This window comes from Perognathus longimembris, chromosome 4, assembly GCF_023159225.1.
Source record: "Perognathus longimembris pacificus isolate PPM17 chromosome 4, ASM2315922v1, whole genome shotgun sequence".
In the NCBI taxonomy this organism is placed as follows: Eukaryota; Metazoa; Chordata; class Mammalia; order Rodentia; family Heteromyidae; genus Perognathus; species Perognathus longimembris.
Genome location: NC_063164.1, coordinates 60,883,003 through 60,955,091, shown reverse-complemented (window position 1 = coordinate 60,955,091; position 72,089 = coordinate 60,883,003).

Here is a 72,089-nt window from a genome sequence, read left to right as displayed (position 1 = left end):
AAAGGTCATTAAACCCTCATTTGAGATGAGCTGGAAATTAGTTAATTCTGCCAGCAGTTAAAAGTTTAAAACCCTAAATCCATTTTATTTAACATATCTATTTAAAGTGGCATGTTGGAACTGCCTAGGTTTGAATCTATTTAGATAAACCTCTTTCGTAGTTTGGGCTCTGTGTGCTTGGGGGGTTGTGGAAGATAGACACGCAAGTTTATTTTATAATTAACAAGGCTATTTTAAGCCTTCTGAATCACTAATTGGGGTTTCCTGCATCCAAGGCAGGACTCCATTGAGGGTAGGGCTTTGAAGGGTAGGAGATTGAAGTTCTTTAATGGCCCTGTAGTCTGGATGCCAGTGCTAAGTGTTCAAGTGAGATAGGAGGGTCACGTGGCCTACAGGGTGCAGAGAGGCTATGACCTGGATGAACTTGAAGTCTGGAAGATATGTGTTCTTTACACAATACATTATGCTGCAGAACCATGCCAAAAAACTGCCTTTAGTGCTTCCCAGAGTAGGGTCCTTTTCAATAATCCACACAATAGAGACAGAGACACAGGCAATGGTAGATTCCATGTTCATAGGAATCCCACAGTGCCCAGTTTCACCTCATCATCCTCTTAGCACCTACTTCCCTTTGCCAGCTAGAAAATCTATGTGCACTCAAGAGAAGACATAGAATGGAAAACATCTGAATTTCTTTGTAAACTCTAGTTTGAGGCACCTACCCATGGTAAATTTTCAATCTTGCTATAGAGCTATAACTTGTGCTCAAAGTGTATCTTAATGTGGTTATAACAGAGAAATATCCTGGTATGATAAAAATAATCTTAATTCATTGTAAAACATCTGTCTGTGTGTGGCACATTGTTTGAAAAATATTGCTTCTCTAGGTAGAATTCTCAGCATCTCAATTTTCTGTCTGGCTTTTAAATTGTGTCTAATTAAAGGATTTCACATTCCTTCATAATATTGCCTTCTCAAGCAGAAATAAAATGACAAAACCACCTTTTGTGTTTTTCTTAGGAAAGACATTTTTGTTAATATTTGGGTGGGTTATTCGGCTTGAAATGAGTTAATTACATTAATTAGCCTCACTTCAAGAACAATATCCAGGAGTTGGTGCAATGAGCCTGAGCTAGATCACTGTCATTCCAAAGCTCCCTTCTTCCTCTCTAACTTTCCTTTCTCCTTCCTGACTTCCCCACTATAAAAAGATCCATGTTCAGATCTTAGAAAGCCCCACTCCCTTGGAATCATGTGTTATTTCTGAATAACATAGGTGCTTAAAAATCATATTCAATAATTTTATTAATCTCATGAAAATGATGAGAGCATGTCATAAATCCTGGACACAAATGAGCAAGGCTAAGTAATCTTCTTGTGTCTGACCCCACAAATAGGTTTTCATTGGTTAATCTACTAAGGAAATAAAAGTTGAAAATGCAGGATCCTGTTTTAAAATGCAGATCCTGACTCATTAGGCTGAACTTGGTAGTCCCTACAGTTCTGCACTCTAACAAACTTAAGGCAAGACTGATGTTGGCCAATTGATCAATAGAACTTCAAGTAAGAAGAGACTGAGATAGAAGCTTTCAAAATAAGTGGATCAAAACCCACAATGAAAAATGGCATTTTGTTTTATCAATTATATTTAGACATATATGCTCAAATGTGGATGTAAGTAAATGTGAAACTTAATTTTATATACATGCATGGAATATATGTGTGAATAGGATATAAGTGAAACTGGATAGTTGAATGAAACAATTCTTTTTCTTCTGTCATATTGTCTAAACTAATTTTACTTCAGTTGCCACTGTAGGTGACAGAAATCTGTGCATGTGAAAAAAAATCGCATAGATCCACACATAAACACACAGCTACTTGGTGCATGAGTGCACACTGTGGCAGTATCATGGTCCTGACTTTGTTACTGCTAGGCAGGATATTGGCACTGGGGAAGATAAAGGATATGTACATCTCTCTGCAAATTTCTGTCCATTTTTTCTAATCTCAAAATAGAAAGGGGAGACAAGAGAATTGGGACCTGTAAAACTGGTTTTAAGACTACTAATATTTGGAGAGTAGGAGTGTGTAAAATATTCCAGTGAGTGGATGTGCCTGAGATGGTCTCCATCTTGATTTTGAAGGTGGTGATGATAGGAGGATGACTACAACCAGACAACACCTGGGAGTATTCAGGGGTAGCCCATATGTTGAGGAAAAAAGGGAACTGTTAGCTGTTGGATATGGTGGATACATTATAATCACCCTTTATCTGACCATTACACATTTTGTACATGTACTGGGCCTGTAATTATAACATGTCAATGAAAGTTTTGAAATTTGTCTTCTGATACTTTTAACTTTTCAGAAGGGAACCCAGTGAGTTCTGGTTTTGTGTTGCATGTGTGTGTTTTAGTGTCTGTGAAATGCAGTCTAAATCCAGGACTCAAGAATACTTGCTGGAGGTGTTAATTAAAGGGCTTGAGAGAATGAGGGGAATTCTTGGTAGAAGTGAGCCTGGCAAAATGTCAAAGCTTGGAAATAGCCATGAGTTTTAGCCCTTAGTTCACACTACAGGATCCAGGAGGCAATTTTGTGTGTTTAGTTGTTAGGTATTGTGATGAAGGAACTGTACCATTCAAACCATAGAACTGTAGACCTTATTTTTCCCAGTCACATAAATCTCAAGAATAATATAGAGGAAGGAGAAAAGGTAGGTGAATTATGTCATAAAAATTCAATTGCATATATGTGCAAATGGAACTAGTTAAATTGTGGGGATAATTGGGGTTAGGAGAGATGAAAGAGAACAATGGAAATATGACACTGATCAAGATTCATTGTACTCATAAATTGATAAGTTGAATTGAAATTCCTTTGTGCAACTACTTAAAGATAATTTAGATTTTTTTAAATGTATAGTGAGAAGATTGAAAAGTAAATTCCTTTCCCAGTGGATTATGAATATATAGAGTAAATGTCACAAATTACTAAAACATACAGGTACTAGCACATTGTGTCATAACTATATCTGGTTTGTGAATTGATCTATGTAAGAATAAACTTTGCTGGGTGCCAGAGGCTAGTAGCTGTTATCCTAGCTACTCAGGAATCTAGAATCTGAAGGATGAAAGTTTAAAATGAACCAAGCAGAAAAGCCCATGAGATCCTATCTCCTAAATAACTAGCAAAAGGCTGAACTAAAGATGTGGCTCAAGTGGTAGAATGCCAGCTAAGCAAATATGCCAAGCAAGTGTGAGGACTTGAGTTCAAATTCCAGTACTACCAACACCAAAAGACAGAGAAATATAGATAGACAGAGAGAGAGAGAGAGAGAGAGAGAGAGAGAGAGAGAGAGAGAGGAAGAGAAGAGAATGAGTTTATACCATTTTTTTCAAGTTTCATTTCTTGTCACTCCCCTCATTTCTGCTAAGATGCATAGTCTTTTCCTAACTAAATAATTCTACATTATTTTGCTTTCATAATCCTATTGCAGGTAAATCAGAAATCTCTGCAATGTCTAATTTAGAATAGAAGAAGGCTTTTTCTGCAAGGTATAATAATTCATTTCAATTACCATGATGAAACAAACTGAAGAGCCATTTTTCACCAAAAATGTTGTAGAAGAGTTCAGGGAAATATTAAAGATGTTTCTAGGAGTAAAAAAACAAGCTTACACATGCACTTAGTTGCCCTAAGGAAAAAGAGAAGATTGCAAATTATCTTATCACACAGATAAGAATGCTCAGTTCTCTTCAGCACTTGAGGTGAAACAGGATCATATCTGGCTTATTTATAGTCACTCAATGTATAGTCTCAGGGTATGTCCCATAAAAATATGCCATTTATTTGTATTATCACTTTTTAATGCACTTTTCAAAGGAAAAAATAGAATTGAGTCTATTGTGGGTTTTAATAAAAACATGATGGAGAAATACCCATAGGAACAAACACTGCTACCAGGAATTGAAAGATATGGAATAAAACTGGTATCATTAAGGCTTACCAAGACATTTCTGCCACAGCTTAAGGGAATTTCAAATTTTGTGAACAAAATTTGTAGAGAAGTTAATGTATTTAAGACAGGGTTTGTTTTGCCTGTGGATGTGAGTGCTAGGGGAGATTGTCCATGGATGGCCTGCTGATTTGTGACATACTAATGAATAGAGAAGTAAGGGAAGTAAAAACAAATCTATAAAAACTGATTGGGGTTCAATGTGTTTGGGGCTGCATTTAATTTTCTGGGTGGGGGAAAGAGGTCAGGAATGGAATGAAGTCAATGAGAACTGGAACAAAACTCACTGGAAAAAGGAAAACAGAAAAATGGCCAACACTGAAAGGTCAGAGAACATCCTAGAGACAGGAAATGAACTTTAAGCAAAATTTAAAAGCAGTATTTCTGTGTATGAAAAAAGGAGCCACTGTAAAAAAAAGGGTGAATTAAACCATCAGGTGTTACTGGCATGGAATATAGCATGGGTATAGATATTTTATTTATTAGAAATGTCAGCAGCAGGGGCTGGGAATATGGCCTAGTGGCAAGAGTGCTTGCATTATATACATAAAGCCCTGGGTTCGATTCCTCAGCACCACATAAATAGTAAAAGCAGGAAGTGGCACTGTGGCTCAAGTGGCAGAACGCTAGCCTTGAGCAAAAAGAGGCCAGGGACAGTGCTCAGGCCCTGAGTCCAAGCCCCAGAACTGGCAAAAATAAATAAATAAATAAATTATATATATATATATATATATATATATCAGCATAGATGTTTTGCATGGTGCTATACAATAAATATTTGAATTCACAGCAGAAGCAATATCCTATTTACCAAAGCTTACTTCCTATGTTATTATAATACCTTTTCTTGAAAGGAAAAAAAAAACAGCCTTTTCTGTCCTTAAAAATCTTCATTTGTAAGTATAAAATCAAATAAATGATTTCCTTCTTTTGTTAAATTTCCTTGTGCTGCTGCCAGTCAAAAACATTTGGATTTTTTTTTTCCAGTCCTGGGGCTTGAACTCAAGGGCCTAAGCTCACTGTCCCTGGCTTCCTTTTGCTCAAGGCTAGCACTCTACCACTTGAGCCACAGCACCACTTCTAGCTTTTTCTGTTTATGTGGTGCGGAGGAATCGAACCCAGGGCTTCATGCATGCAAGGCAAGCACTCTACCACGAAGCCATATTCCCAGCCCTCAAAACCATTTGGAATTGGAATTTTATGTGCAATATTTAGTTGATATCTAACGTATCCAATGTCTTGGTCTCAATGTGAATCACTCTTAGGTACCCAATATCTTGAGCAGCGCCCTTGAGTGATGTAAATTCTGAATTAGTATCCAAATGCTTTTAATAGTGGCACTGTAGCAAACTATCATATCTAAAGGTATCTTCAGACTCTACAAATCCTGATTCACAGAACTCTAATGTTTATGGATTTGAATGTTAGCAATCATGAAAATGAACATTTGTTAAAAAGGGTTCCTCTCTTGAAGTACATATTCATAATTGTTCCATATCGGTGCCCTCATCTCTTGCCTTTCTGCCTGACGCTGGGAGATTCTGAGACAGACCATATGATGCAGCAGAATGATGCTGGGGTAACAGACAGTCAAAACAGGCTTGTAGAACTCAAATGGGTCACCAATAAGCCCACTGTGGTGCCTAGAGCTTCCAGTAACATTCACATTCTCTCTTTTCTCCCCAAGCCTCTGTTTCATTTTTCTCATATATCACTATGGTATGTAAATATTTAGACTGGCCCTTCCTGGCACTACACACCTATGTTATGCTTTTGAAATTGTGACTCCCTCTTCCACCCACTTGTGGGAAAGACTGTTTCGCCTACATATTTTCCCCCAGTCACGTGTATTCTCCAATTTTTTGGCAGTGCCACTTGGCAACAAGAAGGAGTGTTAGTTACCAGGGCTTTCTTCCTCCTCTTGTTAAGTAAAGGAATGCGCTGGAATCTGTTCCACTTTGCTGTCATGGGCAGAGATGGGGAGGACCTGGAAGGAGTCCTGTATGCTCTTTACCCCTGCTTAGGGTGCTCCTAACCCTGCTTCCAGAGACTAGATGGAAATTGAAATAAGCCACCATTTCTATCATTCGGTGGTTCTGGTGCCACTCAACGAAGGACATAGGAAAACTTTCCATAGGAGCCTAAGGGCAGCAATCCAATTGTCAAAGGGACTAGGAGACTAGCCTTGAAACTGTATGTGTCCCACAGATGTACTTTTTCCATTTGATTGTGTGTTTATTGGAGAAGAATGATGGGGTTTGTGGGAGAGGATTATAGATCCCTCCCTTCCACCACCAGTGCAAAATAGACTCCTCCTGCCCTGCATTTAGCCTCCACAAAAGCCTGCTGACAGGTACCAGTTTTCAGGGCACTTGAACCATGGAAATGCAATATATGTTTACAAACTATATATGTTTTTCTCTTTGGTCCTTTGTTAAGCACATGAATGGCAAACAGAAAGAACTTATCTCAAAAATCAGCAGGGTAGCACTAACTGGAATGTAATTTTACAAAACCTGGCTATCTTTCAACAAGAGTGGGTGGATTTTTAGCACTACACATGTTTGTGTATTTTAAAGTCTTTGCCATGGAGACAAAGCTGGGAGAAACATCCCATTAACCACAGACGGCTACAGACTGTTCTGATTATCCACGTCCAAAACTGAGCTGGCTACAGCTTTGTGTTATTTGCAGGATTTACAAGCACTCCATTTTATAGCATACTAACCTAGAACTTAGCAATTTTGGATGTATGTTATCATTTCATTTAAAGTTACATTTAACTTAGTTCTTAGGGCTTATCCGTGTAACCTATGTACAGGTTTTGTGGGTGTTAGTGATAAGTCTAACATGCATATGCTTATAGTGTTAACAATAATAAGCTTTGAAAGAATGAAACGCTTGTAAGAAGTATCCTAGAGCACTTGTTAAAAATCAAAATGATCATGTACAGAAAACTGCAAGAAAGGAGCAATGAAGTATCAACCCTAATTCATTGGCAGGGAATTATGACTCTTGATTTCAGTTTTAAAAGTCATAGCCTCTATTTGTAAAAGTAACTTTTACCTCAAGTGCAAGGAGAGAAAAATGAATTACAAATAGCCAACAGAAAATATACCATTGTATGTGAAGAATCTGTTTTTCACCTTCCCAATATGTTCCTGCTGAAGAAAAAAATTTAATGACTCCCTTCACCCCTAATTTGGGAGAGTATTCCTAAGCAAATGGTGATTTAGGTAGTCACACAATAAAAACCCTGACATCAGACAGTTGCTTTAAAGTTACCCATGGCTGAGCAAGGTAGAAGTTAGGCCGAATAAGGGAAAAGACAAAAGAAAGAAAGAAAGGAAGGAAGGAAGGAAGGAAGGAAGGAAGGAAGGAAGGAAGGAAGGAAGGAAGGAAGGAAGGAAGGAAGGAAGGAAGGAGAGAGAGAAAAGCTTTAAGGTCATATAAAGGTGAAAGAAAATAGGTCACAGAAAATTAATCCTTATCATCTGAGCAGCATTGCTGCTGAACTGAACCACAGTGGAAGTTAAGAGCTGCCAGAAAATTAAGTGAAAAAGACCTCACACAATCCAATCTACAACTACAACACTTTAAACTTCACTTTTTCTGGATGAATTTTAGTAGAGGTGATACTACCTGGTTTTTTTTTCTCGCATAAACTATTAAACATTCTGACTTGTTTATTGTTTGCTCTTTGGGGGCAGGTAGTATAGCAGATCATTTTAATAAAGAAAAGTGGAATGAGAAACATTTTAATGAGAAAATAAAATGTCTGGTATAGATATTCTGAAAAATAAAGTTTTGCTGACTCCTTTCAAAAATTGTACTTCCTGTTTCATTTTGGAAAAAAAAATAATACTGGTAATTCAAGTGCACATTTGTGGAAACTAAAGTTACTTAACTAACTATAATGAAGTTCTCATATGCCTTAAATATATTTCTGCTCAAAAGAGGACCTGCAGGTGTATTACACAATTTGGAAATAGAGGAAACAGAGAAACTTAGTTTTAAAGCATTCTAAAGTCTTACTTGTATGATTTTGAATGTTTATACAAAGTATCACTAATAGTTCTAAAGCCAACATTTTGAATACTGATTCTAATAGCAGTTCCATTCTTTCTTGCCAGTCAACTGGTTAGCTAAGGTACTGAATGAATATCAAAGACTTCCAAGCCTAAATTAGCCCAAGTCAGCAACATTAGCCCAACAAAGCCACTTCCTTGACCAATGAACAGAGAAAATAGGACATCAGCGTCTGGGGAAATACTTTGCTGGGGGAATAACATTGAATATCCACCGTCATTACTTATTTCCAACCTGCATTGCTACTGATTTTAATACAACATTTTCCAAAAGGCACTCTGGATGGTTGCCTTCCAAACTTGAGCTGAGATGTTCATCAGGGCTCTCTCTATTGTATTTTTCTCATAACTAAGTCAATCTAGACAGACATAAAAGGCTAAATTCGTGACATATCCCTAACAATGGCAGATCTTCATATATAAAGAATGCCTAGATATATTTGTGTTTCAATGAAGGCCTACACATCTGTTATTTATTTTGGAGCAACAGCTATCACATATGCAAACTCTTTTGCAGATAAATTACTGCATTTCCATCTAAAATTACATGAGAGGAATCCAATTCTTTAGAGGCAAATTCCCTCACAACAAAAGGATCTTCTTCACAGGGGAGCCAGGCAGCACACTGCACCTGCATAACTCTATGATCAGTTTCTAGAGTCCCTTGTATAGTAACAGCATGCACACTTTCCTTATTTGAGGGCACAAGCCCAGAGCAACAATCATTAAGGGTACAAGTGCCTTCCTTTTCCTAGATAAATGAGGCCAAGGATTTATTTAGATTCAGATTAGAAGAATGATTTAAGTAATACTACCTTATCCAATATGTTCTCTCCCAAGGCTTTAATCCATTTATTTGGATGATCTACTTCTTTGCCCCTCCACCCTCAATAAGCCCAGCTCTGCATTCAAACCAGTGAAAGGACAGCTTTTAATCTCCAATGAAATGTTTTAAATCCTGGAGGAAATATTACTTGAAGAGTCCTTCTATCCCTTCTCATTACTAACAGGACTTACTTGATTGGCACAAATATATACATGGTATAAGTAGGAATACCCCCAATTAGGGATTTATTCTCATTGTCTCTATTTTGACTTGGCTGCCCATATTCTCCTTTTTGCTTTTTCTGTCTTCATGAGCAAACAAGAACAGCTGCTTTGTTCATTTCCAGACAAGGCTAATTCAAGAGGGAAAAGCATATTGGCTTTAGATCCAAGCTACATTCTTCAGTCCAACCCTGGCAAAGAATCTACTTTTGATTCCTATCTGACCTCTTTTATTCACTCCTCAAATAGTTCAGAATTCAGACAGAAGGGGTAAGTCATGTGGATTCCTGCAAATATCACTCCCCATGACAGCCATTATCTTACTAAGTTTTAATATTTTCTTGGCTGAGGCCTTCTTACTCGACTATAGGTCACCTGACAGTAAGATCTATTTCTTTCACCTTTACAAGTCCTGAGCTAATGTACAATGAACTCAATACTATTTGTATTCATAAATTTATTTTAACACTGATGCCAACTAAAATAATAAAATGATAACCTTGTTTAAAAAGACTTCATTTGACCTGGTATGGTGGTTCATGCTTGTAATTCCAGCTACTGGAAAGGTGGAGATAGCAAGATCACAGGCTTAGGCCAGCTCAGGGATAAAAGCATAAGGTCATATCTGAAAAAAAATAGCAAAAATAAAAAGGTCTGGTAGCATGGTTTACAAAATAGAGCTCTTTCTTAGCAAATGTAAGGTGCTGAGTTCAAATCCTGGTATTGTCAAAAATCAACACAAACAAGAACAGTTTTGCTCAAGCAACTGAGTGGTATTAATAAGTACAACACCATTATCAGGAGGGAAAGTGTCATCTTGATTTGATCTAATGAATATTAAAAGCACTGAATGTGAGTATTAAACAGGCAGCTTATAAACAGCAGAAGTTTATTTCTCAAAGTGCTGGAAGCTAGAAATCTGAGATCAGGGTAAAGCATAGTCAGGGTATAATGAGATCTCTGTTTTGGATTGTAAACTGCCAGCTTTTGGTACCCTCACATGACAGAAAGAGGGCTCCCTGAGGCTCATTTTGTTTAAAATTTATTTTTAAGTAGTTGTTCAAAGGGGTTTTAATTCCATATGTCAGCTTATGAGTACAGTGCCTCCTGATCCATAGGTCTTCCCCCATCTGTCCCAAGCTCCCGCATCTACTCAAGTTGCTGGCTCCATGTTCACATATGTACACTTAATATTATGACTGCAATTGCTCTTCCTCTCTCCACATGTCTACTCCCTCTGTATTTCTCCAGCCAGACTCATGTCTTTTCCCCCCTTTTTCCAATTTTATTTTAGTTTTAAAATGACAACAACAGTATTCTTTTTTACCAGCAGCACAAATAACACTTGTTCAAAATGGGGAGGAAGGAAGGATATGCAAGCAAATGATCCTCCTATTAAAAAATTAGAGAAAGACAACTTTACAGGGTTTTTTTCTTCTAGCTCCTGCTATGAGGAGTATGAATATATACATAAATACACACACGCACCATCCTAAAACTACTCAGCAAATTCCATTAACAATTTAAATCCAATTCCCCCCACACCCAACTACCACCAAAGACTTTGAAGCAACAGGAAATCGGAAAGCTTTTAAATGTATCCAATGCCTAACGTATGAAACTGTAACCTCTCTGTACATCAGTTAGATAATAAAAATTGGAAAAAAAAATAAATAAAGGCAGAAGAAAGTAAAAAAAAAATTTTTTTAATAAAGTGGCTGGGGCTGAAGCCACAGCAGACCAAGCAAAGCTAGCCTGAATACAGGAGGAACAGACAAGAAAAAAATTCTCCTCTAGGAAGCAATCCATTGATTGGATGGCAAAACCCCTATTTCAACAGAACACGCTGAGTTACTTGATTGATAACTTCCTGCCCTTTCCCTATAAATTTCCACTACCACTTATCAAGAGATTTTGTCTGAGCCACAGAAAACCCGCTGCTTCCATGGTAAGTTCCCAGCTGACAGGGAGAAGCTACATCTTCTACAGGGGATTATCTCTAGAATTCTCCTTCCTTTCCCTAAAACAATAACAAGGCCACAGGGCAGAGCACAGGAAGTGAAGAGAAAATTTGACTGGACATCACTACTGCTCACCATTGCCAGGCGGTCAATTTTCCACCCTCTCCTCCTCACTGAAGGCTGAAACTTCCAGAGTGCCCAACAAAGAGTTCCTGAGCTCCCTCTCAATCAGCAGAGCAACCTGCCTGGCCGGTGCTCTTCCTCACCTGCCTCAAGCCATCCAGTAAAACACAGAAGCCCACCCACGCGCCTAGCCCCAGAAGATTGACAGCAAATGGCCAGAACAAAGTAGAAGTACATTCCCATTCTCAAGCTGAGATTTATCGCCGCGCTTCTTGCAAGACTAGGTAACGAAAAAAAAAAAAATTAGCCCACAATGTCTTGAGGTATCAGAATGCATTGTCTTATGAAGTCATATTAGAATGGGCAAAGCTGAGGATCAAGAGGAAAGAAAGGAGAAAGTATTTACAGAAAAGAGAACAAAAGGAGTGTCTGCAAGCAGGGCGTGGCTGTCACTCCTTGCAGTCCCCTTAGCACTGGACTTGGCTTTGGGCTTCACCTGTTTGGCCTCTTTAGGCCTGGATGCTTTGCCAGGTTTGGTTTGACTGTCTTGGGGGTTTATTAGCTTTCTTGGGCATGACAGCTGGCTTCTTCTTGGCTTTCTTGACTGCGGTGACTTTGCGTTTCTTGCTAGTGCTTGACGTTGAAGAGCAGCACCCGCTGCGTCCTGGTGGACTGGCCGTGCCTGGCCATGGGCGCCAGCCCAGGGCTCCAGCTGTTTGTGCTCCGGCCAGAGCTCCACCTGGGCTGTCTCACTTTTCCCAGCTCTGCATCTCCAAGCTTGTGTCTTAAGGGCACTGATCTCATTCGTGTGAGTTCAATATGAGGGACAAGGTAACAAACAGTACAAGAAATGTATCCAATGCCTAACGTATGAAACTGTAACCTCTCTGTACATCAGTTTTATAATAAAAAACATTTTTAAAAAGTTTCTATCTCCTAATATCCCATTAGGAGTTAGGACTTCAATGAAAGAATCCTGAAATAATACAGACAGCCAATTCATAGAAACCTCCTTCTGGATACTACTACTCAGCCTTCTCACCCACACACATGCTCTTGTAACTAGCCATGATGACCTCTGACTAAGGTATCAAGAATAAAAAAAGAGCCATATCAGTAATCTCCAACCTCTTCCTGAGGAAAAAGAATGAGTCATGCTAAATAAGTATATGTGGCTTTATGCATGAGCCTGTTCAGGCAAACAGCTGTTTGCATTAGTAAGTGGTAAGGATTAATAGCCTAAGTAAAAAACTTCCTTTTAGAGACACTCTAATACTAGTAGGACAAGGCCCAAATGGAAGGCACTAAACCAACCTAGACTGTAAAATGCAGAGAGAAAGTTGAACAACTGTGAACAAATAATTCCCTCATTTGCTTCAGCTATCTGTGGACAAATCTCTACTATTTTGTTTTGTCATTGTCTTTATTTTTCAGGTTCTCAATAAAGGTCATACTCAGGGCTTTTGCTATTATACATATCGACAATTCCCAGTTTCCAAATTCTTTCAGATAATTATATTAATCAAAACTGATTTATTATCTTTCCAAAAAATTAATAGCACCAAAACTTTACTTTCTTCTATGCTTTCTGGCCCATCAATGTGACTGAGTCCATTAAAGGAATCTCTTAATCAACCAAATAAAATCAATTATTTTCAAACAACTTGTCTCTAGTCTTCTTATTAGAAGACAGACAAGAGGATGGATTTACTTTTATATTTTGTGACTATGGGGAATGCCTAAGGAAGTAGAGATAGTTACAGGAAGTGAAGTGGGAAAGAAAGTGTCAGAGGAGAAAATAGAGAAGACATATCAGCATGTAGAAGAATGGAGGACGATGCATCAGCATGTAGTCATTGGAAGCAGGAAGATGGATGAAGGAGGCAGAGGATTGAGGGGCAGACCATAGGCAGTCAGTGACAAGAGACAGAATTTTGGAAGTGTGATCTATGTTTCCTGGGGAGGGTAGGAACTGGCAGACACTGATGTTCCAAATGGATGATTCCAGAATTACATGACAAAAACCACTCAGAAAACTCCTTCTAGGCCACCTCCACATTGATATAAGAGAGAACTCTGCCCAAGAAACTTGCCAGAGGACCCATCTGGACCTATTGTGTGCAATTGTTTTGCATTTTATCTTGAGATCATTTCAGTAATAGGACATAAATTATAAATAACACATATGCCCAGCATAACCTCCCTCCTGCTCTGGAGTTGGCATCATCGCTAGATATCTTTGGACCAAAAAGAGAAATATGCCTTGTACTTTTTCTGCTCTATTTAAGAAGGCAAGTAACTGTTGTCTACTTTGGAAAGATTTTCATCCACATTCTTGAAGTATAAAAGTGCTGGCAGGAGAAGGTTAGCTCCAGTTATCTGGAAACTGTGACTGTAAGTAGAACCTTTCATTCTCTAGCAATGTCAGCTAAATGATGTGTCGCTACAAGAAGCAATGATGCACCACATCAATGCAATGTGGAGCCCCCACATCGCATCACACTTTTGCTAACAGTCCAGAAAACTACTTGTTCTGCTTTCTTCACCACAGCTGCAAGAGCAGCAGCAAATACCCAAGCTTCCCCTGATAATTCAATTGGTAACACTGTGATTTGTGAATTTCCCTTAGAAATAATGCATGGCTAGGTGGCAAGGGAAAAGAACCATTAATGTGAGAAGCCTATGCACACTGTGACATTATCGTTTATACAAATGTACTTACAATTTAAAATAGATAGTAATGAGTCATTAGAGGAAAGATATCATATCTTTGTATTACACTGTTATTGAGCTCAATGCTGAATGTCTTTTCATCAGACTCAAAGGAAGGGAGAAAGCAGAGTTGCTCTTCATTGACCTCTTAACCATTATTCAGGACTATGGTCACATCATGCAAATATTTAATCAGTCTCTGAAAATTGTCAGCAAGAGACAGTCGAAGACAGCATTCTTCATTTATTACTGGCATTTCTATAATAGCACTCAAAGAAGATAGAAAGGCACAGTAATCTCCTGTCCTTCAACTAGACAACTGAAATTCTTACTCTACCAAGCAATTGTATCCACCAAAATCAAGATACAAGGTCATTCCATTTGAGAAAATATGAAAAGGGGCTAAATGATGGGTAAAGAATCTTGAAACACAAGGCTAGTATTTATGATTCAGGGAGGGAAAAATGACAGATCTGAAATGAGTTCATTTCCAGGAGAGGTTATTTTTGAACCTCAATCTGTAAATTATAACTTTAAGAAAAAGTTTAATCTGAATTACAGAAAAATTAACACTACTTGAATACCAAATGCATATGAGAATAAAAAGAATCTCAAAGATAATTTTTTAAAGTTTGAGAGAAAAATGATTACATGCAAGAATTTGTTGACTAGTCACATTAAAAGAGTGATAGAGACCAAGCTTCGAGGGAGAGGCAGAACCATATTATCTGAGGCAGCTGGCCTGCAGAGCAGGCGCTGTTCCCCAGGACTGACTTCCCAAGAGTGGGTCACCAAAATAAAAGGCCTGGAGTAGCTGATGTGGAAGTTCACAGCTCAGAGCATGGTCTTCCCATCTGACTGTAGACTGCTGTAAGACGCTCCGGGGAGGACAAGCAGTAGCTTGCAAACAGCCTCTGATTGTCCCTTTTTCTGATGGCCAAGGCTTACTGACCTTGTCCTCTCCATGCTTTTCCCACTGTTCAGGACACATTTTGCAGGCAACTGTGGAAATTGCGAGGGGACTTGAACCACCAGGGCCTGGCAAGTGTCTCCTTATTCTAAATACTCCCACTTGGGTTGTATATCCTTGAACTATAAGCAGCACTACTTACAAAAACCATTTTCTGCCTGAAAAGCACAGGCAAAAGAAAGTTTATGTTGAAGAAACACAATATAGACAACTAAAATAGGTTCTGTTTAATTAAAAAAAAAACAGCTCTCACAAACTGGCAATAGAAGGAAGAGTGTTAGAGAATATTGACCCTTCATATTTGTGTAGCTAGTGGTGCTGGTAGCATGAAATGGTGTGTGTTTGGGGGAAGGGTAAGTGGTTTTAGGGCCGCTAAGTGAATATATCATACAAAATAGTATTGTCCCACTTATAGTAATTTATTTAAATGGCTTAATAGAACCAACTCATTTGAAAATTATGAACAAAAGGATAGTTGGGGAAATATTGAGGGAATAAATTTCTGAATAGTGTCAGACCATCTCTTCTATCTCAGGAAGAATAGAACATTAATTTCCATAGAACAAAACACATAATGAAACCAAAAGCCAATAGGAAAATCCTCATACCATGAGAAACTCAAAAAGTTTTATGTCATACTTTTGCCTGTTTATTGAGAGAGTGGTAACAGGTTTGATGTTTTGTGTTAGAAAATTGCAGCAAAGAAGAAAAGTCTTAATACCTTTTAGTTCTTTTCAGACAACAGCTTGTTTTGCCTCTAGAGAGTGGGATAGGCTAATTATTCCTCTGTATCAACATCAGACTGAAATTGAGAATGTTTCCAGAACCCATAGAAAGGCATGGATGCTGGTCCTTGGATAGAGAGATGAGGTGACAAGCCCTTGGCTGTTCAGGGTCTTACTAAGATTTCCTTAACATTCCCTGGCCATTCTGCAAGTCATAGTCATTGTAGGAACCACTTCACAATACTCATTTTGTTTCCCCTTTTTGATCTCTTGCTGAAAAATGCGTAACATCCTTGTGAGCTATACCATAAGAGGGCCTGAAATGATAGTGATTTTGTTCCTCTTCATTCAAGAGCTAAGAGTGAGTCAGAAAAGGGCAGCATGAGTTGTAAGTAGAAGGAAGGACATTCATTTCCTCATTGCGGCTCCAGCCTAAGTTGCCTTTTATCCACTTAGAGCCACATGACAAGTTCACTCTGGAAATCTCTTCAGCTTGGCTGTATGCAGATGTAATCGGACCTGCTTTGGGCAGTCTAATTGCAAACACATTTCTTCCCCTCTGTGGCCATTCCTAAGCAGGCAGTGGTCCGAACCTTGCCAGGGTTTTCTGGCATGTTTTTCCTACTTTGTTTCCAAATCTGCATTTTTCTATGATAAAAGAGGTCTGAGAGATTGTAAACAGGATAATTATATGGCAATATGATTTCCCATGCAGGCTTTCCTTGTGGGTTATTTTGAATGTGTAGAGGTTTGTTTTGGTGTCAGTTGTTTTTCACTCTGTGCGTCAGGGAGATAAAATGTTGCTTCACAAGTACACATAGATGGATTCACTAGAAACTTCCTCCTATGATGTTAGGATATTTTATGGAAGGATTTTTGGAGGAACAGTGAACAAAAGAAAAAGAAGGGACAAAATAATAGGTGTACAGGTTTCTGGCATTCTGCTTCCATCCCTGAGGACATGGGGTGGGGGAGGGGGAAATCTCTCTGCCATCCTAGAATTTCTAGAATTGTGTGGAGGCAGAACTGTTCCTAAACAAGTGAAAAATCAGAATAATTACAAAAAGTAGCTGTGAAAGTGGCAACTTTATGATTGGGCATGTCAATTCTTTGACATTCTTTGAAAGGAAACATCCTTCTTCCTTTCCTCTATAGTTACCTCTGTGGTTTGTAATGTCAGATATCCTGAATCTAAAGATAGAATGGGAGAATGTCAAATATATGTTCATCTTCCAATTTGTAGACATCGACAGAGGGCATGAATTTATTTTGATACATAGAGTTATATGATTTGTGACTGGTTGAGCTACAGGACATATCAGGACTGACAGTGATAGAGATATAAGTTGTCTTCATGGACAAGGATACACTGAACATGTATACTATGAAGTGTGACTAGTGATCAAGGAGCTCTACATCATAGAAGCCATAAGGATGTCAGTTTGCCATTGGTATTTTATCTTCAGTGCCTAGCACACTGCCTGACATGTACTGTTATTTGATACATTTTGTTGAACAAGTTGCCCACATGTGTAGAGAAAAAATGATCTTATTATTATTCAAAGTTTCCTTGTAAATTTGTGATTCATTTCCTCAATAGCCAAGGATACAGGGCTAGAGAACGCTCCATCTTGAACCCAGGAATCTATATTTTGATGAGAAAAACACAGACAGAAATTGAGAACAGAGCACAATGAGAATACACAATAAAAGTCAGGAAATCAAACTTTGAATTCCCCAATCTCAAACATTTTGCCTTTATCTTTCTTGTGTTCTTCATTTTCAATGGAAGAGGAAAACTGAAACATTGGAGCATAAAGATTACTCCAGATATACCAGGCCCTATTCTAGCTTTGAATAATGGAATCTACCATGGCCCATTTATGTATTATCAATCAAACATAACAGATTCCCTTTCTGAAGAATTCTACCTTATGGAGTTGTGGAAGGATCTCCAGCTAAAGAGTCAGGTAATCCTACACTGACACGTATTGGGATGTTGGGAACACTGTGTGTACAGTCATACGTTAGCTGTTAATCGGCACAATATATGTCAAGTAACAACAACTATCAAGATCTTACTGAAGGGAAGAATTGTAAGGCATAGCATGAGACAAAGCACAACTGAAAATATCAAAGATATAGTTGTACAAAATTGTACAGTAGTTGTGCAAAAAACTTATCATTTAACAAAGCCATTTATGAATAGAATGCATCTTAATCAAATGTAACCCCTTTCACCATTCTCATCCACCCCTCCCAAACACACGCCTTCCCTAATGTTTTCTGATTTTATAGTATATATTGAGATTTTTTTCTATTGTCCTCCTTTCTCCTCTTCATTATCTACCCCTCTCCCCTTGTCCCCAACCCTCCATTTTATAAGTACCCATTTCCTAGAGCTTATTTTGTTGGGCATTGACTGCTTTTTTAAGATAGCAATATTGTTCATGCACTTTGTTTTTAACTTTCATGTGGCATACTAAATTTTTCAGAGGTTATTTTAAATTTGAAATATATGTGTTGTTTTTTTCAGGAGTCTGTATGTTCACTTCATAAGTTCTTGACTGGGATGTCTAATTTTACCCCAGGGACAATTAAAGACTTGCTAGAGTGAGTGTTCCAGGTCAGTTTATGCAAAGGAAACATATGAAAAGTGTTTAGCAATATTCTTTTTTTTTTTTTTTTTTGCCAGTCCTGGGCCTTGGACTCAGGGCCTGAGCACTGTCCCTGGCTTCTTCCCGCTCAAGGCTAGCACTCTGCCACTTGAGCCACAGCGCCGCTTCTGGCCGTTTTCTGTATATGTGGTGCTGGGGAATCGAACCTAGGGCCTCGTGTATCCGAGGCAGGCACTCTTGCCGCTAGGCTATATCCCCAGCCCAGCAATATTCTTTTTATCCACATACCTCCAAGCAATAATAAAACTTAAAATCATGACATTTTGCTTGATTTCTAAGACTAATTTACAACAATTCAGTTGAATTTATTTAAATTCTTTTTCACAGAAGATTTTACTCAGAGCTGCTAAGTAACAAATCCCCTTTCCTGGTCTGTTGGTTATATTGTTAATTATCCTCAATCCTCCATCTCAATAAAACAAAAGGAATTATGCCTTGTGTAATTAGACCCCAGCTAATCCATTGGCTGAATAGCTCAGCCATCACTAATTCTACAGTTAATTCTAGATTATTGTAGTCTAGATAATTCATGAGGCAATATTCTGAGCCTCTTTTGTGTGGCATCAGTTTTAGTATGTGTCAGGAAACAAAAATGGAGTCATCATGACCACCCTGAAGACATTCTATCACTCACATGGAAGATATGTATTACATTAGACCTTCAACAAACATTTATTGAGAGAATGAAGAAGAGACCACATGGACCTAACTCTTCATAGAGTCACAGTCTAAGTGGAAAAACTGACATTCATGTTCTGAACTCAATACCACACTGCCAGGGCACCAGTATCTCACTCCATCATGGTCTCTGCACCTTCCTCCCAACACCCTACAATACCCTTTTTTAAAACTACCAAGTGGAAAAAAATATTAAAGTGAAAACAGATCTGATTTTAATGTTCTATTCTACTACTAACTGTGTGACTTTACACAAATCATCATTTTTCTCTTTCTAGTCTTCAATGGGACTTGTTACCAAGTGCTCATTGCAGAACCTGGCTCGCCTTGCTATGTGTCCTGGTGAAAACAATCTTTCCAACCAGACTTTCCAACTATAATAGTATTTGACCCATCTCACTGACACTAGCATGCAGCAGCAGTTACCAGGATGCTCTCACTGTCTAGAGCTCTGTGATTTTCCTCCTCTATATCTATTCACATATCTGCTTCACTTTTTTCCTTCCTATCCAGAGACCAGGCTCATGTACACATCTATATACACAGCCAATAAGGGTTATTCAACCCACTACCTGCCCTATGGAAGTTTTAATGTACAAATCAATCACCTGGAAGTTGTGTTAAAGTTCAGAGTCTGATTCAGTACTTTTGTGGCACGAATTAAGAGTCTGGATTTCTAACCAGCTCTCTGGTGTGGTTGCTACTGGTCTATGAATCACTAGACAAACTTTTCTACTTTTTGCACCACACCACCCCATCTTATCTAATTCTTGGGTAACAAGCTGCAAACCTCATGATAGTTCACTATTAGATTTTCAGTATAACTCTTCCAAGAAAAAGAATACTTCCTCTGTAACCACAATGCTGATACACATGTCAGAAATTTTATTTTTAAAATACAATCCACATTAAATGTGCTCATTTGTCTCAAATTAAAAAAAAACTTTTTCAGAGCAATTTAGTCTAGGATTTCAGTCTTGTATTCAATCAAGGTTCTTCTGATAGCCTATCATCTATATATTGTTCTACCTTTTCTTTTTTTTTTTTTTTTTGGCCAGTCCTGGGCCTTGGACTCAGGGCCTGAGCACGGTCCCTGGCTTCTTCCCGCTCAAGGCTAGCACTCTGCCACTTGAGCCACAGCGCCACTTCTGGCCGTTTTCTGTATATGTGGTGCTGGGGAATCGAACCTAGGGCCTCGTGTATCCGAGGCAGGCACTCTTGCCACTAGGCTATATCCCCAGCCCTTGTTCTACCTTTTCTTGAAATGACTTCCAGAAGAGTACCATTCTAGATGAATCCAGGCCAGTTATCTACAATATAGCATCTCATAATCAGAATTGCCTTGCTCTCTCATAAATAGATGCAAATCATACCCTTTTGTCAAGAATATTTTATAGCCACCAATTACGTATTTCACATAATACTCTATCAGAAGATTCGTGATGACATTCTGCCTCTCTTAGTAATGTTAAGTTCGATCACTTGGTTGTCTCCCATCTTCTTTTTTAAAGTATGAATAAAGTTTATCAAGAGAGGAACAGATGGCTTCACACAGCTTCTACTACCCCACTTGTTAAGAAAGGAGATATGTATTTCTGAATGGCATGTACCAATTATGGTTCAATCTCTTAGGATACCGGGCAAACTTGTCTCCTATAAGTGGAGGTATATCAAACTGAGAGAAAGTTAACTAAGGAAAATGACTATTAGCTTGGAAGAATGGCTTTTGAGTAGACAACCAAGCATGCATAGCACACTTACTTATTACTGCAGAGCTGGTAAGAGGAAAAACCACTCTTCAATTCCTATTACAACATAGCATGCTGCCTTCTTAGGAGATTAAGAATTTATTGTTTATAAAATACTTTTTAGACCTCTTGTTAGAAATCCAATATTTATTTGCCCTTTAAGATAAAAACAAAACTATTTTTTCTTATTTTCTTAATCCATGATTTTTCACAGTGTGGTAAAGACAGGAGCATATATTTCCTCTGCGAATTTTTTCTTTAAAAAATAGGCCAATAAATTTCCCAGAAAATAAATTCATGGAATGTAAACAATATAATTTCCACTCTATTATTCCACTTAAAAATTTAACAGTTGGAAAATCAAAAGAAATTATAATTCTGTCAGGACAAGGACCCAATATTGTGGATCATTTATAAAGTTTATCAGGACTATTAATAATGACTATCCAGACCTCTCAGCTCTATAGAATTGTGTTGGATACTTACAAAAATGTACTTTTCAAATGAGAATTTGTCTCTTTGAAATTAGGTTCCAGATGAAAACTAGATATCAAAAACATCCAGTTGTTTCTGACTCTGAAAACATTTGGTTTAATTTTGAAAATCAACTGTAGTATACAGGGGCATAGCTATTCCAATCAAGCAATACTTTTCTCTCAGATGCAATACTTCATTTGGTGTGTGTGTATGTGTGGCATCAGAAGTAGTCAACTCCCTATATTCTGTGATTTAAAAGGATCCGAATACAGTGTTTTGATTGGCTGTCCAGTGCCTAAAATTGTACCATGCTCTCCATTTCTAGTAAAGATTTCTATGTACAGTCAACCTCATTCTCCCTGGCCCAAAACGATCACTTTTTGTTTACATAAGAAGGCCTCCAGCCATCTCCACACAGTACTAAGCCATAGGTGCCCTGCACATCCACCCATTTGTCATCCAGTGCTTTGACAATAGAGCTCGTGGTTCAATTGAAACCTAGGTGCACAGAGGTGCAGATAACCATGTGGAGAAAGGTTGGGATAGACCACAGGAGTGGAACTATATGGGGAAAGCAAAAAGTAGGGAATATCATAGGTAATCATTTTTTTAAATATATATTATCTTTTTTAAAAAGTACAGAGGGGTTATAGTTTCATATGTAAAGCAGTGAGTACATTTCTTGTCAAACACATTACCTCCTCCCTCATTTTTCTCCCACCATCCCTTCTCCCCACCCTCTACCCCCGAGTTGCACAGTTAGTTTACAACATGTTGTGTGGTAAGTATTGCTGTTGCATTGGTTTGTTTTTTCACCCTTTGTCTCGCCATTTTAATGTTTCCCTTTCCTTCCCTATTCAGACAAACATTTATAAAATACCCAGGGTATCAGAATCAAATACAGTGACAACAGGGAAAATACATTATCTTTGAGTAGTTGTTCTAAGGGGTTTCAATTCAAGATGTCAATTTACAAGTACAACACTTTTTGATCAATGTCATTCTCTCTCTCATTCTCCTCTATCCCCTCCAGTTACCTGGTTCCATTTTCACATATGGACAGTAAATATTAAGACTGTATTAGCCCACCCTTCCCTCTGCATTTGTCTGTCCCCCTCCCCTGGATCTTCCCCCTCCCCGCAACATATATTCCAAATTCCTGTATTCATTTGGTTAAAATATTTACTTATTCAAAGGAGCTACATCAGGAAGCATTCCCCTGTGTATACAATACTTTAGTGAATATATTTATGTATAGATGCATCACCAGAAACCATGACCTGTTTCACCATTTCACCAAAATCAAGTTCCCATTTTAAGAGTTCACCACCTTTTGTGTTTCCCACAACCACTGGCCTTGACAATCACCAATCCTTTCTTGCTTTGCTGTAACCCTGATGCTAATAGAATGGTTCTGGTGGTTTAACCTTGTTTCACCCCCATCTCCAACTCAGAAAAAAAGAAAAGTAAACAAACAGGATATAACCAAATATCAAAGAGGGGCTGTGGAGTTATTTTTGCATAGAGCTCAAACAAGATTTCTATATAGACTTTTCATCTCTCTCCATACAAGAAATGGGTTTAAAAAACATAGAGAGATTTCTCAAGACTATTATTTCAACTATTTTGTTCTTTGATATTTGACCACATGTCTTGGGATATGTGACCAAGTAGCTATCGTTAACAGGCCACAGAAAGCCAAGGGAACAAAAATTTAAAGATGAATGCAATACATAACTTTGCCCTGATTCTGTCTCCTTGGATAAACTCTGTTCACCACTTAAACCTGACTGTTACTCAATCCTAGATAACTGACAGGCTGTGGGAGAAGAAGGTGAAAATCAAGTAGAAATTGAACACTGTAGAGAAAAGCCTCTTCTTTCCAAGAAAAATCCCATTTTATTGTGGAATGAAAAAAAAAACATTCTTTTGTTTAGATAAATTCCAACCATGTTTGCACTGACTTTTCTACTGGGAGAAGAAAAGAAACTGTTTCTTTGAAAAGCCATTGACACACAAAAAAAGACTTAAATTCAATTTGGTTTCATCTTGAAGATTTGAAGTAAAATAAGCATTTGTAGAGACATAAATAAGACATCCATTAATTAAACTACACAATATCACTCTGAACTGAACACTACAGAATCCATTTAAACAGTGATGAGTTTCTGGCAGAGAAATTGAACAATCAGACTTCTCAAGTAGAGCATTTTAAAAGCCCACGTGAAAAAGAAAATCCAGGAACTCCCAGTGCCTCATTTTCCATGTTGCATGACTGTTAGATTGAGAATCAGATATTCTGCATGTAATTATAGTAAAAAGGAAATTCTTCTGTGACCCAAATGGATGTATGAGGATAACCAAGAGAAACTACTTGTAAGTATCAGGATTTCCCCCTTGAAACTGACATACAATGCATATCACATTTGGAAGAAGAAATATCCAGGAAGGCCATTGGTGCTGTCATCTGCCACTGAGGTCCGAGGCAATTTCTGTCCACCAAGTTTACTACTATTTAATGGCCTGAAAGCATTTTGAGTCTCAGAGGCTTTTGATTCTTTTCTGCACTCCACCAATATCCACATATGTCAACTCACTGCTGATGCCAAAGCCCAGCCATTTTCTTTGCTGTCACATCCTTGATCTGTCTTATTCAGGTATTAACTACAGTATTTTCTAATCACTCCCTTCAACTTTCCTTCCCTCTCAATCTTCTACCTGTTGCAAATATTCCTATCATCTCACCATGAAACACAATCAATAGCAGCTCATCACCCTTTGGTCCAAGTTACTTAGGCCCTCATGAGATTCAAGATGCTCTCTCTCAGACATTCAATGTCCATTATCCTTTTTTTAACATAACAAAATGTTAATTAATACAGTATTCTGGATACAAGTAGAACACCACTAGATAAGAACCATATTTGCCTCAGAAATATATGATAGTTTGGGTTGAGATAAACCAAGGTTTAGGATAGCCACTTCACTATTCACATTCTAACCAATGCCAACCAGAAGCTGAAGCAAACTTTAGCCTAAGATTTTCAGCAAAGCTGTAGAACTTATCTTCCATGTAAATGAGTCACATTGTAATCATTTTTTACAGGGTGGAAATTTAGAAAGATTGTGTATGAGAACCAATATAGTTAATTTATCCATTATCTTTTGATTAAGACTTTTCTTAAGACTTTTTCTTTTCTTTTTTTATACAAATGCTATTTCCAGTTAATGCCTTTGGCCCTTTCAAAATTTTCAGGGACCATAAAATTTTGTAGAAAAAGTTTTGCATCTTACTATTGTAACCAGTTCAGCTTGGGATTGCTCTGAAGTATTAGCTCCTTATAAAGTAAGTATAGTTGACAATATTTCCAGGCTGAGTCCCATGTTAAAAACCTTTGCCTGAAATAACTTGTATGTGAATGTTAATGGGAATATATACAAGAAAAATAAAAGTTAAGGTGACCTAAAACAAAAGTCACAATTATTTGGTTTTTAGTCTTTGTAAGGGCTCTGTGTCTAACTTGCCCCAACTGCCATTAAGTGAGAACAGGTCACCTGAAGGCATGTCAATGTCCATTATTCTTACTTCTTCACTCAGGCAAGCAACACCTCTTCACACATCCAGTGACACAAGCACTTCCTTGTCCCCATGTCTTTACATAAGTGGTTCATTCCTATTTCTTTACATACATTTAGAATCATCTCATCCACTACCCTTTCGTTGGTTTTAATGCCCCATGTCTTGTTCATGAGTTGCTTGTGCAAGTATATCCATAATTTCAATAAAAATTTAATGCTCAGTTCTATGTACAAAGCATCATATGTAGTAGGGAAAAATAGAAAGATGATTAAACCAAGAGTACCAGTATACAAAAGGAATCTCAGCTACTTAAAGGCATAATGCAGATGGATTACAAATTCAAGGCCAACATTTACAAGTTAGACACTGTCTCAAATTGAATTTAAAACGAATGGAGGAGCTAGTCACAATGCTCAGTGGAGGTATGCTTACCTACCACTGAAGAATCCCTTGGGTTCAAGATCCAGGTCCACAAAGGGAAATATCTTGAATTCAAGATCTTACCATCTCTTAGAGAGGGTTAAATGTTTGGAAATAATGCAGAGGATATTAAGTGATCCTAACACAAAGAAAGTATTAAATGTTTTTAAGATGATAAGTTAATATAGGAATTTAAAATAAGGAAAAAATAGGTCCAATAAAGATGAACACAGCAGTACCAGGAAAGATTCCATGTAATAAGTACCTTCTTCGCATGAGCCTTGTAGACAAATGGACCAGATAAAGAAAACATACTTCAAGAGTCAAAATAATATCAGTAAAGGCTTGTAGATGAAAGAATACTAGGAGTAAGAAAGGATGAAGTTTCAGAGGTACTAGTATACAGAGCATACAAAGGTATATTTGAAGAAAAAAATATAGCGGAAGTACACAGTAGAAGAATAAGCTGAAGTGTCTACACTGCTGTTTTGAAGCCACTGAAAGCTTGTGATTGCAAATGAGGTTATAAGAGCTAGACTCAAGAAAGATTAATCTGACACTGGTACAGGAAACTGTTCCACCCATCTCTGTGTGAAACAATATTGAGAACCTGAAATAGAGTAAGGATCATGGGAATGAGAAGGAAGAAACAGCTAAGAGAGATTCTATTCCAAAAAAGAGAACCCAATTGGCAACAAGCAATCGTGCTAGAAAGAGTGGGAGGTAGAAAGTGACTCTAAAATCTTTATATGCTGGTATGTGGATACACTATGGATGCTCTTTTATTCAGACAAGAAGTACTGATTGAGTTCCTACTGTGTGCCTAGAACTAGACTAAGAATCAGGAACACAGTAGCAAATGGGAGAACAAAAACGATCCATGCCATGAGAGAGCTGTTAAGTAGGAGGAAGAGTTAGTTTGGCGAGTCTACCCCAGAATGCTGAAGGAACCAGGAAATGAGCAATTGAGTCGGCAACTAGGTTGAATACCAGCTAGGTGTGTGGGGTCAAATGCATCATGGGAAAGAAGCTCACCTCCCCTGGGAACATTCCTTCCCCACTCCTCTAGGCTCTGGTTCCCGGCCCCCATTGAAATCAATATATGCGTGGGTTACATTACCCTTCCTTCTGCATTTATTGAATCAGCTTATACAAACTGCTGTACAGTGTTCGGTTGCACTGGAAACACTGCTTTTATCCCATCTTTTGTCTCCATAATCTCGACAGACTGAGTGTGTACATGATGAATGTCAATTTTATGACTGGACAGAATGTGTGCTTTAAATAAAAACAAAACCAACTAAAACTTTGGAAAAAAAAACAAGGAAATTAAGCTTCCATTTATTTTTTTTCAAAGTTTTATTATCAAACTGATGTACAGAGAGGTTACAGTTTCATACATTAGGCATTGGATACATTTCTTGTACTGTAATCTTCCATTTAAAAACCAAACCCAACAAAAGTTCAAAAAGTTTTTTTAAAAAAATCGTTATGTAGTCACGATGTTCCTCCCATATAGTGGATGAGTGGATCTAAGCAAGAAAACACCACAAATTACAGGTGCCCACCTACTGCTTTGCACATCTGCATAGTTGTTATTCAAAGTAACGGAAAACATTGTAGAGATCATTCACCTGTGAAAATTCTGCAACAGGGAAATGTAGGTTCCCTTTCTGAGTGTTTTTCAGTGTTTCCGTCATGATGCCCCTTTGCACAGGTGTGTAACTCAGGAAACCAAATCTCAGCAACTACATTACATGCCTTGGACCTGAGCTGGTCTTTATTTCATTCCAGCATCCACTGACCATGTAACACCTGTTCCCTGCAGAAGACATTAAGCATCGTGCACACGCCTACACATATCCTTGGAGTAGGAACCACAGCTGTTGATAATTTTACTGTTGCTACAACAGTGAGTGTGCAATAGGACTACAATAGTTAGCTATGAACCATGAAAGTTGGAAAACATGCAGATGATCCTTTCTGGTCAGGCCCCAAATGTATAAAATAATGAAGAGTTGTTTATGAATTTCCAAATTCATAAAGCACAATTTTATTATATTTTGAATATGAGTACTGTTCTCAGTATTTCCTCCCATGGAATGACCTAGTCTATCACCATTGGGAAACCTGTCTGAACTGCATCTTTATTCCTTTCATATCAGCCCTACTAGGAAATAATAGTTTCCAGATTCTTTTTTTTGGCCAGTCCTGGGCCTTGGACTCAGGGCCTGAGCACTGTCTCTGGCTTCTTTTTGCTCAAGGCTAGCACTCTGCCACTTGAGTCACAGCGCCACTTCTGGCCATTTTCTGTATATGTGGTGCTGGGGAATGGAACCCAGGGCTTCATGTATAGGAGGCAAGCACTCTTGCCACTAGGCTATATCCCCAGCCTAGTTTCCAGATTCTTGAATGAAATCATGAAATATAACCTTCTAGCCAGTGAAAGTGTGTTCTTTATTGTCTGGAGAACAATGATGCAAATACTAATATGTCATAATTGTGAGGATATATGGTGCTGGTTTTTTTTCAATGTCTTCTGTGTTTGGATGGTTGATTTCATCCTCAAGAATCAGAAGATCCAACTAAAAATTGTTTTTAAAATAAAGTAATTTATTTACTCATCATAAGAAGTCCCAAATAGTCATAGCACCAGAATTTATTAAATCATAGTTGATTAATTCAGATGACCAAAGACTTAGTTTTTTTTTCATATTTATACTCTTTCACCTGTATTTCCAGGAACTTAAAAGACAGTGCACTAGTTAAGAATTCCCTGAAAAATACAGTCAGAAAGAGATATACGTAACTGTAGGTAATGTGCTACATACTGAAGAGGCTGTCAAGTCCAAAATCCACAGGGTAAGCTGGCAGGCTGGGTGGGAACTCTGGGAAGGCTGACACTGCAACCTTACGGCAGAATTTCTTCTTCCTCAGAGAGACCTCAGTTTTGCTCTGAACTCCTTCCATATTGATTTGATGGAGTCCTCTCAGATTTTCATTTAAACTTAACTGATTATAGACAGTAACCACATCTATGAAATACCTTTACTGGAAACCTAACTGGGTATTATAGTATAGCCAAGTAGGCTTATAAAATTACATATCACCGACAATTTCTTCCTTGTTCAACTCATGTCAGAGCCAAGAAACATTTCTAGGAACACCCACCCACCCAGCAGATTTCCTATCAAATTTCACTAGCTATTGCTGGAATTTATACTACTTAGGAAAACAAACTCTTATAAGCAGAATTAGATCAATCGAATTTGGTTTAAACCGATTGTGTTTCAGCTAAAGCACATGGGATGAGAACTAAATTTGGTCTGTGAACAAAGAAGGAGACACTTCTTGAGTAGGCAAAAAAAAAATCAATTACACTGTAGGAACTTGAAAATATTTCAGCTAATAACTCAATGAATGAATGGTACCACATTCTTTAGATAATGAGTGCTGATGATTTTTACCAAATGTACCCCACCAAGCCATGAATTCAGCAGGCAAACAGTGAATGCGTTTTATGCACAAAGTAGCCTCTTCTTTCCATAATATCCCATTCAACTCTACTGCTAAGGTTTATCACTCAAAAATATTGAGTTGATGATAACAATGTTTTAGGGGATTGAACTGCCAAAGAAAAACAACTACTTAACAGAGTATATTAAGTACAAACCCTGTGGGTATTTCTAAAGTCCTAATTTTAGAACATGTCCTAAGATGTTTTGATGAATAAGACTACAGCATAGATGAACCTCTAAGAAAAGCAGTTCTGAGTTGCTCCAAGGAGTGTCAAGGTATATTGAGATTTTAAAGTGATGCTTTTCTTGTTACATCTGTTACAGGGTTCTTTACCTGTGTTTAGCAATCCTGCAAAGGCTTGACTGAAAAAAAGTCTGAGTTTATGTGATTTGTGTAAAAGAAACAAGATGGACATATATTCACAATAAATATAATGTTGGTTTATCTTTCATATATATGCGTGCATATATAGTTAAGGACTGCTAGGTTCCATTTGCATTATCTTTTTAAGAAAAAAACACTTTCAACAGATCAATCACAAATATTTGTGTTCTAGCTGCCTGACTATAATATGTCTTTATGCATTAAAATATTATTGAAAGGGCCAGAAGTGGTGCTGTGGCTCAAGTGGTAGAGTGCTAGCCTTGAACAAAATGAAGCCAGAAATAGTGCTCAGGCCCTGAGTTCAGGCCTCAGGACTGGCAAAATAAAAAATAAAAATAAATAAAATATTATTGAGTCAGTGCTAGTAGTTCACACCTATAATCCTAGCTACTCAGGAAGTTGAGATATGGGGATCACGGTTCAAAGCCAGCCCTAACAGGAAAGTCAATGAGATTCTTATCTCCTATTAACCACCAAAAAAGCTTTAGAGCTATGGGTCAAATAGTAGAGGGCTAGCCTTGAGCAAGAAAAAGCTTATGGGTAACCCAGGACTTGGGTTCAAAGAACCATGATTGGCATACATTCTCTCTTTCTCCCTCCCTCCCTCCCTCCGTTCCTCCCTCCTTCTCTGTCTATATACATACATGTGCATATATGTGTATATACATGTCTGTCTCTTTATATATACATATATGTATATATATGTGTATATGTCTCTGTCTATATATACATATATGTGTATGTGTATGTGGGTATATATATGGTATATATATGTGTGTATATGTGTGTGTGTGTGTGTATATATATATATTTATCAGGAACTCCTGTAGCTAAGAAAAAATTACCACTAATTCTCCCTTCTTATGCATCTTATAAAACACACACACACACACGATGGAGCTGGAGATCATCGTGTTGAGATTAGTCAAGACTAAAAAGTGAACTATCACATTTTGCTCATTTTCAGAGTCTAGACTTTATAAACATCTATCCACCCATCTATTCATCCATTCATCACTAGAACATGAATGTAACTGTTGAGAAAAAGGAGAGGGGGAGAGTAAATGATATAGCCATTCTAGGCTTACATTTCCTCATCTTTGAAATATTACATCATTATTTTTATCACAATATTGTTGCAAGCAGACACATGGTAAATTGGTGGTGAATGCAGATTGTTTTCATTTTAAATTCATTGCCTCATGTCTTTTCATCTATGATTAGATCATAAATTTCTTAAGGAAACAAAAAAAAATACCTCCAATCCTCAGAATCAAAAAAGAAAAGATAACAAACAAATAAACAAAAAAAACCCACTTTCATTATCCTGGATAAATTGCTTCAATTTATTAGCCTTGTAACCCTGGCCCTGTGTTTTACTCTTAGATATAGATGTTATTATTCCATGAAAAAGTAATAAGAAAAAAAATTCTGAAATGCCTTAGAAGGTTGTAGTTTTCTTCTTCTAGAGCGAACAGAATGCAAGGTTGTAGTCCTTACTTCAGAATTTCATCCATAATGTGAAATGATCATGTCCCCAAATACTACTAGGACAATTTTTCCCCTTCAAACAAAGCCCAATATGTCACTTCAGGCAATATGTAATGTTTTCTGTTGGGAGAACTAGAGAAACTACATGTGAGCATGTCAATAGAAGTATTGCTTCTATTATATGGCTAAGGTAAATGGTCAAACTTCAATTTGCAATTTCTGCAGTATACTTATGATTTAAGTTTAGAATTTCATCAATTTGCTTCATAATTATTTTAAGCTACCAAAATGTCACACAATATTCTTGTGCTCTTTCTCCAATACAGCATTAAAAAGAATGATTAAGTTTAATGTGACAGTTGCCACAGACAAAAGCTGTATTTTAGATTTAGGAACATTAAAAGGCAAATATTTGAAAAGCTGCCTGTATTGGTTTGGAATCTGCTTGAGCCCATGGTTCTCACCAGCCATCTTAGGAGTTGATGTCTCTCAGCTTCTGTTCCCTGTTTTGTTGTTGTTGTGGTGGTGGTGGTGGTGGTTTATTTATCTTGTTTTGTCTTATTTTTTGTTTTGCCTTTTGTGTCCATCCTAGAGCCTGGGAGCTGTTCCTGAACTTTTATGCTCAAGGCTAGGCTCTATCAATGAGCCACAGCTCTATTACCTGCTTTTTGGTTAATGATTGGAGATAAGAGTATCATGAGCTTCCCTGCTCTTGCTAACTTTGAACCACGACCCTCAGATTTAGTCAATGATTAGCTAGGATTACAGTGTGAGCCACTGATGCCTACCTCTGCTCCCTGTTTTTGTTTTTGTTGTTGTTGTGTTTGCCAGTCCTCTGGCTTGAACTCAGGGCCTGAGCACTGTCCCTGGCTCTTCTTTTTGCTCAATGCTAGCACTCTACCACTTGAGCCACAGTGTCACTTCCAGTTTTTTCTATATATGTGGTGCTGAGGAATCAAACCCAGCACTTCATGCATATGAGGCAAGCACTCTACCACTAGACCATGTTAACAGCCCCATCTGCTCCCTGTTTTTAAGAATCCTCTCTTACAGAACTTCTAGTTCTCAAAACCTGCCAGCAAACTTCATGACCATTCAGAGGCCCTGAGAGCACTGGTCAGTCTGCTCAGCCTTTCCCCGGATGCAATAACTGGATCACTGGTACAGTGTATACTCGGCCACACTCTTTTCTATTGTTTTCAAGTTGAGCATGAGATGTCAGGCTATAACTGAGAACATCCTTTGTTTCCTGGTGCATTACTGTTACTGGAAATTCACTCAAATTGGTTCTCTCACTTTTGTTTATCATTTTACATTTTAAAACACCAGGGCAAGAGACTGATGCTAAATTAGGTAATCTGTCAAGCAATCCTTGGAGTAGAAAAAAAGGTGGCATTGCTGTTTTGTTCCATCTGCACAGGTAACACAACCTCCTAATTGAACTGAAACACATTACTTACTGTTTTAATTGGAGGTGGGGGGGAGAGGACTATAATTACAGTCAGTTCCTCATCCTGAAATACTCAGTGTTTCGAATACATATATCCTACTCAAATCCTGGTTCCTGCTTCCACATGATAATGTTCCCATATACCTAAGGATTCTTTGACCTAATGAGGTTCCTCCCCAACAGTGATTCACTCCGTATGCCCTGTTTCTCCTATCTCACAATCAACTCAGAGCAAGTGGAAGAGACTCAGAGATTAAATTCTGACAAACAAGCCTCATCATAATAGAAAATCCAATTAGCTTTAGATACAGTAGCCGCATACCAGCAGCAGCCCTGTAATTTTGCCTTCTATGAAAATGGCTTAACTGTTCATTAGGTAGCATGTCAAAAATTAAACAATGCCTATTATTTTCCTTGTCCTGATATCTAGCATTATCTGGGGAACTGTATTAGAAGACATATTGCTAATATGCATTTTAACTAGATGTAGCTTCTGGAATTTTTGGAGTTTTTTTCTCCTGTTTTATATTTTCATGAATGTTCTGGTGTGAGGGAAAGTAAGTGTCTCTAGGGAATGCAGGCTGGACTCTTGTTCATTGGTTTGGAGATGGTGAAAAGATGATGTGGTAATGTTTATGTCATTTTTAGCTTTGCAAAGTGAGAAGTGATATTAAGTAGTGACATTAACATGCTTACAATTCAATTGCTTTGTAAAAGAAGAAAAGTGATTGCAGTATCCCTGCTTACTGGAAAGGGAGGAAAACTGAAGCATTACATGACTTGCTCAAATGTTCACATGAGATTATTGGTAAAAGCTGGAAGCGAAAACACAGCTAAGTGTGCAGGCTCTGAACTATGCTTTGTCACAGTGACAAAGCTGTTATTATCTGTGTTTCTTCAGCATGTCTCATTTTTTATTACTTTTTGTAGATTTGACTTAGTCATATTCAGTAAAAATGTCTATTATTTACCACAACATTGTAAAGGGTAGAAAACTGATTGAGATCTAATCTTTGTCCTCAACAGGGTTGAAATAACATCACAAATACAAAGCAGAGAAATAGTAACTAGCATAACAGACATATAAGAAAATTGCACTAAAGCCTTTTGACAGCAGTAAAATATACATTATACGTGTGAGTACATACATACTTAAGAGAAGTGCATGCATGGTATAAAATTTAGGGGGTTTCATTTGGTTGGTAGAAAAAAACAGGGAATGCAAATGAACAAAGAGGAGTGGAAGCTCAGGCTACATTTCCCTCCTCTATAGTCTCTTCTGATTTAGCTAGCATGTCCTTTCCCAAGTGGACTTTTTCAGATTTAAATTATACTAAGTGAAGTGAGCCAGACCTGAAGAAACATGGACTCTATGGTTTCCCACATAGGGAATAATTAGTACATGTTTAGGCTAGCCACAGCAGAGGTTCACAAGAGCCCAATAGCTATACCCTTATGAACACATAAGATGATGTTAAGTGAGATGAACTCCATGTTATGGAAACAAGTGTTATATCACCATTGTAATTACTTTCAACATGTCATGTGAAACCGTAGCTTTTATTTTGTGTTGATGATCCTCTTGTCCTGCCTGGGGTTGTCCCCATGCTATCACTGTATCTCATCTGAGTACCCTGGATACTGTATATACTGGTATTAGAACTAGGGAAGTGAAAGGGAATATCAAAATCGAGAGACAACGGATAAAAAAAAAAAAACAACTCCAAAAGCAATACTACAAAACCATTTGGTGTAAACCAACTGAAAACCTCATGGGGGGGGAGAGGGGAAGGGGGAGGAGGGAATGAGGGAGGAGGTAACAAATTGTACAAGAAATGTACCCCCCACCTTACATATAAAACTGTAACCCCTCTGTACATCACTTTGACAATAAATAAGTAATTATTCAGGGGGAAAAAAAGACATAGGAAATGCTGTAAAAATTAAATCCCCCCACTCTCAGCTTCTATGAGTCTGCAATGAAAACTTAAGATTGGTGTTTTTAGCTAGCTTCCCATGGCTTTGAATCAAACTTTTAGACAATGCATTGCCTAACAACTTTATGATAATTCTGCTTACCAGTTTTAAGGAAAGAGAAGCACTGACATGAAGATGTTCATGGTGTAGGAGTCCACAGTGATGGTCTTTGTAAGCTCTATTTGTCATTGTGGTAGCATAAGACTGGAAGATGGAAGGAAAAGAGAGATCTAGATAATCAATGGATGCAGCTTTTTTGGAGTTCAAGTGCCCTTGAGCACAGCTCCATCTGCCTATGTCAGAGAAATCAGGCTCCTAACAGTGTTTCAACTTTCCCTGTCCATTTCCTACATTTCCTCTGGCCCTCATATTATGCTCCATCTGGGCCATGGCTGCTTCTCACTTTGCATTTATGAATAATTTGAGACTATATTTAGGTATTTCCAGTCATTAGGTACCTGCATTTCTGTATACAGTCCATAACTTTTTTTTCAGAATTTGAGAAATTCATAAGAAAGAAACCTCTTAATATTAGGTCACTTAGTCAATTACCTCCTTTCCTGCCTAATGCAAGATTATTCCCCATAGCCCTGTTTCCAGTGCTCTGTTGCCTATTTTTAAATGTACTAACTGATGGTGATTCTGCCACTCCCCTCAGGAGACCATTATCCCGGCTCAGCATTTTCAGTGTCAAGGGGCTTTTCCTGGTAATTAGCTCCAACTCGCTATTTCTTCCTTTTCCCATTATCCTTAGTTATCAATTCCCTTGTAACAATATTATTTCTCTTGCATTAGTTATATATTTTAGATCGTTTCCACAGTTTCACAAAATGCTCTTAAAAGGAGTTGAGCTACTTACTACCAACCCATATCACTGCTGGAAAATGAAGATGAAGTTAAAAGAATTAGTCACTGGACTTTTCTGTTTCAAGGACCATTGATACATTATCTTGTGCCTATGTCTCCATGCTTGTCCACATTGATTTATCAGTCTGTAGCCATTGGGTTCTACAAGGCAATAATTTCTTTAAGTATAATGTGTCTAGGTCATAAGCAGCTGTACAAAAAAAAGGCCACTTCATTTTCTAAAAGATGAGGGATAGGAATGTATACTTCATTAGTATATAAGTATAGAATGGTATCAGGTACATAAATAACTTAGCAAAAGTGATAGCAAAGTGATAGCATACAGTAAATAAAATAAAAATTTTAAAAGTATATAGACATGTCCATGTACTACATGAATATAGAATTGGAAGTCAAACCCTCATTCTATCTGTAGCTTTGTTGCTTGCTGTTTGAAAGACCTTATCAACATTTACATGAAATTTATTTATTGGATAATATTTCATAGTTTAATGGGTCGAACATTCCCTTAGGGATGGCATTTCATTTTATTCATCTTTATACCCAGTGCATCAAACTTAAGCTCATTGATTTCACTTGTTTCACTTCTTGCGTTGTCATCTGTGAAATGCAGTGAATTATATATTCCTCTATGTTGGGCACATTTTATACCCTGGCTCACTTTTCATTAGCCCACTTTGTACCCCAGCCATTGCCAAAGTACCATACGTGCTTAGGGATAATCTAATGACAACTCACTGGCACTGTACCTCGAGGATTCCTGTCATTCTTCAAAGGACAACCAGGAGCTCGGTTATAAGAGAAGAGCCACCCACCAAGTCACTTAAGGTTCTCATACAAGAGATTTGCTTATCATAACTGGAAGGAGGTGGTGCTATTAGCATCTGACAGGTAGATGCTACTGCTACAACAAAGAATTATCTAACCCAATGTCAATGGTGCCATACTGAGAAACTCTGATCTAGGGACTCTGAAAGGGGGAGGGGGGGGACAAAAAACTCCTCTGAAACGGTTCAGGCTCTTGTGGCTCATGCCTATAATCCTAACTAATCAGGAGGATGATATCTGAAGATCATGGTTCAGAGGCAGCCCAAGTAGGAAATAAGAAAGTCCACTGAGACTCTTATCTCCAATTGACCACCCCAAAAAAGCCAGAAGTGGAACTGTGACTCAAGTTGTAGAACACTATCCTTGAGCACAAAAGCTCAGAGTTGGTACCCAGGCCCTGAGTCCAAGCCCCCAGACTGGCGCACGATCTCTCTCTCTCTCTCTCTCTCTCTCTCTCTCTCTCTCTCTCTCTCTCTCTCACACACACACACATACACACACACATACACACACACATACACACACACACACACACACACACACACACACACACACACACCCCACCATCTGGAAAAGTCTATCCTTTTCTATCTCCATCTTTCCATACTGTCTCTAGACTAGATCCACCAGAAAGGCTACTTCTTTAATCTCTAAGTGTGCATACTGAACTGTTAGCAGAACTCCCCTTTGATTCTGATCCTGTGGAGTAAGAATATAGTCATAGGATGTTTAGATCATAGCACCATTGAGGGTGCACATTACAGACCTTGCTGTGGGAGGGGGAAAAAAGAGTACAGCCAAAGAATTGTAAACCAGGTTAATATGGGTCCAGCAGAAACCAGAGAACAAGTGTGGAGTAGATCTTAAGGATGTTCATTTATAAAGTTAGAGTATGAGGCAGAAGAGGGAAGAATTGGCACTGGAACATTCTCCCATATATGGGGATTAATGGGTTTCAAGAACACATAGAATTGTTTCTAATACACTGTTGGGATGATTCCTTTAAGCTTAGATCTTATCAAAGCAATCAGATAAATCGTGCCCTGGCAGAGTGTGGGGGAAGGGATCAAAAAGCCTGTGAGGGGGCTGGGAATATGGCCTAGTGGCAAGAGTGCTTGCTTCGTATACATGAGGCCCTGGGTTCGATTCCTCAGCACCACATATACAGAAAATGGCCAGAAGTGGTGCTGTGGCTCAAGTGGCAAAGTGCTGCCTTGAGCAAAAAGAAGCCAGGGACAGTGCTCAGGCCCTGAGTTCACGGCCTAGGACTGGCCAAAAAAAAAAAAAAAAAAGCCTGGGAGGTAAGAAAGTTGTAATATATTTGTTATGTTGATACCACTGGTCTATGTTGAAGGGATCCAGAGAATTCCCTTATACCCAATCAATAAAGAATGTTTGGTGAGAGGTACACAGCTTTGTGGAGAAGGTTGAATATGACTATAGAAACTGGGAGTTGTTTATTTTGATACCCTGGGTATTGTATATATTTTTGTCTGAATTAGGGAAGGGAAGGGGAACATCAAAATGGAGAGTCAAAGGGTAAAAGGTGAACCAATGCAACAGCAATACTTACAAAACAATATGTTGTAAGCTAACTGTACAACTCAAGGTGGAGGGGCACTTGGGAGAAGGGAAAGTGGGAGAAAAATTAGGGAGAAGGTAACAAGTTTGACAAGAAATGTACTTACTACCTAATGTAAGTAACTGTAACCCCTCTGTAACCCACCTTGTCAAAAGAAAAAGAAAAAGGAACTGGGAGTTGTGTGTTCACACTGGTTTTCCTGGGATGTGTGGAATGAGTAGAATTCAGAAATAAGAGAAATGAATTTGTCTTCACAGACATAGGAAGAGATAATTACTGAAATAGGCCAGAGTGACAATATGGGTGTCCATCATTCAAGGACAGAGTGAAAGTCAAGGTGTCTTGATCCATAGGAATCTGTATCAATTGTTAATAAGCCAAGGGAAAAGATGGAAATCAGCCAACTAGATTTTACTCAATCTGGATAGCTTAAGTTGAGACCTGGCAAGCAAAAACTGGTGTCAGCCATCACTGTGAAAAATCACAGTCATTTACCAAGTTCCTAGACCTAAGTCAGTTCTGAGACCAAGAGTTCAGTCTCTGGTTCAGAGCTTACTGGCAAATCAAAGACCTTAGGTCCTCTTCCGAAACATTCTCCATATATGTATAATGAATATCCTCTTATCCTTCCCCACAAAGGCCTACATTTTCTAGAATAATAGGTGCACACTGAAAAAGGAGAATACTCAAACATTCAAGAACATGTATATAAATGGAGTAGCAAGGAATCTCAAGTGCAATAGTAACCCTCCACTAAAGTGTCTTATGGAACCCAAGCAATGAATGGAATCTGTGTTCGTGTCCATACTGCAGTGGTACCGTGGGTTCAAGAGCCAACTGTATGGTTATATCTTAGTGCAATAAAGACTGCTTCTACAACCAGTAGAATAAGAGCCACCATGTGTTTGGAAGGCTAAACACTGAATTAGCAATGCTACATGTCATTAAGAAGTGCAGAAATTAGTATCATCATCAAATATTTAAGGGATGAAAGGATACTCACAGTTACTTCACTTGGACCATGCAAAAAAAAAACTTTTTAAAAAACCATCATTATGAATGACAATGACCACAGAAAAAAACAAGTGGCAACCACCAATAAAAATTACTTTGCCAGCTATGCTGTGACATTAGAATAGGTTATTAATTTCTGGACTTAATGGGCAAATAAATTCTTCTCAATTCACATGAATAATAAGGACAAGAAGAAGTTTTCTCTCATGTGGAAAAGACAGTAGTTTATCTCCTGCCCCAGGACCAGGACAGAACATCTTCTCTGTGTCATAATATAGTCCTCAGAGACCTTGATTGCCTTGATATTCTATAGGACTAGTAATCAACACTAATGATATTGTGGTAATTGGACCTGGTGAGGAAAGGAGAACGCATTTAGGGTGCCCTAGAGGGATACATACATGTCACAGAATGGATGCAAAACCCTCAACCTGTCATATAGGTGATGTTTCTAAAGACCCAATGAAATGGAACTTGTGGGAAAATTTTCTCCATGCATCTACCAACTAAGGAAGAGGCATTGCACTTTGTCAGCTTAGTTGGATACTGGTCAACATAGGTGGAAATATGCCATGTTCAAATGTGATACATGCTGCCTAGAAAAAAGAATACCCTATCACTGCAAGCTGGCCTAATATTCAGGCAGTGTAACCTAGAAGACTAAAGAGAGCCTTACTGTGCTCAGATGCTGTGGAGAGTCTGTTAAGTCTGAACACGGGAGCTATGGCACCGACACCTAGATTCTGGTGTAAGATCACCCTTTTAAGACTTGTAGCTCTTGGCATTTGTTTAGAAGCATAGTAGAGTCTAGGATATTAAGTATGACTACATAACTGGAGCTGCCTGTGATGAGTTGGGATTCTAAGACAGAGACCAAAGACCATGCAAGCCCAACAGCAAATGTTATTTTACATTGCTGTGGACTGGATTTTCTTCTGTCTTCTCCAAAGTTTATATCATAATTTAGCCCTGATGCAACAGTGTTAGGAAGTATTGTGTGTGGCTCCTCCCCCATGAATGGGATTGGTTATGCAATGGGACTTCATGAGAGAAGTTGATCCTCTTTCCACCCTTCCCTTCTTTCCACCATGTGGGACATAACAATACGGAACTGTTTTGCAAGCCTAAAGCCCTCACTAGAGCAGGTACCATGAACTCCATGGTGCCTTGTTCTTGGACTTCTCATCTTCCATAACTGGGAGACATACATTTTTTCCTAGTCTTGGTATTTTGTTACACCAGCCCAAAAGGATTAAGTCAAATGGTCCATTTAGAATTGGGCTGAGCACAAGTAAGTTGCACCAATAGCTGGTCATGACTTCTATGTGACTTTTATCTGTTGCAGTGATGTCTCCCTTTCATCTTACACCATGCTGTCATAGGGATTTCCCTGTCACCAGCTCCAGGGGTGGAAGTATTTGGCCTGGATCATAGGTACATTAGCTTAGCATACCTGCAATAACTAAATTGTACTGTCACTACAATAAATCTTTACTTGTAGGTGGCCCTGAAGGGCAATGGAAGAGGAATGTTTTCCCAGTAGGCAAAACTCTGAGTAGAACACTTGGTCATTCCCCAGAGAGAAATTGCCTAAAGCACAGATATACACAGACTTCTGTGCTGACAAATAGTCCTGCTGGTTAGCCAGGATCCTGAAAGGAACATGAATAGGAGCTTGGAGATAAGCTTGAGAAATTGATTAGTGAGTGAATCTTTGGCCAAATGTCCAAAGCTCTGAGTGAATATTTTTGTATTGTGTTAAAAGTCTGCTAAAGAATATTCTAGAGTATTCGGAAAGGCACTTGAGGACCAGGTGAATGGGATGAGTTGTCCAGTGGCTGTCAGAATCTGAGTTTAGCAACCTTAAAGCTTGCCTAATGGTCCAAGGAATGACACAACATTATTAACAGTGATAGACACTGCAACATTGTTAATAGTAATAGACACTATACATAGACCCGACTTTATAGGCTTTCTCTATAAGGTACATCTATATACTTCCACTGCTGAACTGCCATGCTAGCAGCAGCAGAGACTCATATAGCATGTTAACATGGAAAAACGTTGTCAAGAAAGACAAGCAATTACTTGGTGATAGGTCCACTACATTGGATACTCTCTGTATCTGAAGGGCAATGATATAATCTCACTGAAATTCACACCTACCTTAATTATGAGTTTTCCTTCCTTAACCATGGTGACTGGCTGAGGGTAAAAAGGTGACTGGCTGAGGGCACAGAAGCTATATGATTCATCATAGAACATTACAACCAATGACCTCATTACTAGGAAGCAGCTCTTACAGTGAAGAAGGTATGACCATAGCATAACATAACTAGATGATCCATAGTTCTCACCATACAGCACATTATTCTGAAGAGGCCAACCGAAGACTCCAAAGAATGAAATCACCTTTAAAGGCCTAGCTAAGAAGCCAGCTTCAGAACCACACCAAGTAAAGGTGAGATTCTGTGTTAATACTAAACCTAAAGTCAAGATGGGATAAAATGTAATGAGTACACATGAGCCTGGAAACCAAGTGGCAAGACTAGCTAGCCTCTTCATAACTTCTAATGATTCACTTGCAGAATGGGTACTTCACATCCCTGTATCCATAATTTATGTGTTCTAAATCTTGGCACCACAAGTGAACAGGGATGTGGAGAGCTTCCACCAGAGTATAGTGAATTAAATCTATGACTGTCATTTGAGGTTTCTCAAACTGGTCAATGAAAAGAGTTGTAGTAATGATGTCATTAACTCCTGTTCTTGAAAAAAAGAAGCAATCTAGCCAGGTGCCAATGACTCATACCTACTCAGGAGGCTGAGATCTGAGAATGACAGTTCAAATTCATCCTGTGCAGAAAAGTACATGATGCTCTTATCTCCAATTAACTATCAGAAAGTGTCACTGTGGCTCTAAGTGGTAGAGCACAAGTTTTGAGTATAAAAGCTCAGGAACAGCACCCAGGCCCCTGAGGTCAAGCCCCACAATCAACAAAACAAAAAAAAATGAGGAAAAAGCAATCTAATACTAAAAACAAGATTATTTGCTTAATGAGCCTTTCTTCATGCCAGGGATACAATAAGCAATAAAAAACAATTTCTTTTCCTATCTTTTATTTCTTGTTTCATCACAAAATGTATCACATATTTAAAATAGCATATGTATGATAAAAATGTATGGGTGTTTTTGAAAATAAAATATCTCAAAAATCTTTGTGCATTTTCCAACAAGTTTAAGAAATACCTGCTCACTTTTTAACATGTTTAGTTTTCATGTGCAAACCTTGTTTTTTTAAGAATGAAAAGGGACATCCCTTATACACACACACACACACACACACACACACACACACACACACACACACACACACACACCCTTCTTTTTTTAACTAGGACAGTCATAGAACAATTTCCTGCTACCACTGCAGACCATGTAAAGTTGATCCAGCATGAAGATTTCCTTAGTTTTCAGTTTCCTGTTATGTCAAGAGGTGACAAAAACCCTCTTTCCCCACAGAACATCATGAGGAAAAAAGCAAGATGAGAATATATACTGTGAAAGATGTACACAGCTATTAATGATGCTGTAGTTTTACAAGACAACAAAATATAATAAACTCTGCTAGTCAGTTTTCCATTATTATGATAAATTTCCTGAGAGACTCAACTTTAAAAGTGGAAAGTTTGCCACTGATGGTGGAACATGCTAGTAATGCCATAATTTGGAAGGCTGTGGCAAGAGCATCATGACTTTAAGGCCAGCCTTAATACCTTCTCCCCCCCAAAAAAAGAGGAGGTTTTATTTGGACTCATTTTGGCAGGTTTCAGCCCATGGCCAGCTGAACCTATTGCTTTGTGCCTATGGCAAGGCAGCACATTAGGGTGAGAACATGTGGTGGAGGAAGCTGGTCATCATGGTAGCCAGGAAGCAAAGCAGAGAATGAGGAAGCACCAGGAACCCAAGATGTCTTTCTTTTTCTTGTTTTCACCTTTTACTACTTGTATTTATTTATTTGAGATAGGATCTCAAGATCTTTCTGACTGTGCTGACATCAAACCTCAAACTATCTGTTTTCATCCTCACAAGTAGCTGAACCACCAGTGCCCAGCCCAATATTCCTTTCAAGTGAAACACACATACCAGAATTTCGGCTAGGTAGGTCTAACCTGTTGGCAGACCTACCATCTCACAATAATGCCAGAGGCTGGAGATCAAGCTTTTAACACATAGGCCTTTGGGGGATTACCCAAAGCTTAGCATATAACTAAGAGATGCACCTATAGTCAGTGAGTTCACATAAGCTAATACTATTACTTCTGGGGGGAAAAAAAATCTCAGACAGCACTGGTTTCCTGTGAGTAACCTTTCTTCAGTGTCTGTGACCTGCCACAGGCGATTTCACTCTCTGCCATTAACAACTGTGCTTTCTAATATGCGGTTTGACTTGTTGCTGCTTTTTCAAAATCTGGCACATGAGCAAATTAGAAAAGAATTAGGGGAAAAAAACTGCTTAAGGAAAAGCTAAAATATACAAATGTCTCCATTGCATGGGCCTGGCAGTAGGTTTTCAAAATAGTTCTGTGCAATGGAGAAAATTAACTTCCCTTTATTCTTTTGGCAGCCTGTCTCTTAAAGTCTGCCATTAACATTTAACCAGACAGAACAAAACTTTTATTTTCTCCTAGTTCTGATATGAGGGTCTGTGAGGCTGTTGGTCTAGCCATCTTCTGGATTGCCCTGTGAACTCTGCATGCGCCCAGCAAGCTCTTGGGAGACAGGAACAATGGCTGCAGCCCACTACAGAGGTCATGCTGCAACTTGGATTCCCACTAGCCCTGCTGGGAAGGAAGCCTATCCGTTTATCAAGCTGACAGCAAGGCTGCAAAGGGAGCAGCAAAGCATCCTTCGCCAAGGACAAGCACAATGCAGTCATTGCTGCTGGTGAATGAATATGTCACTGGTTCAATTGTTGGTTGGTATCACCAGTCATCACAAGGAATGGACAGTAAAGAATAACCCAAACTTACATCCTGCAAAGAAAGCTGGAAATAGATTTAGCTAAAATGAGTTAATGAGCTGGATTCAGGCTTGCTGGCCTGAGAGAAGAATGGAATTTCTTTATTATAATAATTGTTACTGTTTTTGTAGTTCTACTTAAGTAGTTGTGCTTAAAGTAGTTTCAACATGTCTATGAGTACAATGTGTCTTGATTAATAACACCCTTTCTGTCCTTGTCCCTCCTCTGTCTCAACCACACCCCCCCCCCCCATCCCCAACTTGTCTGGTTCCATTTTCACATAACTAGTATCTATTCAGGCTAAATCTACCCATGTCTGCCCAGCTTCAAGTAAGAATCCCATCTGCTTCATATGGTTCATATGAAACTTATAGCAAGAGTTAATAGAAAGTTCATAGCAAGAGGGTATGACAGCTGAGGTAGAGTTCAACAAAGCAAATTTAACAAGACAGTTCTGGAAGTACTGGTATAGATTCTCAGAAGAACAGCTTACAGTGATCTTTAGAACAGGACAAGAAACACCTGTAGTATGCCCAGCTCCTGTTTCACCATCACTACCAAACACTATTTTGTTCAAAGGAAAAAAAATATATGTATATATATGCATATATATATGCTGAAATACTAGGGCAAATACCAAATACCTCTTGGAATTTAAATTTAAATTGTTCACATGATTGTTTGATCAATGTTATTTCTGCCAGCAAGCTTTAAATCTTGGAAGGCCAACCTGCATTCCTTTAGCTCACCTGTTACAATCCCTAGTTCACACAGTATAACTAAAGCAGAGTTGAGTAGATATTATTTAGAAGGTTCATGATCAATGATTCTGTAAGAGTGAGTCATGATGTGCTAAGAACTGAGTAACCCTTAGGGGAGGAACACAAAAATGCAATGCCTCTGTGCCTCTGATAATATAAAATAGTATTTATTGAAATGAACTTTCTCCCCTCAAAAAAAAAATGGAGTAACATAATAAAGAACAAAAAGTTCAAATCTGACCTTAAGAGTTTCATACCCTAAGACTGTTTCAGATACCAGTATATGATTCTACACATACCCAACCCACCTCAGGGCTCCCTATCCATTTCTTTCCTGTTTCTCTTAACATTTCTAGATTTTTTTAATTCTTAAAAACATTCTTCTGGTATATTTTTTATTCCTTCAACTCTTACTAGAATATTAACTTCAGGCATTTGTTGTTTGTTTTGTTCATTGATGTTGTTCCAGTTCACAATTATCTAATTGATGTTCTTCCTCTTCACAACACTTTAGCACTTCTGAATTGATTGTGTTCCCTTCCTATTTTATCGCTCCCTCTTCCTTTCATTCAATCTCAGACATGTTCACTTCTCCATTGTTTTTTAAATCTTAGTCTAGCCTCAGGGCCTTTGCATATTCTTTCCATTCTCAGTAGGAAGCTTTTCTGCAGGCTACCCTTCTGAAGCATGCCCATACTTGCCTCAGATCTGAGCTCAAAATTATCCTACCAGTGGAGTCTTCCATAAAAATTCTGTTTAAATTTGACCACCACTTCTTCCCACAACATATGTATGCTCCTAGACTGCGTCAGGTTTCTGCCTTGCTTTTTCTCTGTGATATCTATCATACAATATTAATATTTTGTTCCCTTCCCTGCCACTGAACTCACTAGAATTTTAAGCTCCATGAAGGTAGACGTTATCTTCTTTGCTTACTAACCTATTCTTCGTATCTAAAAACCTGCATTATATTTGTACTCCATATTTGTTGAATAAATGAATGATTATAAAAGCAGTTTTGTACATGAAACACCATATTTTAGACTGTTCCAGTTTCACTTGAAAAGTATACACATGATTATAATAAGATGTTTGAATTTCAAATAAGAAGCAGAATATGAAGTGAAAAAATATAATAAGAAACAGGTGGCTTGGAAAGGTTAAGTAATACAAGGCATACATCTTTGCTTTTTGATGAATGCAGTGCTAGAATTTAGGTTGTTGATAAATCTTGGCTTGAAATTCTCACAACAGTTGTTTGCTATCATAGGCTATTTTTGAAGCCAGCAATCAACACACACACACACACACACACACACACACACACACACACACACACACACACACACCTTTACGTCTAAGATTGCTTCTAGTGCCCAGGGAAAATGAGAGGAAATGACTTTTAAATGATGAAGGAAAGTATTCATGATTTATTAGTTCGGTGAAATGGAAGAGCAGGCACCCACTTGACAAAGCAGGCAGGAGCAGCCTTAACCAGATCAACTCTGGCTGCAGACTCTGCAGTTCTAGCTTTAGGATTATGAATGAGTGTGAAAGGACCACTCAGCATTATCTTCTTATCTTCCCATGGGCTGGAGACAGAAAATGCACAGGTAACCATTTTCTCCATGTGAGAAGCAATTCAAAGAATACATTCTTCCTTTCAGGCGTTCGAGAGTTTGGTTGGGAAATATGGAAGGGAGTGGTTGTTCACTTTGTGGTCAGCATAGACCCACAGTATTTCAGAGATCAAAGAGATTTCCACAATATGTCCACTGGTAGCAGTCCTGTACCAATCAAAAAACAAATAAGATTTTTTTAATTCTCCAGCTGATTTGATGGCCTGTCCCCAACCAGGTCCACAATCTCAAAATCTCTTTTCCATTGCCTTGTTCCCACACTGGAAATTTATTTCTAGTGTCCTAGTTATGTCTCCAGAGCCTGTGCTTATTTCAACCCAAATTAATATATGCCATCATTCAGATCCAGAGGATTAATATTAGCAATGTCATTGATCTTGGATTTTTAATATAAAAAGCAATGAAGGGAAAAGTATATAGAGGTCTTCAAAGGGCTTAGGTTTGTAAAAACTGACATTTAAATCCTTATTTTGCTGCTAATAACATAATTATAGTCATCCTTTCTTGAACTTACTATATACTAGGTCCTATCCTCCATTATTTAGTTATTCAAACTTCACAGCCACCCTACAACACAGATATGAAAGTAACACTGTGATATTAAACCTATGAAAGTTCAGGACATTTGCTTAGTAATGACTTGTCCAAAGCCAGGCAGCCTGGATGTGGCCAGGTTAACCCCAACCAGTGAGCCTCCAAGACTGAAAGTTATTTATCCTGTCCCACACTGGGCCCTATCTTCCCACTTTGAGATGAAACCTCAGTTTCCTTTCTCACCCAAGCTAGATAGGTCAAGCCTCTGGTTCTGAGGAAAACTAGTAATATCCTAATTGCAACTGCTCGATTTTGGTAATGTTGGAGAAATGTGGTCAGTTCTTAAATGACAAGCTTGATTGTGGTTTTAAGCCATTGAGGTGATTTTTGTTTCGCAGCCAGATACTCAGTGAGTATAGCCCTGCAGGCCAGAAGCTGCTCCTTTCTTCTGCCACCAGCTCTAAGGCTTGTGAGAAGTAAATCAGTGTGTGTGTGTGTGTGTGTGTGTGTGTGTGTGTGTGTGTGTGTGTGTGTGTGTGTGTGTGTTCTTTTTTTTCTTTCTTTCTTTCCAAAGCAAAGCAGACCTGGAGGCTTGCAGAGGAAAATGTAGCCCCACAGCTCCTTTGGGAACACACAGGCCCAGGTGTGAGGAGATTCTTAGTTTCTTCTGAGGTGATGCAGATGAGCCACCAGGGCGTGGATTAGAGAGTGTAAACAGGCAGGGATTCCCAGTATAGCTTCTCCCAAGAGGGGTATCAGGCAAGGAGAAATATTCTTGCTTTTGCAGAGCACTCATTCTTGATTTCCATTACTACCCTGGTCATGGTGAGATTTCTTGGCAGGATCTTTGACAGTAAAATCATATATCTCAAATTTGTTGGCCCTGGCAATTCTGGGCACCTTCTGGAAACAGAGCCAGAGGGGCCAAGTAGCACTGCTAGTTGCCCTCCTGGGATCCAGCTCAGAGAGCCTGAGCTCTACATCCAGCTCAGATCCAAACCTACATTTTCTTCTCCAGGGAAACTTGCAGAGTGGAGGGGCAGATCGAGGAAGAAAAATCTTCAGGTCTGTTCTTTATCTGTTGACTCATCATCTAGTGACTACCAATATTCTTTTCTTTCATGTTAAACATATAAACAGTATAACTTCAATTATTTTTTCCAGGAGATAATACTCCATTGTGAAGGGCGTAATGACTTATTTGTGATTTCCAAAGGAAACAAAATATTTAGTTTTTGCTTTAAATTGAGAGATTTCAAAATGTGCAGAGTCGTCTCTCCCTTTCTGCACTATCATCCTGTTCTGCCTTTTCCTATTTTCCCACTGACAAAGGATGCAATTTTTTTCACCTATTTTTACTAGTGAGCTGACTCTTCTGAAAATGTACTAGCCTAAAACAAACTGCTTGGAAGATTGGCCTATGGTAAGCTCTTCTATTGGTCAATGGAATGTTCCTACTAAGGTTTCCTTGTCCCTAGAAGACCAGCCATGATGGTACACACTTGCAATCTCAACTACTTAGGAGGGAGAGATAGGAGTGAACACAGTTTAAGATCAAATGGCGAGACCCCATTTCAATCAATGATCTAGGTGTCGTATACAAACGTAATTCCCAGGTCTACCCTAGACAAAAAGACTAGACATATGATAAATATAATTTATGGATCAAGTAATAGAGTGTCTGAAAGCTTTCCTTGTAATTTTTCTGTTGTCTTATCCTCAGAAATCATAAGCAACCTAAGTTGCTTTCACTGGATTACATAGCATAATTTATTTCAAGTGATTTCCTTTTTAATAGCCTTCATTTTGTCTCATCTTATTTCTCTTAGTTCTGCTCAGATGTACACATATATAAAACTCAACGTTGATTTCCAATAGCCAAAAGGTACTAGTGTTGTCATGCCATATTCATTTATCCACATCTATGCAAAGGTACATGCTCACCTAGGAAGGTCAGCGCTCAAGTCATGTGGTAGAAATATAGCAGATATCATGCGGTGGACAATCATAATGGCACTGTTAGGGTGTTTTCATTCATAAAAATATCCCAGGACTGGGAATGTGGTTTATTGGTAGAGTGCTTGCCTATCATGCATGAAGCCCCTGCCTTCGACTCATCAGTACCATATAAACAGAAAATGCCAGAAGTAGGACTGTGGCTCAAAGTGGTAGAGCACAGAAAGGCTCAGGGACAGAGCCCAGGCCCTGAGTTCAAGCCCCAGGACTGGTAAAAAAAAATCTCTGACCACTATGCTGTATAATATCAGATGCTATACTACTCTTAACTGGAAGAACAAACTGGATATTGATAACAAGAGTTCACTGTAGCTCAATATTGATAGTGATTTTTTTCATTTGTTTGTTCCAGTTTCCTCAGTAACCAAATGCAAATGCTTTGATAAATGTGATCTTGTTTGCTATCTTCTTTCTCTATCATTTCTAAGGTGTGTATGCATTATCCTATTTCCCCCTTACTGAATTTAATCATGGGAGTTTAAATATACTAACAGGCTAAGGGAAGGGTAAAACCTTTCAGTGTGCTGGAACACATTGTCTTTCTGGAAACCTACAGTAGTGATATTGTCATCAAATACTACTTAGAGCTTTATGGAACAGAAAGTACCCTCCTCGTTATAGAAAAAAAAATGAATAAAAACTCTCAAGCAACTTGTTGCAACCTCATGCATAAAATAGCAAATAAAACTCAAAAGTCCTATTTGATCTGTCATACATAGGTTTCTATATACACACAAAAATAAAACTCTAGTTTAATGAAGAATGTAAATCTCATGGTTAATAATCTCAAACTAAACCATACACTCAATACTTTGTTTAATATACCATTATGCTTAGTTATAAAAAGAAAAGGTATTTCTCCATGTAGATATGCCTACTTCATTATAAATAATTTGTACTGCTTAAGAAATTTGTGGATCAAAATTTTACTTTCATTTTAGACTCTATGGTGTTCCCTTCCCAAGTTGTTTGGCTTTTGGAAGCCAGGAAAAGTTCTGGGAGTGTTCATCTGTGACACCTGCATGCTATACTTAGCCATGTAGCATTGTGCCATTGCCAGTAAAAGACATTCAGGAAAGCAATTGCTCCACAGGTTTCTCCATTTCTGTTCTATGTACCCCACTTCTTCTGGACTACCAGTGTGAAGAGGGTAGACCATGCCAGAATCCTAGGGGGAAAAAATCACGGAGTCTATAGGTTCCAAAAGACCTTAAGTTTCATCTGATCACACCTCTCTGAAATAACCTGCAAGCATCCTTGAGAAGCATTTTTAAACCAAACAATATCACAAATTCAGGCAGCATACTGGCAGAAAAACTACCATGGCAACTATAAGTAAAATGGTTTGTGCTTGGAACTCAGAAAAGACACACCAGAAAGGTTTGTTTCTCTTTGAAATTTGAGGGCTAAGAATTCTTGCACTGTTTTCCAGTAATTCAGGGGCAAGTGCTGCAAGTTTTGCGCATCTAGCTGCTAGCGAGGGATAAGTGCTAAGCACTGGTGGCTCATGCCTGTAATCCTAGTTCCTTAGGAGGTAAGATCTGAAGGTTGTTGTTCAATGCCAGCCCAGGGAAGGAAAATCCGTGATACCTGCAACTCCAAAAAGCCAGAAATAGAGCTGTGGCTCAAGTGGTGAAACACCAGCTTGGAAAGAAAAAGCTAAAGACACAAGGCCTAGGCTGTAAGTTCAAGCCCCAGCACTGGCCCCTCCCAATAAAAGAGTGATGAAGGACAAAGCTAGTTTCATTTCTCAACTACTGTGCATGCAGATTATTTATAGTACTGCTCATAGAGACTATTTTAAGCCATATACACCATTTAAATTTTACACTAATCACATTAAAAAGTAACAAGAAAAAAGAAGAAAATAAAGTTAATATTTTATTAGTCAACCTATCAAAAATCATTTCAACCATTAATAGTGATTAAGCATGATTAATATTTTTGAGACTGTTGAGCTATTGTCCAATCTTTTGTATACTAACTCCGAAGATCTGGTTTCTAGTTTACACTGGTAGCACATCTCTGTAAGACTAGCTATATTTCAGTTAGTTAGGTGCCACATGCTGCTGGTTAATGTCTACCAAATTGGGCAGAACAATTTTGTACTCAAATGGCATTGCCACATCATTTCAGACTTCTGTATGGTCCTTACATTTGCTATTGTATCTTTTTCTTAATTGTACTTTGGGACAGGATTAAAATTTGTACACCCAATTGTCCTCTCATCTGCATCTGAGACCTTCAAGGCATCAGCAAATCTTCTGTGAGTTACCTTGTTACCATCCAGCCTGATGTAGTGCCATTACTTTAGAAGTTAAAGTCTTAACCTCCACACAGTTGATGGCATCTCAAAAAGCCACCTAGTTACTTTTCATATTAATCTTCACACAGCAGAGATTCTCTACAGGCACTTGTATTCCCTAAGAACATTATGTTGAGATAACAAAATTAATTAGATGCACCTGATGATAAATTGCTTTAATTATTATAGGCAGATTCTGAAACTCATTGCTTCAAATACAAGGTCAGCACAGGGCCCAGTGTCCACAGTGGTTTTGCTGTGGTGTTCCTCCAGGTGCTCCTGCAGAGCTTAATATCAATGAAACACTCCCATTCAAAACCAACACTATCTCTTCAGTTTGTTCACTTCCTCAGTGGAAGGAAACAGATCTCTGTACATGGGCAAGGAGACTACAATTTCCTAACACTGCAAAGTTTGTTCTTTGATACTTCAGTCTATGTGGCAGCACTGTTGCTAGACCCTATGGAAATCTCACCAGACAATTATTTTTTAGGTACTACAACTTCAATAACTAAAACAAATGGATACCTATTGACTCTTGCATTTCAGCATGTGAGACTATAGAAGATATAGTATTCAGACAACAAACAGCTCATATGATTAACTATGAAATATCACTACAAGTGATAGCCACATTCAGTGAATGAATTACCTGAGTTTGAATGCTACTTCTGACACTTAAGGAGCTATGTTTCTCTACCTCAGCTTCTTCAGCTTTGAAATGGGACTATGGAAAATATTAATGGATGTTGCAAAAGAGCAAAATAGCATAAGATGCATACAGTGCCCAGGACTCATCAGCATTTCAGAAACATTAGGTGGTTCCTCCTTGAATTTCTGATTCCTTTAGGCAAGTTTGGACCACTGAAAAAAGTAGCCAGAGTATATTATTTCTGTAGCTTTGAAGACTTGTCCTTTCAAAGGAAACTCTAGCTGACTTGTTTCTCTCCAAAATCTTCATGAGAAAATTGACAACTGAGACATGTTTGCCTTCCTTTTTATATGCTTATTTTGCAACTATTCTAACATTTTGTTTTGGAACCTCACACTCACAACTGTTTACCAAGAATCAAGCTGGATTAAAGGTTTCAAGAAATACTTGATATCAGCTGATGGAGTGATCCGCTTTTATCAGTATGTTTTCTAATCTTATCCTGCTGAATCAGGAGTGATCATTGGAAGGCCAAAGATTTTTTAAAACTTTTATTTTTCCTAATTACATGATATTTTTATGTATGTATGCTGCTCCCAAGGCTTGAACTCAGTGTGATAAGGAAAAGTCTAGTCTGACTAAGAAAATAAAATGAGAAGTTTCACCTGGAGTCATTTTCCCCTTCTTTTCTGTGGGACGAAATGTACTTTAAACACCTGTTTGAGTGTCTTGACATTTATGTTTACAACCTTTCTGAGGTTCATGTTCATTAAAACTATTTCTCTCACTCCCATGTTATCCATCTCCTAAAATAATAGTATTCTGAAACTCAAATTATACTTTTAGAGTCTTATTAATTAATTAAGAATGTAGGATAAAACTAGACAAGCTTTAAAAACTTTTACAGTGGATCTGCTTTCATGCTAAAATACTGCCCTTTGAAAATGCTGATTAATAGTTAATACCGCAATTAGGATGTGTCAGTGTTCTATTTTTATTTAAATAATATTTTAAATTATCATGATATACTCAACAGCAATAGATGATGATTGATGATGATGATGATGATGATGATGATGATGATGATTTCAGCTTTACAGATGAGGAAAGTCAGACACAGAGATGTTGGGAGATAAAGAGTTCTCACAACATCTCAATAGATGCTGAATGAGGATGTCAGGATTTGAATGCAGATCTCATTCCAAAACCTAAATCTTTATCCACTATAACATACTCTGCCTTTCACACACACAAAAAAATATTAATGATGTATATAAAATTAGAAGGAAGACTTTGTGCACCAAGAAGTAAATTTGTTGTACTTTATCATGTCTGGAACCAAACAATATTTGCATAATATAATCTTGATTTTGACATGTCTCAAAAACCATACACCTTCTAAGCCACTAGGGCACAGAGGCAAGAATATCAAATGATTATGAAAATCAACCAAAAGGTCATTGTAGCTTCCACAGTGACAACTGCAGTATTTCAATGCTCTTATTTATGAATTAGGAAATGCTTTTCTTTCTCTTCTCACATCAATATCCCAATTGTTAGGGGAAAAAAAACTTAGAGAAAAAGATTTGTTCTTTGAAGGATGTCAACTTTTTATTTTTCTTTTAATTTCAGTAAGAAATCATTATCCAAGCCTAGCGTCAAATATGTACTATACACAAAACAATTTATCTATTAAAGTTCATGGGCAGCTGGACTGGGAAAAAACACATTAATTATCATTCAAGCGGAAGTGCCCCCACAGACATACCATTTAATTAACAGAGTGGCCAGTATTGGAAATGAATAATTTGCAGCATGACAGAGAGATGTGTGAGATAACCCCTTAGGTGATTTAAGGATATTATCAGTGGATAAACATTAAAAAACATGAAATATGTGTCTGTTTTATAGACACATAAACATAAAGATTCCTTAGGAAAAATAAAAAAGCAGCTTCCTGAACCACTTCTTTGCCTGTATTAAAAATCGCCCTCTAACCGAGATGTTCCTGAACATCAATTCCTTTAGAGGCTGGAAAATCCCACTCCTTTGAATTCAAACTCTTAAAAAGATAGAGCTAAAATCACTTCATGTTGCAGGTTTCCTCTGTCTTCAAAAACCCTTGAAATTTGTAGCTCTGCCAAGATTATAAATAGAAGTGGTATGGCAGCAGTGAATTGATCACCCTGCTAAATGTGCTAGTCCCATTTGGGATAGTTTTATGAAGCATGGCAGCAGCTGGGGCAGTGGTGGCTCTTCTGCCGTTATGGTGCTGTTGCTGCTCCTGAAAATGCCTTTCCATTTTGTTGTTTTTTTTTTTTTCACTGAGACATCCCAGAAGAGATTATCCTAAAGTGTTTCCAAAAAATAAATAACTTACAGATTGTTTTTGGAGCAATCTGAGAGACCACCAAAGTCTAAATTGAAGCCACATACACACACTGATTTCCTGAAAAAAAATCTAAAAATCAGAATTCTTGGACCCAGATTGGCATTATAGGTAAACTGACGTGGATTGTTGAGTGTGGCTAATGTTGTGTCGTGATTCTTGGAAATAACAGCCTTAATTAAATAGACCACACATCACATCTAGCTGTCAGATTGTGGGCTGGGATATGGAAAAGGATGGATACAGATTTTTGTTTTGACGTTCGTGTTTCCATGCAAGCCATCTGAAATGCAAGACAAGTTCATCTTAAATAATCTTGTGTTTTTTTTTAAATTCTTCCTCTCCCCACTTTAAGCATCTCTAATTCAACAATACCAGAGTTCTAAGAAGAAAAATAGGTACATGCATGTGTGCTTGCATGCACGCACACACACAGGCAGACAAATAGCATTTTCATAACAAACTCTCTAATGCTAGAACAAGAAATCAGCATGAGAAGAGGGACAGGGGGAAGGATCTGTACAATCTAAACTATGTCTCCTTACAACAGTGTTGCCTTTACCTTGGGGCTGGTTTCTCTGGTTTCTCCATCATCCCTGTCTGTGGTCACCTCTGGGAACCATGACCATATGGACAAGAACTTTTCTCAGACCTCAGCTGGGAGGTTTTCAACCAAGCTTTCAAAAGTCTAACAACTAATGAAGGAAGATAACATTCAAAATGAGAAAATCAAAACAATCTACCCTCCAAAGACTATTTTCTCACTAGTATCACCACCCTATTTTTCAGTAAGGAAAGCTTTACTTCAAACAGAATCTTACACAAAGCCCTAACAGAAATATATTTTTATGTACAACATGCAATGATATATTATGCAATAATATATAATTATGTGCAATTATATATTATATGGTATACAATATATTAATATACAATTTTATATAATTACATATTTTTAATTTTCTGTTATATAATATATAAAATATAATTACATATTATAATATATAGTTAACATATATAGTATATAATTGATTATATATTATTATATATAATATTATATACATATTACATATAATTATATACAATATGATATATAATTGTATATGTAATTATAGTGATATTATCATGATAACAATATCATTATTATCATGATAACAATAGCATTATTATACATAATTAATATTATTATTATAATAATGCCATTGTAAATACATTCTAATATACAATTATATATTATTGAGTATATGATATGATAATGTTTTGATATTATATAATATTTTATACTATTATATTATTAGAATGTTATATAAGGTTACACTATTATAGCATATAATATGTATATATTTTTTTATAGAGATATCTCAAAACTGGTGCTGCTCTAGTCAGTGTAGAAAAGCCCCTCAGATATTGCTTTTCCACTGACTGGAACCTAAGGAGACCCTGAGGCTCCTTGATGGAAGCCCAATAGAACCTTAGGGAGTCTCAGAGCCCATATGAAAACATGTGGTAGATACTGTCTTTAACCCACCTTGTGTGCACAGACTCTGCTCTCTTGCCCTCCTCACCCCTCTCTCTTTCTCTCTGTCTCTCTCTCATTCACACACACACACACACACACACACACACACACACACACACACACACCTTATATACCTCAAATCTCCTTTCAAAGTCATGGCTAGGACAGCACTCCCTTCCTCTTTCCTGATCTGCCAGCACTGGTCCATGGTGAGAACAGTAGGCTTGTTCCCCCTGTTCAGCTACAGCTGGGCCCCTGGATGTGACCATGTCTCAGATACATGTCAAAGGTCTAACACTACCCTACTATAAAATAATAGGTCAACACTCACATAATAATAATGTGACAGTCAGAGTAGTGCCCTCAGAAATGGACATATTTCCATCCCCTGTAGGACTATGTTTTAGAGGAGATAAAAATTCCTATGAACTGGAAGTGAACAAACTACTACAAGTGTAAGTCTTGTGGTTGTAAGAAAGGGGAAAGAGCAGTACTGCCCGGGGTGATCAATTAATAACTGAAAGGGTAATTTAGACTTGCAGTCTTGAAAGAGAGACTTAGATAGGAATAAAGAGAACATTCCTAGAACCAAATTATGGTGTCTTCTCCTGGACTAAGGCTCCTTCTAGGAAACAAATGCCCCTAAAGACCCAAGCATTTCTCAGAGCAGACCTGAAAGATGAAATCGGAGTTACATTTGATCCTTGAGAGAGGGGGCACTTTCTCAGTGGAAGAACATGGGTAAAGCATGTCAAATTATTAGAACTGCCTCTGGTCTCTATATGATAAGAACTAGGGGAGAAATATAAGTATTGACTCTGTGTTGCAATCACATTTACTGTACTAGCTAATATATGTTAAAATAGTATCCAATATGTGTTTCTTCATACTTTTATCACTTTTCACCTTCATTCCCAGCTACTGTAAATTTATGCCTAAGAGAGAGAGAAAGAGGATATGATCATAGAAAGTAGAAAACAAAGGCCTCTTTTCCTAGCTTTTGACTTCTAAAGCACTAATTGAAAGACTTAGGAAAAACTGAGACATAGTCCTCATCCATTCCTTCATCTTCCATCATTCCATCCTTACAATGTTAGAAAATTTAACCCATGTTTGGGAAAGGGGTGGGAGAATTACACAAGCAGAGAAAGATATGAGAGAAAGGTACCGGAATGAGAAACTGGACGCAATGAGACTCATGGACAAAAAGAGAACAAAGTTCAAATCTAGCTCAGTTTTCACCCAAGAATATATGCTGGCCATGAGCCGACACTTCCCTTCTATTGCATGTAGCACTTTGGCCATTAATTCACTTGAACTTCATCCCTTTCTCCACATTGCCTTTGGATGACTATAGAGTCCAGTGGTTTTCAAATATCAGAGTGTTTCACAAGCAATCACCTGGAGGGCTTATTGAAGCACAGGTGTGGGGTCCTCTCCACAATTCCTGAGTTGGTAGGTCTAGGGGTGGGGCCTGAGAATTTGCATTTCTAACAAGTTCCCAAGGAATGCTGACAGTGTAGATTTAGGGACCATAACTTGAGAGTGGCTGCCCTGGATAATGTCGTAGAGAAGAAAATGGGAGTCTACAGCACCATTATTTCAGTGACAACAATAAATAAGAAAATCCCCACAAGTGCACTGTAGTAAAGATGAGTTTAGCCTGAACAGAACTCATGCTTTGGTACCCGAGCTTTGGTGGTGATACAACTCACTGGAAATATTTGGAAGGCTTTGGAGTAATTTATCCTAACATCTGAAACCACAGTCTCCAATAAATATCATTCCTTCAACTTTTAGAAGCAGATCATTGCCAGATAGAAGCATGTAAGGTTTACAGGAGTTCCATCTTCTATGACATCATACTGCTTTCCAATATGGCTTCCTCATAACTGTGTAGCACTCAGTAAGAAGAAAGTACTAGGACCTAGGTCTTCCCTTATCGCATGTCCTTAAAAAGAAACCAGATGTATCTCATTCCAGCATGAGGGCCTATTGTATCTATTTTACCTATGAATCAAAATACAGGAAAATGGTTGGCTGAGTAGGCCCTGAAGTTCAAACTTGGAACCCCAGCAAATTATTTACAAATTGCATGACCTTGATTACATTTCCTAAACACTCTGTCCCATAGTTTACTGACGTAAAACCAAAAGAAGAATATTTAAGTCTCTTTCATACAGTCGTGGTAAAGATTAACCACTGCTAAAGAACTTCCCAAGGGGCTTGATTCATAGCACATAAGCATTGCTTGTCATTGTTATTTATAGCAACACTTCATATAAAATCTCTCATATACTTGTTTTCAATACATGGTTTCTGGCTAGTTGAATTGCCACTGAATTTTGACAGTCCCTTAAGTTGGATGTTTCTATATATCTTTCCCTATTCGATTCCCATTCCCTGACCTTACCAATCAGGACCTAGAAATCACCCTTTGCTTTATGCTGCCTGAGACCTGAGCATGGATCCTTCAAAACTCACTCTTCCAGACCCTGCTAATGAAATTTAAAGAATGTCAAGCCACTGGCCTCTGTTGTTAAGGAGAGGAAATGAGGAGAAGCAGCCTTCCAGAGATGTAGTCCCAGTAGGCATCCAAAACCTCCAGTACTCTTTGCTGTTGCTTATCTTGGATTGAGCCTTTGTTAGGATTTAAAAAAAAAAAAAATCCAAGCAGTCTTGCGAAAACAAGCTTCTCTGTAAGTTATAGAGATGTTTCCTGGTTACCCTGATATGATGAGAATAACCTTTACACTATTTCCATTTCTGAACCCAGTTGGAAACAGGAAATGCATAGGGGTACAGCTTTAAACAAAAACAAAGGGACAAAAAGATAAACCAAATTGTCCCAGAAGAGGTTTATGTGAAGTGTTAGAAGGTTCAGAACTGAGTAATCCTCCCCCCACTTCTGCCATTCCAGAAATTCCTTTTAGGGGAGGGAGGAAAAAAACAAACAAATAAATAAATAAATAATAAAGGGAAGTTCTGTCCTACCTTGCACGGCACTGCCATCTTCAGGACCAATGGGGAAAATTTCTTAGGACCCCCAAAATAAACCATCTTCATTTAAATATAATCAGATGGTTAAAATTTTGACAGCAGACAGCCTGGAACAGATTTTTTCTACTGTTTCCAATGTTTGAAAATCAGTAGACATAGATAGTTTTTGTAGTGTATGCACATTTAAAAAAATATTTGCTGATTGAAAAGCCATTTACAATAAATAGGAAAATTTAAATAGCTCAAACTACATTGCCAAATGATGGGAGCAACACAGACACAAACATATTGTTCAGAGAAAAAAAGTTCCTTAAAAAGAAAAGTATGAACCAAATGATTTAGAACCGTTGCTTGAACAGATGGTGTGATTAACAACTAGTATGTTAGCCATCTCGGGAGCTTACAGAGAAGTAAACAAATTCTAGGGGAAATTACTTTCTTCCCCTCGGAGTGTTTAGTTGATTTCATTACAAAAATTTGGAAATCTGAATTTTGAAAATTGGATATCCTTAGGAGATTATTTAATATAAGGAATGAGGAGAGACTTCCATTAAAAAAAAAAGGGGGGGGGACCATTCCATTTCTGAGCAAGACCAATGCTGGTGTTCTAGGCATGGCCTAGATGAGATGGAGAAGTTTGGGCTGTCAGTATCAGCAAAATGCTGGAAGCAGATGGTTTCAGAGTAAGGGTACTGGATTTTCTGCCGGGTTCCAGCCCCAATGATGCGGGCCTGGGGGCCATTCTCATTCTTGTTTTTCTCTCAGGACCTCAACTTCTTTGTTTGGAAAATGCAAGTAAGAACCAAATGATCTGAACCACTGTGCTTCCAAACTTTAATGTGCATCTGGGGATCTCATTAAGATGCAGATTCTAACCTGGGATAGGGTCTGGGAGTCTAAATTTCTGACAGGCTTCCAGGTAACTCTGATGTTGCTGATACACAAACCACATGTTTACCATCAGGGCTCTAAAGTCCTTTCCAGGGATGTTACTATAGCATCCCCTGATAGGACAGGTGCTGCTCAGAGCTAGATGAAAGGAGAGCTAGAATCAGAGTGTATGATTCCAAAATGTGTGAAGATGAAACTAAGTAACAAATCTGCCAAGTGCTCCTGGTTTTAAGTGCAAATTAAGGACTTAATTGGCAGTGCTAGGGATTGAATTTAGGACCTCATGTATCCTAGGCTGGTACTCTCTAACAGTGAGCTATATCCCCAGTGCATATTTTATGTATATTAAACAGTTAACTGATTAGTGACTTTGCTGAACAGGTGAGGTGAAGGAGGAGTTTAAATGAGAGGGAAGTTGAGAGATTGAGTTGTCAGATAGCATCCACTCGGTGGATTCCAGACTAATCCCATGACTCAAATCAGAAGGTCTAGGGACCAGGTATTTTCCTTCTACTGAGTGCTACAAAGCAAGAAAGCCAGGCTCTCAGACTTTCTGTAAAAGGCCCTGGAAAGCAAAAGACTGAAAGGAAATATTTGCAAATCCCTTATCTGAGAAAAGGCATATCCATATTTCTCAAAACTCAGTAGGTAGAAAACATCACAGTCTTAAAATGGGCAAAGATGTGAACAAAAACTTAGCCCGAAGTGAGGTTACACATGGCAAATAAAAGATGTTCTTATATCATTAGCCACTAGATAAACTTGTATTAAAGCCATGAAGTAGCTATTGGATAAATAGCCAAAGTAGAAAATTTTAAAAATACTAAGTGCTCAGGAGTATAATGGAGAAACTGGACCACTCACATATTGCTGGTAGAAATATAAAAATACATGGTTCTTAAATGCAGCAGTGGTACTAAGTTAGAAACGAACTATGTAACATGTGGGTAGAGACAGGAAGAAAAAACTGGGAGAAAGCAAAGGAAGGGATGACATTGTCCAAAAAGAAATGTACTCACTATCTGACTTATGAAACTGTAACCTCTCTGTAATCACCTTTATAATAACAATTAAAATACATTTTAATTAAAGAAAAAGATTTAGTTTATTTCATTACAAAAATTTGGAAATCTGAATACCTGGCTCTTGAAAAGACAAGACTAAGGTGACATGCAGTATGAGTACAAAGGGATTTGTGGCAAGACTATAAGCGGTCCTCTTTCTGATTGTGTTGGGGTTTGCACCAATCTGTGTATGTGTCAAAATTCATAGTTTTTTACCCTACAAAAAGTTCACTTCATTGAACATTAGTTTTTAACTGACCAGAAAAATATTAAACCATTAGCATTTTTAAGCTTTGGGCCGCAAATGAAATGGTTTTGTTGTCATTTTATTTTAAAAAGCTTAAACATTTTATTTATAAGTATAAGAAAGACAAGACAGTAAAAGGACTTTAAAACTTGGGAGGATTGAAAATATCAACTTATTAGTATTGATTGGAAATTTTCAGTAATAACTATAAAAACAATAAATAAACTAAATATTCCATATACAAAAGATTCAAATTATAAAATTGGATTTTAACAAAGGATAAAACATCAAAAAATAAACCAATCAACAATTTTAACTGAGCTTAACACATTTCTCTCAATAGGCAGTAGACAAGAGACCAGATAGTACATAAAGGGTTTGAATCTAAGTTTGTTTTTTTACTTGATTCATTTTCATTGTGCAGAGCTGCACACCAAAGTTATACAGAATGCATATCTTTTGCAAGTGCACATAGGCCATTATTAAATTTAAATCACATAGTTACAGAAGTAAATTCTCAATAACATATATGTATTGGGGTTTGAAGTCAGGGCCTTGCAGTTGCTTGGCAAGTTTGCAACCACTTGAGTCACACCTCCCACCTGACTAGAGATGTGAGCCTGGAGATGGAGTCTTGAGACTTTGCTGTGTAGGTTCAGTTCCAACACTCCTGAATCTCAGCATCTTGCATAGCTAGAAATATAGGCGGGAGCCACTGGTGTCCACCAAGAAGTATAATCTCAATAATTGGAAGTGATTGAGTTATGGATAGTATATTGCATACTAAATGTAAGAGAAAAAGAGTCAATGATTCAAATACAACCAATCCTCAAATTTTTGAAAATTAAAGTGAAAGCGAAGTTTTTGGAAGTCTAATTAAGTGCTTCCCAGTCACTATCATAATACTTTACCAGCTAAAAGTTTATATTTAATTGCTTCCACTGTCTTCATTTTTCTAGTCACAACAGCTTATCATTTTAAGCCATGGTGCCCTTTTCCCCCTAATTATCATGTTAAATGCATCTTTCCTTATAAATTAAGTAACAACCGTAAGTCAATGATGAGTCCAGGAGACTAGCTCATCACTAACAAGATCTTGTCCTCTAAAAAACTCTCTTGTAAAAATAAATAAAATCAATTCATTCTCCCTTCACTTGTACAACATCAGACTCCACAGAGGACATATACTGACATATACTAACAATATGCCAGGGGTGGCAAAAAAAATTTAAAGACAAACAAATGAAGAGTTGTAAGAAGATAATAACTTCTTTAGTAATTATAGAACTACAAGTTCAGATGAGATGCCACACATTCAGCTATTGGCTTAGGAAAGAGTAAATACAATGTATAGGGTTAAGGAAGGTATGGGGACATGAGGTATGGGGGCAAACTGATTTCCTTTTCCTTACTTTTCTCATTATTTAGAGAACATTAGTTTCTGCAATCAAACCCATATAGATTATATCTTACTTAATATGTTACAAATGCAAAACATTTAAGTTTAACGTTTCTAGACCAGTATGGCTATTAATTTCTGTACAACATCCACTCAACACAGACTGATTTCCCTTTTCAAAAGAGGGCGAATTGGCAGTAAATATAGCAATGGCTTAAAAGTTGAATAGCAATTCCTTTGTGCAACTACTTAAGGATAATAAAATAAAAAAGGTGTACCCTTATTGTGCTTAGGATGTTTCTCTTAACATTGTATTTCACAGCAAAACTGAATGTCAATGCTCTGAATTCCATTCTAGTGAATGGACACCCTTCCTTCTCTGAGAAGCCAAGTGTTCCACACAGTCAGAAATGTGTATACATTAGTGTTCATCAAGAACCAACACCCCAGGGCTGGGGATATAGCCTAGTGGCAAGAGTGCCTGCCTCGGATACACGAGGCCCTAGGTTCGATTCCCCAGCACCACATATACAGAAAACGGCCAGAAGTGGCGCTGTGGCTCAAGTGGCAGAGTGCTAGCCTTGAGCGGGAAGAAGCCAGGGACAGTGCTCAGGCCCTGAGTTCAAGGCCCAGGACTGGACAAAAAAAAAAAAAAAAAAAAAAAAAGAACCAACACCCCAAACAGGAAACATTCAAATGATTTAAAAGTGATTTATTTAAGTTATGTGACTTAACAATCTACATATTAAAAATATTCTACAAGGTATACAATATACAATGTATACAAGGTATTGTATACAATATGCAATAAAAATAAAATGTATCTATATTTTGACATACGAAGATTTATACTTCATATTTTAAATGAAAATTGGCAGAATACAAAATAGTGCCACTTTTTCATGTAAAATTTACAAGACATAAGATGTTTGCACAAGGGAAACTCCTAAGAAAACTAAATGTTCAAGTTATTATCACTGCTAGTACTGCAAGTGGGGTAATTGATTTTATTTTGGTCTTTACATTTTTCTATATTTTCTAATGATCTTCAATGAGTGTATATTACTTTATGACTAAGAAACATCAAAGAAAACTATTTCTAGAGACCATTGGCAAATTAAGAAGATGCAATTTTCTTTATATTAACAATATTGCCTTTCTGCCATTTGGAATCCTTCTTTTCAACATAGGCCTTGCAGGCTTCTTCAGGGATTCTGTCCACTACTTCAGAGCCTTTGGCATCACTCAGACATGTGTCCAGGCATGAGCAAGGTGGCTCAATGCACATGCCTTAAGCAATGGCTATACTGAAGGCCATGCAAAGATCTTGGGTTGTGTATTGGCCACTTCTGATGATCTTGATGCACTCCAACTTTCTCTTTCATAGCTCATGACTACTTGCTTCAAACATTAATTTGGAAATGCACTTTGGTCTTGACATCATCCCCAGCATCTTCTTTTAAAATGAAGAAGACTGCAGAATTTTTATCGTTTTCCATAAAATTGAGTTTCATTAAAATTATGGGGTGTCCTTAGCTTTTTTTCATGTGTGATATCAAAAGTGAAAAAGAAAATCTGTCTTTTCTGAACTAATTCTTGTTTTCTTTTTGCATGCTGTAAGTTTTTATTCAGAAAAAAAAGCAGAAGAAGAGAATCTACTTGGTTCTTTTTCGTCCTTATCAAACTTTTCTGTAGCTCCACAGTTTATTGATTTGACAAGTTTAAAAACAATCTTGTTATTACTGATTATATAAATTATATGTAATAGTATATATTTGTAATATATAATATGCATCTAGAATTATTTAGTCAGTGAATATCTATCCTTAATACCTGGGCATTTTATAACAATTCCCATTGTTCACATTCATGTTTTCAGTCAGTGTTTTAGCTTTTGAAAATGTTACTTTAAAATATATCACAGCCAAGATTTTCTGGTCAGTTCTTGAATTTTATCTAAATTCTGGGGATTTATCTTGCTGCTGAAATGTTGGGCTTCATCCTGCTACAGTTATTTGAGGCTCGCTCTTAAGTACCAGGATAAGCCAGTTCTTGTTCATGATCTAAGTGTTCTCTGCCAGGTGAGGTTCTGTTGCATTGTTAGAATTAGACATCTGTCTCCTCCTAAAACCTCATCTCTACATTTCATTGTGAATTAGGAGCTTGACAACCGACAGACAGATAACTGAAAATTTAAATTTCTTACCTGACCTAATTTTTCATCTTCCCTAGTTCCACTGGGAAAGAGATTATCAGTCCCCTATTTAAGCACTTTTCTATTATTTTTTAAAATTTTGTTTGCATGTATGAATTTTTGTAGTGACATATTTCAGAGCAAATGCTTGCTTAGAAAAAAAATGGATATACTTTCCACTAGTATTTCTCACACAGAGAACAAGAAATAATCTGCAATTTTAATATGCTTACTGCTACTCATAATTCTCTAGTGATGTCAAGATCACTTCATTTCTCACTGTCCCCACCTGCACCCACCAACTGAGAATTCCATGCCATCCAGAGAATGACTTTTGCCTTTTTATCTTTTGATCTGACTTTTCTTCCATTTTCCACAAATGTCCATTATGTTTGTAGTGATATGTTTGGTGTCATTTTCCTCAAAACATCTTCGGCTTTCCTTCAATCACTGGGTACCAAATTCTCTCCAATGACAACAGCAACTTAAGTGCTTTGCTTAACACAGGGATTTCTCTTATACCCTCTTCACTGCTCTATCAACTTTAAAAATGTTTAACTTAGCTTCTTCCAGGTGTTCTTCCACCCTAATCTAGTCCCTAGGGTTTCCGAAGTCCCCAAGTTACAGCTAACATTTATCAATTGTTGTGTACTAGTCATGGTTGAGGCATTATGTCATCTTCATAAGAGCATTAGGGGAAAATGTTATTTCAGTCTTACATATGAAGAAAACTGAGGATCAGTGAGTTTTAGAAATTTTGCTCAAGCAACCAAAGCCAGGATGCGACAGCTGGAATTCAAAATGATATTTCTTGGATGCTAAAACAACTTCTTCCTTTATGTCATGATGGCTTCTGTGAGCCTAACATTCTCACCCATGTACCTACCATCTGGTCATCTCACCTGGTTCGCTATACCACGATAGCCTGCCTGCAATACCAACCTAAGCTGAGCTGGCATGGGACTAGACTATATGTAAAGTTTCTCCAGTTTCTTTTATTTGGCCTTCTATTTGGGTCCTTAGAGTTCTTCCAAATGTGTTATCATCTTTTTCTTTTGAGAGCTTAATTCCTTCTCTAAAGTCAGATGTAGTTTCTCAAGTTAAGACTGCTTTCTCCCACATTCTGAATTAGCTAAATTTTTATTTTATTACTTCAGTGGTGTGGAAGCAAGTCTGTACAACAGAAATCAGTGTGACACAAGATCCAAAGAAGGCAGAAAAATTATTTTCCTGGGAAACTGACCACTAGCTGTCCAGTGTGAGGTTTGTGGGTGACCCCCTCATCCCAGATCTCCCTTTGTTCCAGAAGAGAGAAAGCTGGTCTCCCCGTCACTCACATGTTTCCAGCTCTGCCATTTCCTTGAGCACTAACTTACCTTCTGGCATTTGAAAAGATAACTTCCCCAGGGATTAATTGCAATTAGAGGAGCTGATTGGAAATAACATCAAATCTCATTCTAAGAAGAAAAACTAATGTGGAAAGTGGCATGAAGAGAAAACACAATTAATTTCCAAAATACATTTTACAGAAACACAAAGCTCATAGCTCATATTTGGTTATCTCTTTTTTGTGTATTTACCTCTTACCAGACAATTTTATTTATCACTTTCTAAACCACGAAATCAAACTGCTGCTTGGCACATTCATTTCCTCCTCAAATCATTGCTGCAGGGGCTGGGGATATAGCCTAGTGGCAAGAGTGCCTGCCTCGGATACACGAGGCCCTAGGTTCGATTCCCCAGCACCACATATACAGAAAACGGCCAGAAGCGGCGCTGTGGCTCAAGTGGCAGAGTGCTAGCCTTGAGCGGGAAGAAGCCAGGGACAGTGCTCAGGCCCTGAGTCCAAGGCCCAGGACTGGCCAAAAAAAAAATCATTGCTGCAGCTCAGAGAGGTCCTGCACTGCCAGTGGCTGACTGAGCAATGCTAACCTACATTAATCCCGGACATGGCCCTCTCCTGTCCACTTTTCACACTTTAGGGGCAGTGTTACTACTTCAACAAATGAATCCATTTTATCCACCACATAAGCTTGCTATGGGGTCCCTCCAGCTTTGTGGACTCTCTGTACTTTGACAAAAAATCTTTTAAGTCTTTTTCTTAAGAATTAATTTATTATAAATATTAAAGGAACTCTTTACAATTTACCAAAACAGAGGTCAGATTCGTTACTCAAACACTCTAAAATTAGATTCAGTTACAGAATAAGTCATTGCTTACCCTCCAGCTATCTGTGTTGCTGTATTCCTGTTCTGTTGTTTGCTGTGATGCTTCCTTACTTCCTGCATCTCATATTTATTTTCTTTTATTTCACTTTATTGTTACATTGCTCCTTATGTTAGTAAATCATTTTAAATTGTTTTTGGAACAGACTAAGGCATAAATACCATTAAATATCTGGAAAAGATTCTAGATCACTTGTTAAGATTTAAATATTTGAATTAAGTTGGAATGTCTTCCACATTAAAGAGATGGTAAATGTTGGAGGAGCTGTGTTAAACTTGGTTTAAACATTACTCAATGTAAACACATATAAAATATCACGATATCTCCTAACTGTATACAATTTCATGTTTTTATGTGTGGGGAAAAATCTAAATTTGTTAGGTAAAACTTTAATGTGATACTCACCTGTTTCCCAGCTAGGAGAAAGTTGAGATGAGAAGATCTAGGCTCCAGGTCAGCCCAAAAAGAACCCTTAAGACTCTCTTAATGGAAAAATCTGGACATGGTAGCATATAGTTATCATTCACTGAGGCAAAACATAAATAAAAGAATCCTGACACAGAATCATCAGGGTATGATATGAGATCCTATCTAGAAAGTATCTAGCACAAACAAAAGGCTGGCAGCATAGCTCAGCAGTAGAGTATTTCCTAGGAACTGAGATGCCCTCAATTGACATGTCAATAAGCACATTTAAATGATAAAAGTTTTTACCATTAATTGTCTGAAGGATTGTTGTTCAGGCTAGCTAAATATTCTGTGGCTTGGTTTCCTCATCTATAGGAATTTAAAGTTGGCATAAGAGCTGGTTTCCCCTCTCCCCCTCCTTTTTCTGACTTTGCTGTAATAAAATTATCAATCAAAGAAACTGATAAGAATAAAAGAAATATCTCAACTACAGCATGGATAAATGTGATCAATTGATAATCATTCATTCTACTTTTTAAAATGTATTTATTTCTTTATTGTTAGAGTGATGTACAGAGGGGTTACAGTTTCATGCATAAGGCAGTGAGTACATTTCTTATCCACCTTGTTACCTCCTCCCTTGCCGGGCTGGGTCACCTCCCCTGGCACGGGGACTCAGGCTCAGCTATGCTTCTAACAGCTCCCTTTCTCACCCTCTCCCCTGGTCACCCGACCCGCAGGTAAGGCCAGGGTGGAGTGGGGGGCTCAGGAAAGACCTCAGGTGCACGGGGCCATACAAGATCGCTTTACCTCCCTCCTTACCCGTGAAGAAAGCCAGGCATGCCCGGATCTCGGAGATGCTTCGAGAGCGAATCTGATTTATTAGGAAGGGGCAAAGGTTGATATGGTGGGAGGTGATGAGAGAAAAGGTGACCAACCAAGGGCTGACGAGATTGGCTGCGAGCTTATCATAGGACCCTCTCATGAGCTAACGTCACTTGGATAGCGACATACTAGGGGTGAAAAGCCCACGAGAATGGGGGGCACATGAGCTGGTGAGAAAGTTGGGGGCTGGTTGCAAAGCCAGTTCTTCTGGTTCTGGAACCAGAGAATTGTGGCCTGCTTCCGCATTCCCCAGGGCTGCGGGAAGGGGAAGGGCGGCGTCTCAGGCCCGCTCTCCAATGCCCTTCCCCCTCAAGGCCAAGGCTGGACCCCAACACTCCCTCACTTTTTCCCTGCCTTCCACCCTCCCCATTTCCCTTCCCCCATGAGTTGTACAGTTGTTTGACAACATATAGCTTTGTAAGTATTGCTATTGCATTGGTCTGTCTTTTTATCCTTTGTCTCTCAATTTTGGTATTCCCCTTCCCTTCCCTAGTTCCAATACACATATATACAATATCCAGGGTACTAAAATCAGTTACAGTGATATCAGGGAAAAAGCCATGGGGAAGAAAGGCAAAAGAAAAAGGCATAATTTCACATGGTAGGTTGAAAATAGCAACAAAAATGATACATCATTTGTTTCTATAACTTGGAGCTCATTTCGCTTAGCATCATCCTATGTGTTCATATGTACATAGCTACTGAGCTATTGTGATCTTCTTCTAGGATTATCCTAGGCATGTACTAATATTCCTGATGAGGGAAAACATTCTACTTTCTTTTAGTGTGCATTCCTATAATGCAAAAAGTACAAAGCCAAAAATTGTATTCTTAAGTTGTTTTTTATCTACAATCAGATGGACTTGTATGAGACTTCCAAGGTGACAAAACAGGAGAAACAATCATGGTGACCTTTGTATTATTGGTTGCTTTTGGAAAAAAGCATAATAGATACCTGTGTCCAATCTTCGTCTTCTTGCAGCAGGAAGTAGTGGATGGCAGATTTCAAGTTCCAGGTCCAACTGACATAATTCACTGGGGATTGTCAAGAAGCATTTGTGACAGCAACTATGACAGCTCCTAAGCATGACTTAACTCTTATTTTATATTTTATTGTAGAGATTGCAGATACGACAAGGATGTCGTATCTGTGGTGCTCTAGAAGACACTGATAGTCTTCTACTAGACGTCATGCTTTATTTTGCTAATGGTTTTAAGAACCCTGTGTATTTAAACGTTTTTTCTTAAACTATGGTGTTCCCAACTATGCCATGTTATTCTTGGAATTATTTTGAAGTAGAGGCAATTAAGAAACAATAGGTATAGGAAAGGCACATTCCCCTGCCCAAAGAGAGTATACATTTTCATTTGTGAAAGTTAACCATTCTCTTTTCCCATACAGGAAGAACAAATTACTCTTTGATAGAGATGGCACCCATTTAATCTGCATAAGCAAACGTTACTGAATGTAACTCATATTCCTTTAGCTTTCTCCTGTATGTTCCCTGAGAAGGCCAAGCCAAACTCCTTTGCCTTGTCTCCTCTCCACAAATCATTGCTTGTTGTTAAGATAGTATATAAACTTCCATTCTTAATTACTTGTTTAGGTTTTCCCTTCTTTTTCTGTGAGACCCCCCATGAACACATAAGAAATAGAAATGAACACAAATTAAAACTTGTATGCTGGGTCACGTGCTGATCTATCTTCATTTCCAATGATCTGATGGTTCTACTTGAAAGAATAAATATCTACAATGGTTGCTGTTTTTCCTTTCCTCAAGAATAAATTTATTTTTGAGTTAAAATTTTAACTTCTTTTTTGATTCTTGCAGTATGTGTGAGTGCCCAAATATATTTTATTTACATGATGCCTACTCATTGGGAAAGTGAAACATAGACAGTTTGGTCCTTTGAGAGCCACTTTTCACAGCCATTCCAATTCAAACTTTTTTTTTCCTTTCAAGAAAGCCATGTATTCTTCCAGGTGTGCTCAGTGCTCAGCCTGATTGTCTCCTCACTAGTCTTTCATGCCAAAGCATACATTACTTACAGATTTTTCTTTGAAAATTGTATGTACTATTTCACTACTTACTTTTCTCTAGTTTCATGTGCTATTTTCAAATATCTGCATTAATGTATATCAGATCCTGAAGCAAGCTATTATTTTTTAACTTTTTACTTAAAAAGAGTATAGATTCATAGGAAACAAAAAATAATAATACTGAGACCTCTACTATACTTATTTTCACAATCACTTCTACTAGAAAGAACAGTTGCTAATCTCCTAATGTTTCTAACATGCTATGAGGCTACTTCTTTCCTCAAAAACCTGGAGTAGAAAGTAACATCTTTGAAACATGGCTGAGGTTTCTATCTTTTTTTTTAAAGCAACTAATACCCATGGTACCAGAACCAAATGACCCTGAGTATTGTATATATGTTTGTCTGAATTAGGGAAGGAAAGGGGAACATCAAAATGGTGAGACAAAAAGTAAAAGATGAACCAATGCAACAACAATACCTACAAGACAATATGTTGTAAACTAATTGTACAATGTGGGGGGCGGGGATTGGGGAAGAGGTAAGGTGGGAGAAAAATGAGGTAGAAGGTACAAGTTTGACAAGAAATGTACTTACTATTTTATGTATGTAATTGTAACCCCTCTGTCTATCACCTTGACAATGAAAATAAATTTAAAGCATAAACAACTAATAGATAACAGTGATGATTATGCAACAGTGCAAATGTAAATAGAATGAATTAATTGCACATTTTAAAATGGTTGAAATGACAACATGTAAGTTACATACTTTAGGACAATAACAATATTAAGAACACATGAGAGAGGAAGGAAAAGCAACTAGTGAGCCGGCAAAATTGTTAGAATCAACTTGCAGGACTCTGTAATCTAGCAAAAAATCTATACAGGAAAGATCTGATGATGAAGGAAGCTTTTAAGCTATGATCAGATAGCCCTTTTTTCAGTTTTCTGTTTGGGCTTGTTTTGTTGGAGAGAGAGACAGAGTGTGTTTTACTAGTCCTGGGGCTTGAACTCAGGACACGGGTGATGTCTCTGAGTTTTTTGGCTCAAGGCTAGGTCTCTATCACTCGAGCTCTACTTCAACTTTTTGGAAATAAGAGTCTCACAAATTTACAAATTTTCCTGCCTGGATTGGCTTCAAACCTGATCCTCAGAGCTCAGCCTCCTGAGTAGCTCAGATTACAGGCATGAGCCACCAGCACCCAACTGTTTCTGTTGTTCATGTTGTTGATTTAATTGCTCATCTACTATTCTCTCAGATTATCAATGGCCATGAAGATGGCAGCTTGCAGTTGTCAGTTTCAGTCCCTTTGATAGCTTCCAAAAGGCATGAGTCTTGCCTTATTTGCCCAACTCAGAGCATTCCCAGAGCTTGGGAAGATTTCTGGGCAGCATTTACCAAAATAGTTTAAAAGCAAAGTAGAAGTCATTAGAGTCAAGAACAAGGACAGTAAAGACAAGGAAGCCTGGAAATGAGGAGGTGAGGATAAAAGATGATCAAAAGCTCCTGCATACACCAGGGAAGTGATAAGAATCCACACATACCCACAGCAAGGTGAGTGCTCATACAAGTTTTGAGAAGACTCACACTTCAGTTTTGAGTGAACTGATGACTGAATAAACAGGAATGGTTGGACCAGCAAAGAAAACCACTGGATAAAGGATTGGAGAGTTTTTGTTTTGTTTTGTTTTTGTTTTCTGTTTCTCCTTTTTTGGTTCCAAGCATTTAGAGAAACACTGTCCAAACATTAGCTAACATTTTAGGAGCCAAATGTCAAAGAATGTAGACCTTATAAAATAGTTAGGACAAATAGTTTAGAGAAGCCACTGACCAAACAACTTCACAGTAGCAACAACAAAAACTAGGGAAGAATCCATTCCCTTAGCTGACACTGAAACAGTGAAAATGAATAGTTTCAAAAAGAAAAACTGCAAGGTGTTCCAAGAAACAACTCACGGCCTCTTTATAGGAAAGGAAGGATAGAGACTATGAGGAAACATAGACATTAGGTAATTTTTCCTGGTACAATATTTTAAAAACTAGTCTTAAATATGTTCAAGGAGATAAAAGACATTGGTAAAAAACTGAAAGACACACCTTCTCACCAAAATATTCTACATTTAGTACAATCCAGTGGCCAACTCTGCAAACAAGAAAAAATTCATGTGGAATTTCAAAGTCAAGATTCTTTTGAAAAGGGGAAGTTAGGAGACTTACCCTGGCCAATTTCAAAGCTACTACAAAGCTGCCATTATTAAAACAATGAGGTGTTGATGTAAGATAGACATAATGATCAATACAATAAAACTCAGAATGAACAATAACCATCCTCACATAAATGGCCAATTGCTTGTCAGTAAGAGTGCCAAGACGATTCAATGAGGAAAGAGCAGTCTTTTCAGTCTCTGATGCTTAAGAGCTGGATGCCCAGAAGCCAACAATGAAAGTGAGTGACTACAACATACCATATATGCACATTAACTCAAATAAAGTGGCAGACATAAACATAAAAGGTAAAACTAGAATTCTTAGAAGAATAAAATATAAGGAAAAT